Source organism: Setaria viridis, chromosome 9 (assembly GCF_005286985.2).
Source record: "Setaria viridis chromosome 9, Setaria_viridis_v4.0, whole genome shotgun sequence".
In the NCBI taxonomy this organism is placed as follows: Eukaryota; Viridiplantae; Streptophyta; class Magnoliopsida; order Poales; family Poaceae; genus Setaria; species Setaria viridis.
In genome coordinates, this window is record NC_048271.2 from 41,199,319 (window position 1) to 41,255,449 (window position 56,131).

Here is a 56,131-nt window from a genome sequence, read left to right on the forward strand (position 1 = left end):
AGGGGGGCTTTTAGTACCCCGTTGCTACTTCGGTACTAAAGGGAGGCCTTAAGTACCGGTTGTTTATACCAACCGGTACTAAATTGACCTTATGTATACTAGTTCTAATACACTACTATATATAAAGTGTATTTGATCTATAATATTACATGTAAGATAATATTATATATATATAGACATCTTCTGCATACACATTTATGAATAATATTACATTGCATCAACACCTGAAGTTCAACATTTGGATCAACTATTCTGAATCCGAGTCCTGACGGTGATGCAGATTTGATCCATCATTATGGAACTCCCCCGCTAGATTTATTACCTCGTCTAGAAGAAATCCACTGAGTTGTTCTTGAATTATCCTGATTTTTTCCGTCTCGAATAGTGCTTCCTTCATGTCTCTCATCTGTGTCATTGGCAAAGATTATTATATAGTAGATCAATGAGTCAGCACAATTAGAACTAATTTATTGTTAAGAAATTTGTATACGTACTCTGAATTCATGGTCGATTATACGCTTGGGACCTACAAAGCCATGGATGAACTCACATAGTAGTATCCGCATAAATTATTCCCCGAATTCTGTCTCAAACACTATATATATGGCAAAAGAAGTTATGAAATATTTGTTGTGTTCAAGGAAGTGTCATAAGATGTGGAAATTCAACATATACCGGGAATTCAGACTTGAAATCAAGTTCCTCCTTGAATTTACCTGCGTGATGTCGACGAAAGCGAGCCCAAGATTTGTTAAGAATGTCTATGAGGTATTTTGTATTGATCTCTTGATTTTCTCAAAGAGTCCATGATATAGACCGCACTTCGATCAACCATGATAACAAGGAGTATCCAGTGGAAGCTGTACATATATGCATAGCCAAAGCTAGTTAGTCTAATGTTTAATGGCTAGTTTGAAAAAAGAAAAGAGATGGGAAACACGCTCACTCGAAGTTGTACGGTAGAAGCATGTACTTCTTGTAATGTTGGTTGTCTAGGAACTTATATATGCTCTTTAAGATCCGATTTGGTCTATCTCTTACAGTTGACATGTTTATAATATCCGGGTCCATGAAGCTGATGTCATAGTATCCTTTTCTCTGACAAGTTTGAATCTCCATCCTGCATGATACAAAATCGAATAGGAGTTAAGACATTGCACAATGAATAGAGCAGGGATTTTGAAGTTAGAGCAAATTAAAAACTTACAGAACCCAGGAACTGATGAGTGACTTGTCAAGTGCGTCTTGATTGTAAAGGAAATAGAGTTCCTCCAGCGCACAATGGCACATTTATAATGTCTTCCCTACGGAAATAATATTGATCTCCAATTCGAACTTCGAGCATGAGTAAACCATTGTGAAGCCTCCATGTACTGTTGGTGCAATTTGTACATCTTCGTTGGAAGACGGTCCACCAACTGCGGCCACACAAGCGGTTTTCCTAACTCAAATTTCCATTTAGTAGCCCTAGGGTGCTATGGGATGTGATCCGCCCCTCGAAGTTGAGCTAGGATGAGATTTGTATCTTTAGCAAATAGAAGCAGGCTCTTATCAAACTCCGAAAGCACCTGGAGCGGGGCAATCGATTGGTTGGATTGGGTTCCAAGCTGTGGAATACTTGACCCACTTTTATTCTTCTTCTAAAAACCATTTGTTATTGAGCGGTCATAGTCAGATAGCAGTGGTTTCTTTGGCTTTTTCTCCATGCTTCTAATGAAAGATCGAAATTTAACCTTATCAAGTGGTGGATCTTTCTTCATGGGAGGCTTTGGTGCAAAGTGAGCTTTAACCTCAACATCTACTACTGCGTCGATTTCCACATCAGTCATCTCGTAAGCTTTCTTGGAATCTGGTTGCTTCTCCTTCAGCTTCTTCTTTGTAGCCGCAGTAGGTGGAACTGAAGGTGCCTTTCGCCATGTAGCCTTGCTCATAACAGGGGAAGGTGGACTCATGCTAGGATCCTTGTCAACTAGTGGAGAGTGTGGACTCATGCTAGGATCTCTATTAGCTAGTGGACTCATGCAAGGATCCCTATTTGGTAGTGGAGAAGGTGCCCTGGCAGATGGCGTATGTGATCTTGCCCTTGAGCCTTGAGGAGATGATCCCGAGGTCGGAGGATTCGGCTATGTAATCCTTATGTAGTGCTTGGGCCATAGAATCCAACCATGGATGGTTTCAACTAGATTCTTTTCCTCGTCACCTCCAGGGATCTCCAGTTCTAGGTCATATCCCAACCGTCGACCACTTGATCCACCCCAACTTTAGCGTAACCGCGAGCTGGAATCTCCACGTCATGAATTGTTTAGCCTTGTGTCGGTTGTTCAGCCACACCATAAGCCACCACGATGAGTTAGTTTTTTACGGGAGTAACAAGCTCACAAGGGGCTCTCCCAGTGATGTCATCCACGAAGTGGCGTTGGTTGTCCTCAAACATGTCAGAAGATCCTCCAGCTGGGGCTTCCGTGGAAGCGACGCTGCTTCGACGCTGAGAGAGGCTTACGTCGACATTAGCCCCTGATGATGCAGCTGCTTGTTCACTAGCTTGTTTGCTAAGAGCTAGAGCCACATGCCAGTTGATTGCTTCCTCCATTCTTGCCTCTGTTAAAACTACGTGTTCTTGCAACTCTCGCAGCTGTCGTGCGTGTTCGGCCTTACTTCTTTAGCGACTTCTGCAGGAATCAATGTGCTCATGAAAGGAAAACTTCCAGGGAATTGTTCCTTTGCCTCGATAACGTCCAGGGTGTTCTGGATTACCTAGTGCCATAGTCAGCTCGTCCTCTCTAGATCAGGCACAAAAGATCCTTCGGTCATAACCTTTATTAACTCAACAAGCCTCATAGCTGCTTCTCTTAATTCTTGGCCGAACATAAATGATCCATCTTCGGGGTTGAGCGTGCCACCATGAGCATAATACCAATGCTTTGCTCGCTCCGGCCGTTCGAGAGTCGCCGGTACTATTCCCTTAGCAATTATGTCATCTTCCATCCTCTACCATTTGATGATCCCCTTCTTATAACCTCCTGGCCAAAGATGATGGAAGTATTTTTTCTGATGAGAATTGTTGGTGTTGGTTTTAGTTGCCTTAGCGCTCTTTTGTGACTGCTTGAACTGCACAAATGAATCCCAGTGATCTCTTAACTTCGGGTGCTTCATGAAATCTGGAGTAAGGACCTTCTTTATGTAGTCTTTGTTCAGGTTCTTGTACGTCTAAAAAGCAATTGCGCCCTTCCGAAAGATCCAATCTTTCACTTTTTCTACATCTACACCTTCGAACCTAAAGTTTTCTTTTATCTGCTCCCATAACATTTTCTTCTCTCCATCAGGGACCACGCTTATGGGGACCTCGGGTACAGGGACCACACTCTCATTGATTTTAAGGCTTTTCCAATTCTGAAATCTTATTAGGATGTTATCCCTAACAAGAAATATAATTTGATTCACCAATTTGATCTTAGCATTGTCTGGAGCAGTTGGTTCACCCTTTTCATTAATTTTCATGATGATGATACGTCCCTATAGCTTCTTCTTCAGGCCTCTTTTCTGTTTAGGCCTGCTTGATTCAGATGGCTGAAAATGAAAGAACTATTAATTCCCAATAATCTTGATAAGTATAGAATCCAAATCATGTTTACGTATACTAATTCCTATACCTCGCCTTGTTGCCCATCATTGCCTCCCTCGGCAATTGGTTCCTCCTCATTGTCATCACCAGACATGTTGAGGTAGATGTCAATCTAGCTATGATCGACCTCTTCATTTGGTTGATCATTCGTGTGACCTTAAGCAATCAAGTCCACTTGGTATTCATTGTCAAATCGGGCCTGCTCGACCTCTGATCGTGCCATTGTAACTAATATAATATAAAAAGTATTATTCCTAGAAATAGTAGGCATCAACAATAAAAAGAATGACTAAAAAAAGAATCAAACACTTGGTACAATTTGTTACAGTAAGTGACTAAAAATTTATTTACAGTGAATTGCGCGTTATTTACAACCATCATCAAATATTTTCTAAAATTTTATGCACAATTATTACAAAAAATGACTACAAAAATGAATGACTAATAGTTATACATTTTGTAATCATAAATGACTAAAAAGAATGAAACACTTATACAATTTGTTACATTTCTAATATTTTATGCACATTTCTATAATTTATTGAACTATTTTATGAATTTCTAATATAAATGACAACAAAAATATTGACAACGAAACGTAGTCGTTCACCATCATCAAATTTCTTGGAAATTTCTAGAAGTATCAAAGTAATTTTTCACTTTTTTGTAGACATTTCTAACAATTAACACGATACAACAAACATGGCATAATCAATGTTGTACAATTTACAATTAATAGGCTTTTCCAAGAATTTTTCTATATTTTCTAGCTAATTCAAAAAATTTCTATAATTTCTAGCTAATTCAAGAATTTTCCTACAATTTCTAGCTATTTTCATATTTTGCAGAAATAAAAAAGGAAAAAACAAAAAAAATGACATCAGTCGGCCGCGGGCTTACGTCAGCAGTGAAGACGCAAAGCCCGCGGCCGGCCGTGCGGAACGGGCACTGCGGAGGGGGTGGCTGCATCGTCAGGGGAGTGGAGGCTGGCGGGGAGGTGGAGGTGGTGCGCGAGGAGGGCTGGCGGCGGAGTGGCTCTAGGTGGTGGTCGACGTCATCATCGGGGGAGAGGACGACGATGAGGGCTGCGGCACGGTGGGTGGGACCGGGGGCCGGTGGCGGTGCGGCGTGTCGTTGGGGGAGGAGGCCGGTGAGGAATGCCGATGGCGGAGTGGCTGTGGAGGTGGCCGGATGTCATCGTCGAGGAGAGGCAGAGGGCCGGCGCGGCGGCGGAAGCGCGTGGGGCGCGCGGCGCAACAGCGGTGGAGCGTGTAGGGGTGGCGCCAGTCGGCGGCAGGCACGTGCGGAGTGGGTCGGGGAGGATGCTGGCGGAGAAGAGGAGGAGGACCGCTGGTGGAGAGTAGTCGGGCTGGTGGGCGGTCGAGCGGCGGAGATGGAGCGCGTTGGGGCGTCGGTCGAGGCCGGCGCGGCGGCGTCGCGGAGGGACGCGTTGGCGGCAGCGCGAGATGATGGTGTGGGAGCGACGGCGTGGAAGATCCGGAGAGGACCGGTGGTGGCGTCGATCGCAAAATTTAGCTAAGTGTTGGGGGAGGAAGATGGTGGGATTTTTATCCCCTCACCCTTTAGTATCGGGTGCTGGCTAGCACCAGTACTAAAGGCCACCCCTTTAGTACCGGACCTAGCGACCACCCGTTACTAAAGTGGAGCAGACCACGCCAAAAGTGAAACTGCTCCTTTTAGTGCCGGGTGTTATTATCACCCGCTACTTAAAGGGATTTGTAGCCCACTGTTTTGGCTTCCCACCGAAACATCTTTTTATTTTTCTTTCTTTTGGGATTGCTATCGTATTAATTTATTACATAGTAAATCAAATAACATTCATAAAAATTGCAAAAACAATTCACTAAACAATACTAGATGCATTTAAATATCAAACATATAACTTAGTAATAGGTTATAATGGTCATAATATTTATTTTAACTTTAAAATTCGAAAAAATAGATATTTTGACCATGCGAAAAATATTTTGACATGTCCTTCATATAGAAAACTTGAGTCACATCATTGACTAGGACGAATAGTTCGTCTCTGTATCCAATCTTATTGAGGTCCACTATTGTCATCCCATAATTATCTGTCGTTACGCCTCCTGCAATAAGTTTCACCCATTGGTACCGAAACATAATCCAGTTCCCATATCCCCTCAATCACATCATAATATCTATCTTTTTTTTCCATTGTTGTCTATTGCATCTATACGGACACCACAATTTTGGTTTGTGCTCTTTAGTCTTAGGCTCTCATGCAAAATGTGTACCTATTTATCTCGTATCCTTGGAATGTTGATACTGAGATAGATGGACCCCTAGCCAACCATGCTAGTTGTTCTTCAATCGTGTCATCATCCATCAGTCGTCCCCGCAACCAAGAGGCGAAAGTGTTAATGTGATGACGTGTAATCCAGGCGTTAGTCTTCCCTTGGTTTGAGAACCGTACAATAGCCTTGTGCTCCTCAATATATGGAGCCACCAAGGATGATTGTTGCAGGACCGTGAAGTGTGCTTTACGCCATGTACTCTCATCGATGTCCATCTGAGCTTTCCTCCCTAGTGTGTCCTTTTCCTTAAGTCTCCCCTCATGGCGTGATACAGTGACTCCAATCGAACTCAGATCATCAATAAGGTCAACACAAAACTCAATGGACTTCTCTGTTCCATATCCCTTTGTGATGCTTTCTTCTGGACGAGTACGATTACGAACATATTTCTTTAGAACTGCCATAAACCTCTCGAAGGGAACATATTGTGTAGAAATACAGGACCGAGAACAAAAATCTCTTCAACAAGGTGGACAGGGTAGGTCATGATATTAAACAAGAAAGGTGGAAAGACCATCTCAAAGCTTACAAGGCATTGCATCACGTCATTCTGCAGCTTTAGTAGATTGTTTGGATGGATTGCCTTTTGAGAAATCAGGTTAAGGAATGCACATAGCTTCACGATTGCCATTCTCATATTCTTTGGTAGAATACCCCTCAATGCAATAAGCAGCAATTGTATCAGGACGTGGTAGTCATATGCCTTTAGATTTATGAATTTCTCCTCTTTAATATTTATTATTCCAGAAGCAGCCCGATGGGATCTTGGATACTATTCAAGCACTCAAACATGCTTTCCTTCTCTTCCTTGCTGAGAGTGTAACTGGCATGATGCAAGTAATGTCCATCATCTCTTTTTTCCAGATGTAGACCATCTCGTTATTTCATACGTTTCAGGTCCCGACATGCTTCAATTATATCCTTTGCCTTTCCATATGTACCTAGGAAGCCAAGCACGTTCGTGCAAAGATTTTTCATCAAGTGCATCACATCGATTGCATTATGGATTTCAAGGACTTCCCAATAAGGTAGCTCCCAAAATATATACTTTTTCTTCCACATGGGTATATGTCCGTCCTCGTCGTTCAGAACAGGTTGGCTACCAGAGCTCTTACCAAAGACTACCCTCACATCCTTTATCATAGAAAATACACGTTTACCATTACGGCGAACAAACTTAGTACATTTTTCTTCCTCCCCTTCAAAATGCTTCCCTTTCTTTCTTAATGTGTGCTTAGCAGGAAGAAATTTACGATGGCTTCAGACAGTGTTTCAAATACATGCTGCAAGTATTATCTAAACAGTGCGTGCAGGCTCGATATCCCTTGCTTCTCTGTCCTGACAGATTACCAAGCGTGGGCCAATCATTGATAGTTACGAACAGCAATGCTCGTAGATTAAAATTCTTCTTTTTATCCTAATCCCACACATGTACACCTTCTTACTTCCATAACATTAAAAGTTCATCAACTAACGGTCTTAGCTAAACATCAATGTTGTTGTCAGCTTGTTTTGGACCTTAGATAATTACCGGCATCATAATGAACTTCTGCTTCATGCACATCCAGGGCGGAAGGTTGAACATACATAAGGTCACAAGCCAAGTGCTATGATCATTATTGAACTCACCAAATGGATTGAATCCATTTGTACTTAAACCAAACCGTATGTTCCTTGCATCCTTTTTAAACTCGGGAAATTCTCTATCAACTGCTCTCCACTATGACCCATCAGTGGGGTGTCTGATCATTTTATCTTGCTTACGTTCTTTTTTGTGCTCACGCATCAACTTTGCATGTCCCTTGTTTCTAAACAAACGATTCAAGCGTGGTACTACAGGGAAATACCACATTACCTTTGCAGGAACTTTCTTCTTGCTGGCCTGCCCCTCAACATCACCAGGGTCATCTCGTCTAATCTTATAACGCAGCGCTTCGCACACAGGACAAGCCTCCAATTTCTCGTATTCCTCACCGCGATAGAGGATACAGTCATTAGGACATGCATATATCTTTTGTACCTCCAAACCTAGAGGGCAAACAATCTTTTTCGCTTCGTACGTTGAGGACGGCAATTCATTCCCCTCGAGAAGCATGTTCTTTATGATTTTCATTAACTCATCAAAACTCTTATTAGAAACTCCATTTTTTGCCTTCCATTGTAGCATTTCTAGTGTGGTACCCAACTTTTTGTGCCCCTGTTTGCAATCTGGGTACAACAATTTCTTATGATCATCTAGCATACGCTCAAACTTCTTTGACTCCTTTGCATTCTTGCAGTCTTTCTTTGCATCTCGCAACACCTGACTAGATCATCGGTAGGACCTTCTTCTGCAACCATCTCTTCTTCAGCCTCGCCCGTTGCAGCATCTGCAAAGGCACCTCCTTGAGTCCAGTCAGGAATGTAGTTATCATCTTCATCATCATCATCCATCTTCCATCATAATTCCTCTTTCTCTATACTTGGTCCAAATAAAATAATTAGGCATGAATCTCGAACTGTATATGTTGGCGTGAATAGTCTTTCTGGATAAGTAATCCTTCTCATTTTTACAAATTCGGCATGGACAACAAATGAAATCAAACGGTGGCTTGTTGGACTCTGCCAGATCGAGAAAACCACGCAAGCTATTAATGCACTCCATGGAGTATTTGTGCGTGATGTACTTCCACTGTCGATCCATCTACAAAGTATTATCAAACCAAAGATATTCTGATCATCCATAGAATTATACATGAAATATAACAAATATGATACAAAATTCATTAAACTCAAATGTTGCTGAAAGTTTAGATAGAAATACACAAATTTAAATTTCAGATCCAAACAACATGATACACTACGACAAACTCAATTGTTGCTGAAAGTTTAGATAGAAATATACAAATTTAAATTTTAGACCCAAACAACATGATACACTACAACAAACCATCCACTGAGTACTATCTAGGAGGACTTTAAGCATCCTTGGGCAGCGAAGACTAAGGTTTCGCTGACCCAACCTCACCCTGTACTTTATTTGTGACTCCTACGACGGTAGTACTCAGTGGACCTGAAATCCTCGGGACTGACGGTGGAGCCTAACGACCACCAAAAGAAGTTTCCTAACCCACCGCAACAGCATCTTCATGACATCTTTCCAAATAACAAAGCATTGCTCTCTTCCACATGCTCATTTTTTTTTCGGCTTATCATGAGGATCAACTATGGTTTTTCTCTTACCACGAGAGGAACGACGATCGTCCCCACCATCGCCACTACCTACAGCAGCAGTAGTCATCTCTATGTACCACAATTTATTTAGCTCATATTTGCAAATGACTAAACTATGAACAAATTATATTTTTCCCCCACAATTTATTTAGCTCAAACATAACATATAAATAAAAAAATTTTAATTATAGTTTATTCTAAAAATAACTAATTACATACCTCTATTTCATCTTATTATCTCTATGTACCACAAGTTATCTCGCTCATATTTGCAAATGACTAAAATATGAACAAATTATATTTTTTCCATAATTTATTTAGCTCATATTTGTAAAGGACTAAACTATAAATTATTCCTCAACCTCATCTCCATTTCTTTGACTAATATGAAATATAGCATCCAAAAAATTGTAGCTTATTCTAAAAATCACAAATATGAGCTCTAAATAATGCATGCATATAAATAAAAAATTTCTCCATTGTACCTTATTCTAAAAATCACAAATTACTCTAGCTCTAAAGTATAAAACTTAGTATACTAACCATGTATCAAGGGAGGATATCAAGGGAGGATGAAGTTTCTAACCTTTTGAACACTTGGATGAGTGAAATCCCTACGAAATGGTCAAAAATTCAGCAGCACCTTTCCTATTTTGTCATGAATGGATGAAGACCAAGCTGGAGGAAATGGCTCGGGCTGGAGGAAGAAAACGCTTGATTTATAGAAGGAAAGTTAGTACCGGTTGGGGGCCCCAACCGGTACTAAAGGTCATCTATTAGTACCAGATGGAAGCTCCATCACATACTAAAGGCTCTCAGGTACATTAGTACCGGTTGGAGCTCCCAACCAGTATGGTCAGATCCAATACTAATGCTTACATTAGTACTGGGTCAAAAACTAATTGGTACTAAAGGTTAGAACCAATGCTGAGTTTTCGAGTAGTGCAATCAAGTACAGCTTCGAATTTTCGATGAGGCGCGCTAACATGAGTTTGTTGGAAAGACGCCGCGAGCTGTCATTGGTGGTGACTCACGAGGCATGTCATCATCCAGTCATCCACAGAACCTCCAAAGCGAAATCGGAGAAGAGGACGAAACCATCATCAGCGGGCGGCTGATGAGCGGATCACAAACCGGCCAGCCCAGGCATGCCCGACGCGGCGCGCGGGTGAAGTGGAAACGGAAACGGAAACGCACCCGTACAGGCAGCTTGCCAGGCAAGGCAAGCCAGCTATCGCTAACCGTCACCGCCAGCCGCCGGCTCCTCCGCTTTCTCGACCGTATCCGTATACGCCAACCCGGCTGCGTGCTTGTATATATGCAAACTGATCGATCTGCAAAAGTGTGTCAGGGTGCGTTAGGGGTGTGCAAGTTCAGAAGAGTCGTGAGTCCAACAGAGGAGTTACTTATTGCCCACCCCGGCCATCAGCTCTAAGCCCTTCATCCTTCCTTGTTCTTCTTCCTGTTGCTGCTGCTCGTCGGCTAGCTCGGCTTTTGCTCATCAGCTCATGTCGGAGAAGAAGATCATGAGCTTCTTTGCCCGCAGCAGCAAGTAAGCAGATGAGGATTCTTCCTCTGTCTTTCTGAATCGATTCTGATATTTTTGGGTTGGCTGATTATTGCCTCTGACGGTGAATCGCGCGTACTTGCAGGAACCAGAGAACCTTCAGGCCAAAGAAGAGCGGCCCGTCCGGGAGCAAGGTACGTATACATGTGCCACAATTGCATGTCACGTGAGAATTACTTATGAAGTTTTCTTATCCTGTATGGCCAATGCGAGCTTTATTTCCCTGAATTCGTTCACTCCCGCACTTGCCTAAGTTTCACGGAGTTTAGTTCATCCAGAGAAAGAACTGCACTTAGATACAGCAGTGCTAGCTGCAGCCAATTCTGAACACATGCAGGCTATAGCAGGACGTATGAGTCGCTGAATTTTGAGTTAGGAGCAAGTGATGCTATATTCTTTTGTAGTTTTGTACCATGAAGAGTTATGATCTCTTGCATGGTGATAGTTGTTACTCTTAGCTTCGATTATCAGATCGTCAGCTCCACTATCAAAACACTGTCGCCATCATGAGAAGTTAGTTGGAGATGCCTTCCACTGCGGTTTCACTTTCACCTCCTGTTTTCTTCGTCACTTTGCCTCCAAATGACCTTTATTTTCACCAGGAACTGAAACCGTGCAGCTTTCTATTCCTTTTAACCTTTTGTCTTGTCAGGCAGGGCTTGTTTACTTGAAACGCATTTAGCTAGCTTTCACGCAACGCCAAAACTCTCCCAGCAAAGCTGTTTACAGAGGCTAAATGTGAGCCAGCTAACAAAAAGTAGGATTAATTGCATGGGCACCAAATTATATTGTAGGCTGTCAGTTCTTAAAGAAGCCCCTGGAACTTAGCTGCATCACGTTGCTCTCCTTGATACTTACTACGTAGCTCATGCTATGCATGCATCTGCATGCTACGTTTCTGAAGCTGAAAACTCTCTGACTGTCTGGCCATTACCTATGTGCAGGGGATGCAGTTGAGGAGGCACATTGACAACACTCTCGGCCAGGGTGACCTGCGCGAGGCGGTGCGTCTGCCCATCGGGGAGGACCTCAACGAGTGGCTGGCTGTCAACAGTAAATTCTTTTGCCCTTAACTTCACTTGTTAATCTGCTGGGTTTAGAGTTTCAGATGTGCTGTTTTCACAGTAATATAGACATAGTAGGAACAAGTCTTTGATGGTCATGCTCTGTGGCAGCACTATACTGAATCGTTCGTCTTCGGCGCTTCAGTCGATGGATGGGATGCCTTGAAGGCACTCCAGTTTCTATAAGTGTATTAACTTGATAGTGCTTCTGTTGTGATGGCAGCTGTCGACTTCTTCAACAATGTGAACATGCTGTACGGCACACTGATGGAGTTCTGCACACCAGCGACCTGCCCGATCATGTCAGCTGGACCAAAGTACATACACTAGTATCTTTCTTCTCATTGATACAAACAAATACAGTCAACAGATAATGATATAAGAATCTGTCAAACTAGGAAGTGCTAAACTGCAGAGACTGACTGACGAAAATGAAATCTCTACAGGTATGAGTACAGGTGGGCCGATGGAGTCAAGGTCAAGAAGCCCATAGAGGTGTCTGCGCCCAAGTACGTGGAGTACCTGATGGACTGGATCGAAGCCCAGCTGGATGATGAAACCATATTCCCTCAACATTTTGGTAACTTGCAAAGCACACAACACATCGAATGATTTGGGTCTTTTATAGTCGTCTGATCATCATGTGTTAATTCTGGTTGAAAAATTGTGACGCCAACATACAGGGGCTCCTTTTCCTGCCAACTTCCGTGATGTCGTCAAGACGATCCTGAAGCGCCTCTTCAGGGTGTACGCGCACATCTACCACTCGCATTTCCAGATGATTGTGAAGCTCAAGGAAGAAGCACATCTCAACACCTGCTTCAAGCACTTGACGCTCTTCACGCTGGTATTTAGCTCTCGATCCACCCCCTTTGTCACATTTCAAGGAAATTTTAGAAAATAAAGTATCGAATACTGCTGTTGTCTGATGCAAATTTAAATTTTCTGACCGCCGCTTTTATTTGTGCTTTTAGGAATTCGGGCTGATCGAGAGTGCAGAGCTGGCTCCTCTTAGGGAGCTGATCGAGACCATAAGAGGCGGGCAGTAATCCAAATGGCAGAGGCTGCGAAGCATATCAACCGCGCTCTGGCTCAAGGAAACAAATTGAGGCGGCAAAGTGTGCCGAGAGTTGTTTTTCATGTTTTGTTTTTCGGTTTGATGAATTTGGATGAACCATGTGGATATACAATTTTGGAACTTCGAAGTCACTGGGATGTTTGTTTGCTGTTACTGTTAGATGAATCTACCTGCCTTATGCTGGTGCTTTTTTTTTTGAGAGGTCCTTTTGCTGGTGCTAGTGTGCTACCTGCGGTGGTTGAACCATCTGTGGAAATCGATGGGTTGGGCCAGATTTCGGGCCAAATTTGAAAGACAGACAAAGTTAGCGCTTAATTAAATGATTATTAAGCATCAGTTTTGGCGCGTTATAGGTTTGGGCTTTGCCTCCTCACTTCAGGGCTGTTTGATCCTGGAGCTAAAGTTTAGTCCGTGTCACATCGGATATTCGGATGCTAATTAGGAGGACTAAACATGAGGTAATTACAAAACTAATTGCAGAACCCCTAGGCTAAATCGCGAGACGAATTTATTAAGCCTAATTAATCCATCATTAGCGGATGTTTACTGTAGCACCATATTGTCAAATCATGGACTAATTAGGTTTAATAGATTCGTCTCGCGATTTAGCCTAGGGGTTGTGAAATTGGTTTTGTAATTAGCCTATGTTTAATACTCCTAATTAGTGTCCAAACATTCGATGTGACAGGGGCTAAAATTTAGCCCGGGGATCCAAACACCCCCTCGGTACGTTGGGAGTGTCATGGAAGGTTATCCGTGAAACTGCTGACTTGGCAAACTATTTAAGAGGAGAGAAGAGAGGAAAGTTTCATCTGCATGAAACCCACTTGACACAATTACCAATCCCATAAAATTCAATAAATTTGGACTGAACATGTTATGGTTTCATAGCATGACACATTTAGTCATAGAACAACGTAAAAATTAAATGATTTAGACTATATATGAAACTGTGCAATGAAATTATACATCAAGAGTGACAGTTTCGTTCCATTGAAAAGCTGACATGGCACATACGGTATACTCTCTTTCTAAATGAAACAGGTACTTCGCGTTACGAAGAAAGCAAAACAAAAAACAAATGCATGTGGGTGTCAATAGAAAAAGAAAAGGAAAGAAAATTTGTGGGAGACAAGGACGTACTGTTTGGTACGTGCCATGACGTCAGCACAGCAACGCGCCGGGCCAGCTGTGCTGGAGCCTGGAGAGATTTGTGTGTACGTCAGGTGCTACGCTCGTTGCTGCACCAAAGGACAAAGAGTCGCCGCCGTCCTTATCCACGACGTTGAGGAGCGAGCCAGTCACGAGTGCGCCAAATGAGTTGGGGTCAACGTGCGGATTGGATATTTGGACTGGGACCGAAAACAAGGTGCCATAGGCCAGCTTCCCCTGTTTTGGTTTTTTCCCCCTTTCCAATTGAGAGAGACACCCAAGGCGGCGCCGCGCCAAGAGAGAGAGAGCACCCAATTTCGCCTCTCGCTTTTATTTTTCTTTTCTTGGAATGTTTGTTTGTTGGTTTTTTTCCTCATGAGCTACGTAGCATTGTATCAAGAAAGAATAAAATCTGAGAAAATTGTTAACATCAACACCGAGCAGGACACTCATGGCACAAGTATTAGGCTGTGTTTGGATTCACCTTTAGGGACTAAAGTTTATTCCCCCCACCCCCATTTGGATGTAGGGACTAAAAAACATTTCATAACTTGGACAATGACCATATTACCTCTAATCATTGCTACCCCTCCCTTTTTCCCCTCCTCTCGGGCTGCTTCCCTCCCGCCATTTCTTCCTAGCGCGAAGAAGTTCCTAGCGCCTCATGCCATGTTGCTGGCGCGCGCCCACTGCCTGCCACAATGTTGGCTGGTGTTGCCATTTTTTTTCATTCAAACCAAATAATGTTCAAGAAAATACAAATATCATTGTTACAAGACAAAGAAGCTACGACCTATTGAACAATCCATCAGCTATCCAATCTCGAAAATGATTCATATTTTGATCTTCGTCCCCGTGTTAGGTAGTACCTGCATTTCCTTGAGATGATGATGCTTCCAACTGCGGAACATAGTTCTCATCATCATCCGCCATCTTAAAGTCCACATCCCCAATAGCACTCCCTCTAATAAAATTATGAATTGTCATGCAAGTGATAATTATTTGGCTTTGCTTTGCTATTGGATTTCCCCTTCAAAACTTCAAAAGACCGCTCGATGACATTTCTTAGTGACGAATGTGCATAATTGAAGAGCTCCTTTTTACCTCTTGGAACTGGTCCTTATCGAAACTTCGGAAGATGATATTTTGTACCCTTGTATGTTGAAAGATAACCTGGTCGGTTTGGGTATCCAGAGTCCACAAGATAAAACTTTCCTGTACATCCATATTACTTGTGTTACTAACATGCAAATGATTGCAACTATGTGAAGGAGTGGAGCATAGATCAGGAAAGTACCTTGAGGTGGATGTGGAAACTTATCGCCATACTTGTCCAACGCATCTTTCAAGACTCTCATGTCATGGACCGACCCAGGCCATCCTGCAACAACAAAAGTAAATCTCATATCGAAGTCACATATAGCTAACACATTCTGATTGGTGTACCCATATCATCCTGTATGTTGAACAACCTTATCAGTTGGCACTACAACAGGCACATGTGTCCCATCTATTGCTCCAATGCAATTATCAAAGTACGGAGAAAACCAAGGAGACTATAACCTCTGATGCATAGTACTAAATGTAGGGTCTACTGGCCTAATGATATCAGTTGCAAGCTTGCTAATACTGTGCAGAAGTTTATCAAACTTCCTACTTCATGTCCCGGTTGACCTAACAAATCGATCTTCAGCTTGTTTCATACTTTGAGGGGCACCACAAATTTATTAAAATATTGCTATAAAGTCTACTGATGATATTTTTCTCGTTGACTTCAATCCATAAGACTCGACAAGGACATTATGAAGCCTGTCAAACACATCCTTATTGATCCTAAACATGTTATAACAAGATATCCTATTCCTTAGTGTTTTAATCACCCATTCATAATCAGATTTTGAAGCAACCCAGCAATCTGCTTTGTTAAGGTATGTGTCATAATAGTACATACCGAGCATGGTACCAACAGCAGCAATTTGTCTCCTCTTTTGACTTCTCATCAGGAACTCATCATCAGAATCAGAATCCTATGGAAATATAAGAATTTTGATCAGACATCATGTTCAAAGCTATGACAAAGTTAACATAAAGATACAAATAGTTACGTTTCATGGAAGCTATGACAAACTTAACATAATTCAGACAACATTGAATCACATAGTTCATATAGGCTATCACATAGTTCAGACAACATTGAATCAGTTCACACATACAATCATGGGGGAAAACCAAACAGAACAATTTCAGCCCAAACAAATAGCCAGGTTTCATATATTCTTGTCAGCCTTGCAAGCCCTTGCTAACCAGCCAAACCTTGCTTCATTTGTCTTCATAGCCTTAAAAATAATTCGATTATATTTTTCTCAGACAAATCGATGGCCATGTAGAACTCTTCTATGTGTTATGTTGCTCCACATTGCTCAGCCAATCTAATGCATTGTTGTATCTCCTCATCCTCCTTTTCCTGATTCATCCTCCTTTGCTTCATCCTTAATTCCATCTTTATTTCTTCTTTCTTCATTAAGGTGCTAGTACCTTGGGAGCTACCGGCTTGTAACGTATCTATGAGCCCCTCGAATATCTTGAAGAATGGACTCTTACTCCTCTTGGGTGGGCTTGAAGCTGTATCAACTGTGCCGCTTCCCCTCTTTCGGCTGCTATTACTCATTGGGCTGTTTTGGATGCAACTTCCATCTTCAAGATCCTCCTCATCTTCAGCAACGTCCTCATCCTCATTCACACATCCAGGGATGGTTGAGGATGTTCCATCGACGATGACACTATGAAACATCTCCTGTAAGAAATCAATATAGTATGGTATGCCCTTACTGAATTTCTTGCACTCTCCTTTTTTCTGCAATGCATACAAAACAAGACCTTGATAAGCCACTCTGCTCTTTTCAGAAATGCATACAAAAAATGAGAAAGTAATTCACTTGCAAAACAATACCTCTGTGTGTCTTCTACACCAATCTTCATTTGCAATTATAGCTCCATTTGAGGCTCTACCTAATCCTGATTGAGCCATGGTCTATTTGTGAAAACTATAAAGTGTCTTGCATTGTGTCCATCTGTTTCTGAATTACTTGATGGTTGAGGTTAGTCCTTTCTTTGAATTTTTTTTGCTATTTCCTTGAAACCTCTACTAGTCATTATCCCACCGGGGTAATTTCCTAGCCGTATTTGTTCAATAGCAAGTTCACAAAAATGGTACATGTTCTCTTCACTCCAATTTAGCTTATCAAACTTGTTCTAATACACAAAATGTTCAAAACATCTCAGTTCTTACATCTTACAAATCAATTCTAACATATCAAAGTTAAGATTGTAAGTACACTAGCATCTAAAATATCAAACTACACTAACATCTAACAGCAGTAAGTTGAACATTAGCATGCAAAGGTAGAAAGCAAAAGATGCTTACAGAAGCAAATGAGTCCTCAGCTTCATCATCCAGGTCTTCATATCCCCTGTGTTCATGACCGATGGAAAGGCGGCTGCACCGGTAGAGGATGCTCCACTTCCCATGCCACTGCCGGAACCCCACCTCCCACGACCTCCACCTCCCATGCCTCTTACAGAACCCAGAGGCGAGTCGCCAACACGGAGGGGAGGACTTCCACCATGGGGGCCTAAACCCAGGGGTGGCGGATGGGATGTAGTGTTGACGGTTCCACAGCCACGGCGACCACACGCAGGGACACTTCTTCCACGGCCAAATCCGGCACCACCACCGCTCGGTCGAGGTGGTTGGAATGAGCCAAATCTACCGCCATCACCACGCCCTCTTCCACACTGCAGGATACCCGAGTACTCTTAGAGGAAGGGGAAACACTCATCTCAGGAGTTGAGATCAAGGTGTTCCATGTGCACCCTCCCAGTCGAGAGGCTTGGGGCCGCCGGTGTGTACGTCGGCCCTTGTGACAGGAGGTCCAAGTCGTCGGGGTCGGGGATGGCGGCGGAATGAGGGAAGGCGGGAGCCGTCGAAGAAGATGCCCCCTGCAAAAAGTAGTCATGGTAACCGTTGCCATGGCCATCCATGGCGTGGGGAGGAGCGGTGGCGGTGGCGGATTAGGGAAACAGAGGGGCGATGGCGGTGGATCTGGGTGGGTGGCGGCTTAAAGGAGCGGGCTGCGGTGGAGAAGGTGTGGCTCGGATTGGGGGCGGTGCCGGCGGAGGGACGAGGTGGGAGCGAATCTGGGGGGAGGAGCAGGGGTGCGGTGGCGGAGGCGTAGGGAGGAGCGGGAACGCCGGCGGGAGGGCAGAGGGTGCAGCGGCAGTGAGGAATGGAACGGGAGGCAGAAACGGATCAGGACGGGTGGATGTGGAGGGGTGTAGGGGGGGAGAGGGTCGCGGATAGGCAATAAATGAGGGCAAGGGTTGTCCAGGGTGCACTTTAGTCCCCATAAGCAACTCTTGGTGACTTATGGACTAAAGTTTAGTCCCCGTAAGCAAGTGTGTTTGGAGCTTTAGGGACTAAAAGGGACTAAACTGTAGTCCCTAAGAATAAGCAAGGTGGATCCAAACACAGCCTTAGGCTCTACGAAGTGCACTTTTTTTTACGAACACTGTTTGTTTGTTACTCTCCCGTTCCAAATTGTGAGATCGTTTTGGCTTTTCTGATATAGTGTCATTCATAATAGTATCTATAAACCTAGAAAATTTAAAGCGACCTACAATTTGAACGGAGGGAGTATATCTTTAAATAAGATGCAAAAAATAATAGCATAATTATGAGCTGGCTCCTCATCCTCTTAGGGAGATGATCGAGACCATAATAAGAGGCGGGCAGTAATCCAAATGGCAAAGGCTGCCGAGAGTTTGTCTCACATGTTTTGTTTTTCAATTTGATGAATGAATTTGGATTCACAATTTTGTCGGTCACTGGAATGGTTTTGATGTGTGATGCGTGTGCACCTGCCTGCCTTTTTGCCGATGCACCATCATTCCGTTGACTGTTGAGAATCGATGGGTTGCGCCTGATTTCGGTCCAAATATGATTTGGAAGCGTAGATCAGAGGTGAAGGCGGCGTAGCTGATACAGAAGAAATTAGCGCTTAATTAAATGATCATTAAGCAACGGGTTTGGCGCATAGTAGGAGTATGTTTATGCTTTGCCTTGGCCTCCTCGGTACGCTGTATACGCTGCCTTGCTACCAGCATACTCTAAAAAAGAAACAAGTACGAGGATATGGGAAATGAAGGAAAAGAGAAACAAATGCACGTAAAGTTTGTGGGAGACAAGGACGAACTGTTCGGTACGTGCCATGACGTCAGCACGCCGATGCGCCGGAGATATTTTTGTGTGCAAAGTATGTACGGAAAAAGATTGAGCACCGCTTTTGACGAAGCTTTTGGTAAAAACGGTGGGCGGTGAGTGAGACGTTGTGTGTTGTGATTGATAAGCGATCACTGGTCTCCGTGGAATTCTTTTCACTCAGTGGGATGAATAATGCAGCTACTAACAGCAGTAGCAGGGCGCCGTGCGACTCGTCGGGCGCTACGCACGCCGGCACGCTCGCTGCGGCGTCGCCGTTGGATGGATGTGCTGCAAAGCAATGGACATGGGAGGTGCCATAGGCCTGTCTCGTTACAGTACTTTTCGATGGAGGGAGACACACGGCGCCAACAGAGAGAGCACCCGGTTTCGCCTCTCGCTTGCTTTCCTGCACTGTCTGTCTGTTGTGTCCTTCGATTCATCAATCGAGCACGGCCGGACCCAACGGGCAGCGACTGCCCATCCATCCATCCAATGATCCGATCCACTTCTCGATTCTTCCGGGAAAAAAAAAACACATCACTTATCGCTTGCGATTGGGATGTGGTGATGGCGTCCCAGATAACCGCGAGCCTTTATCTACCCCCTGTCCCCATCTTCTCTCTTTCCCAGCCTCTGCTCCTATCCATTCGCCTCCCTCCTTCCTCTGCTCTGCCCCCGGCACCCCGCGCCGCTGTCTCCCACCCTGCTTGCTCCCTGTGATTTCGCCCCCGTCAAGCCTCCACCGTCCTCGTCTTCCTCCCCGATCTGCTGCCGCCGCCTTTGCGGAACCACGACCTTCACCGGCGCCCGTGGGGAAAGAGGAGCCGGCCACCACCACCAAGGTAACAACCCCCACACCGCCTTCAAACCCAACCGTGATTACTGTGATTTCTTCCTCCCCTTCGTACTTTCCCTCATGGGTGTGTGCCTTTTCATCCTGCTTGGTGCTTGCTCCTGCTCGAGGTGGATTCAGGGCGTGGCCCTTTTAGCATCTGCTCCCTGAATCCCAGATTATTCCCGCAGCAGAGGGTTTTACAAAAAGAAAAAAAAGGTTTTTTTAGAAAAAAATCTTGGGATGATAAGCAGATAATTTAGGTGCACCAGCACTTGGGATGATAAGCACGAGAGGAACTTTTCGATTAAAGGTGAGGACGGTAATTCGGTTGTCAGGTTTTAAGGGGTGGGGGTTTTGACTTCTGCACTCGTACTGCAGGCAACCCCATGTGTAGTTGTGGTTTTTTATATACAAGACATTACTTTTTTCTTCAGCTTGTCAAGATGTTTGTATGCTTGTTACAAATCTTTAGTCCGTCAAACTTTGTTGTGCCTGTTCATGTTTCATGGCTGCCCAGTATTCAGACAACTGTAGTGCAGACGTTTACCCTGTTACGGCCAAATGTCACTGAATAAATATTTCTCTTCCTGTTTTCTCATGTTTGTAGACAGAGCTAGCTGGTCACACTCATTGGGAAACAGATATATATGGCTCTCAAGACTCTGCAACTTCCGTATAATTCAGCAAGGCCAAGCAGCTACAGCTTCAGTCCATCCTCGCCTTGTTACCAGCCAAAGCTTCCACCAAGACTTGACACAAGGGCTGCCGTGACCGTGAAGAAGCACCAGAAGAGAACCACGTCAGTCCTGAAATGCAAAGCCGATCTGCACGGCTGCATGGACGAGGTTGTTCAGAACCCCAAAGACCAGATCACTGAAATCCCAATTGTTATGTACCCATCTGTTGTCTTCCCGGGTGCGACCCTTCAGCTGCAGGAGTTCGAGTTCAGGTACCGCATCATGATGCACACCCTTCTTCAGCAAGGCCTCAAGTTTGGGGTCATCTACTGCGGCAAGAACGGCAGGATGGCAGATGTTGGTTGCATCGTCCGTGTCATCGAGTGCGAGAGGCTCATCGATGACCGGTTCTTCCTCACCTGCGTAGGAAAAGACCGCTTCAGGGTCATGGAGATCGTCAGGACAAAGCCCTATGTTGTTGCAAGGATCCAGGTGCTGAACGACCAGCCCAGCTTAGAGCCCCAGGATGACCTGGGGAGCCTCATGCAGCAGGTGGAGCAGCACCTTGAGAATGTGGCCATGCTTTCAGACAAACTGAACCTGAAACTGAGGGGAGACCTTAAGGCCGAGCAACTCTGCAGGATGCACTCTGCTGCCTCTTTCTCATTCCTCATCGCGCGATTATTTATTGATGATCACTTGGAGCAGCAGACGCTGCTGCAGATGAATGACACCACCCAGCGGTTGGCACGGGAGGGGATGTACCTGGAGCGCAGGAGCAAGTACCTGGCGGCCATTGCAGCGATTAAGGATGCCTTTGATCACCTGTCCTGCAATGAGAAGTAGAACCTACCTTCGCACTTTTGAAGTGTGATAATGCTACTAACTAGATATGCGGAGCAATAAGCGATCAGACTATGTCATGGTCATAGGTTTCCTTTTAATCTTGAAGCTTCTGCTACTTCTGTGTACAGTGTACATTAGGAAAGGGGACCGCGCGCCCTTGTTGGCCCTACGTGTGGTCGTGCTGTGCTCTTATTTGCTTGTTGGGCATTGTGGTGTTTGCTCCATGTTTAGTTTTTGTATGAGAACCGGAAGTTCTGTGGCTCTACATGTTTACCTTTTAATCTGGGTATGAGAACCGGAAGTGCAAAACTTGAAGTAGCAGGATCAGTTCTGTGCTGAGGCAGGCTTTGTTCCGGCTGAGTTGATGTTACGAAGATTGGTTGCTGTTCATTTGAGCTCGGTAGCATATATGGATAAATGGCCTGAAATGAGCTTGTTGTGACCTGTGTGTATGTAAGAAGAGCTGTAAGCGGGAGCGCTACGTTGGGGAACTCCAGCAATGCCGTTGACTTGGTAGGTCATCATTATATTTGCACTGCGACTGACTAAGGTCCTGTTTGGATCCATAGGCTAAACTTTAGTTGTTGATCCAAACAGTGGGGCTAAAGGTGGGCTAAAAATTAGCTAACCCCCAACTAAACTTTAATGGGGCTAATTTTAGACATGAATGATAAAAGATCAAAAATACCCTCCACTAAAACGTTACCATTTTTTCTCCTACACTCCCTAAGGATATAATGGACTTTAGCTCTGGCTCCAAATAAGATGGGGCTAATTTTAGCCAACTAGAATTTAGACATCTAAACTTTAGTCAAAGCTAAATTTCAGTTTTAGTCCATCCAAACAGTCCCTAACACACGGAGGGCAGCAAAATTTGGATTATGAAGTAACCCATCAGCAAAAGCAAACCTATGCATTTGCAGGAAATGGTAAGTGGTTTTCAATTATTAGTATGGCAATGATTTGATATGGAAATGCAATTACACGAATATTACATTGTTGAAAGAAAACCATTCAAAACTAACATGCATTATCACAAGAATATGTACTCTTAGCAATAAGATGATTTTCTATTTTTCCCTCCTAATGGCTAACATTACACACAATAATAATTAAAGCCTGATGTTCACCCTTAGCTACAGGGCTATAAATTCAGTTTGACTATTTAAATCTTAAGTTGTGTACATACCTACTTTAAAATTTGCATAACATTTGTGTATATAACTACGTGAAAAAAAAATTCAGACAAAAACATGGAAGTAGTTATGAAAAAAATAAGAAAGGTTCACATACATCAAAGAGCAAGATTCCTAACTAGACATCATTATCTTCTTATGGCTCCATCACACACAATTAAGTAGATATCGATGGAAACAGAGACAACTTACAAAGGGTAGTTCTGATTAGTGAGCTTACTGCCTTAACTGCAAGCATATGGCAATTTGGATTCCATAAAATGGACCTGGGTATGACCGCTGGCTGTGCACATTGGGTTAGTCATTGACCATAGCTGAGTGTGAACACATCCTTATTTGTTTTTTGCGAGTACAGTGTCAACACATCCTAAAATAAGAGGGGGAGAAATAAAATCCAAAGAAAGCAGAAACCAATGTATCACATGGAATAAAGAAGGAAAAGAGCATATGCCTTTCAATCTAAGTTTGTATTGTTTTTTACTTACCTGCTCATCTGCTTGACTGTTTCTGTATTAGAAATCAGATTCAATTCTCTGATTGGAAAAAACTTTTTTCAATAAGAGGAACAGGTAACTTGTATGGTACAATAAGAGGAACATTGTTAGGAGAGGCAGAAAATAAAGAATAAAACACACAATTCATCTACGATCTTTTGTTGCATGGAAATGATCCCTCTGGTCATTAGCACGTACTACAAATCCTGCCTCACTTGGCTGCTTGTCCCTGTGGTGGCCCAACAATACTTTTTTTATTGAAGCCAATAATTAAATCAGTTGGCATTCTAAATATGGAAATAATAGTAATTCAACTCCTGTAATTACCAGTATATACAGATCAGAGAAGTCCAAGATGCACTTGACAGAGGACACCTTAAAATGGTCTTTCCTGTATGAAGCTAAAAATTTTATTGCCCCGTTACACCAATCCATACAAATGATGGGAACCTATTGTTATGAGCACCTATATACCAAAGAAAACACCTACCTGACAATATTAAACTTGTACCAGCACTAAGCAGTAACACCAATTGTCCAACTGCATTCTGTTGATGTGCATTCCTGAGCAACACAGTGCAAGGCACAAGCAAATGTAGCACCGTGCTATCGTTGAGATCAGCAGTGTGACCTCATTTGCTTCCATAGTTCCATGAAAGATGTTGCAATAGGCGGCGCACTCAACGGAGGCTGATTCTGCCACCAGAGAGACCGGTAGTGGTAATTCTCGTTGGCAAAGTCCACACAATAGCTGGCTACGAATACGGAGGGGCAGAGGAGCAGAGGACGGAGTCGGCTACTGTTCTTGCTGCTGCTAGCCTGCTACTGTATGTGCTGCTATTTCTATATGTGCTCACTCATGCATGCATACGCGCACTGTGTGCAACATGGAGGCTCTGAGTTTTTCTTTGTCAACCAACAGTTCAACCAAATTTAAATTCCATTTGCAAGCCAAGTATTGCCGTTATTTTAGCAAAGACATGACATCATACCAGTAGCAGTGGCATACAGACATGGACTTTTTTTTTTGAGTAAGCATACTGACATGGACTGGATCGGCTAATATCAGTCATTGAAGCTGGGCTCCCTTGTGAAATCCGGTGGCCCATGGGCCTGTCAACTTTATTGTTAGGGCTGCAACGGCCTGTCAGTACAAGATGGTTTTTTTTTTCCTGAACCAAATCATCTCTAAGCATTACAGTTCATGGTCCATCTTCGTACCCTAATTTCGGAACGCGCAAAAGCATTGAGGCATGAGAATTTCAGTTTACAGAAAAAACTGATACGATCAGAATGAAGCTTCAGTAACGATATGATATGACACTCTTGGTGACACATTGCCAGTAACACATCACCTCTCCTGAGAACCTCTTTTAGCCCATGGCAGTAGTGTGATTGTGTGACGACGGATGAACTTGTACCATTTGCCCAACGTGTTGGACGGGAAAGGGCCAGATCTGTAAATCGCAAACAGCTAGAGGGGCAAGGCGCAACTTGTTTCGAGTTTCCATTAGGCTGGCCAGGCAGCGTGATTGCTTATGCTGTTATGGAGTAATGCAAGTTTGATACAGTTAGCATTAAAAGAAAGGAAGTTTGGCACAATTAAGCTAATCAGAGCCCTTCAGTTTTGTTTATGGCAATGAGTTGACAATGACATTGGGGAGGATGCCTTACCAAACAGCGACATCTCTCGATGTTTATTATAGGAGTGCCTCCGTGCTGACTACTAGAAGGCAATACCACATGGATGGTTCAAGAAACATGATTGATTCAGACAATGCCAGCCCATGTCATTGTTTACCAAGGAGCACTGCAGGAGGAAGCGCCGGGAGCTGCTTGTTTACTTGACGGCACCATGGTCATCTGCAAATCATGAATGCTCCTCGTTCGTTCGAACAAATTGACTTTTATTTCAGCCATCCCGGATCAGTATGACCTTCAGTGGCCTGGCATCAGAGCTCATCGCTTAAAGTTTCTGTCAGTTTCATGGGCCGCCCACCCCAGCTAACCCTGTGATGTCAACCGATGTTTCTGATCAGTAAACAACCAACAACGCTGGTCTGATTTGCAGGTTGGTGTCTACGCACTGAAAGAGGGGATAAAACATATCATGTTCCAAGAGGCGATATAATCCAAATTTGTGTTTCAGTCAAAAATAAATAATGAATATCTTGCTTTGCAAGGACAGCTACTTGCAAGGTCCGTACTTGTGTTTGCTACTCAAGTTGAATTGTTCCAGGAAATATAATGTCAATTGAGAAGATTGAACTTTATAAGTTAGCTTCCTACCTTACAAAGTTTTGTTCATATTTTTCAAAAAAAAAAAAGTTTTGCTAATTGATTAAACCTGTTAGGCTGTTACTTTTGTTCTGTTTTCATCAGTACAAGCTTCTTGTGATTCAGTTTCTGTACTTGATGCGAATCTGTACTAGTACTACCCTTCCCTTATCAACCAACTACTACTTGCCACCACAACTGACAAGTTGCTTCAATTTGCATGTTGAGGGAAGGAAAGTACCATCTCTTTCCTCTTTCAGATACTTGCAGAGTACACCTGATAAACAATGGGCACATCCACATCGCCAACGTCAAGGTATAATATTGCTGCTCTGAAACCAAATTCCATTTTTATTATGAAGGCACAAGGGATTTGATGGGGGTATATTCCTGCCCCGCTACGTCACCGCAAGAAGAATCTTAAAAAATTTAGCTTGTTGCCTACGCTGAACCAATGATGTCTTGTGTGCCAACCTCGCCTTCGCCCAGCGCAACATGGAGGCTATTATACGAGAATTGTTTTGTATGGTTTTCATAGATGTGGTCCTGGATTTCAAGTGGAGGAGCACCCTTGCTGCCAAGGCTCCAATGACATGGATGATTGCGAGGAGTGGAAGAAAAATGCAAGGCGGTTACTGTCTGTGGTCTAATTTAATTGTGTGATGTTGTCTCAATGCTTAAGATATGGACAAGGACATGGTTTATTTAATCGTAGTGCCATTATTGCGTCTAAGTTCGTCGAACCATTGGCAAATTGTGTTCTTACTGCTGCTCCAATTTTTTCCCTTGAATTTGGATAGCATGAAGACTGAGTTCAGCCTAAAGTATGAACATGGGGAGCTGAGGCAGATAACAGGTTTGACAGAAACAGGAGATGATAAATTCAGATAAACTTAAAGTAGTGCAGTTTAAGTTAATACGAAGCCTCCACACCGAAAGATTCTATAAGTAACCTGCATGAAGGTGTATAGTTTAGCATGATACTGAAATGACCAAGACTGAAGAGTCAAAGATATTACTGGCTCTTTTTAACTGCATATAAGTGTTCACTCCTGGGTAAATTAGATCTATGCAATCCCATGAAAATCATAAAGGAAAGTATAGTCATTTGGAACCACTTGCACCAATGCATTAGTTAAAACACGAGCAAATAGCATATTCTGCACTGATATCTAGAATCAAGGAGGCAACTTGAAATAAAACATGCCAATTATAGCATATTGCAGTGGCTTATGGATCACATTACAAGGAAAAGAGTACTGATAGGTCAACAACCCCCAAGTTGAAGTTACTCCCTCTGTTCCAAATTTTAGGTCGTTGTCATTTCTAAGTTCATAATTTTTGCTATGCATATAGATATACACTATGTCTAGATACATAGTAAAAACTATGTATCTAGAAAAGTCAAAATGACCTATAATTTGGAACGGAAGTAGTAGAAAAGAAGAGGTGAGGCCACTCAAAGCTGCGAAAAGATTTAACAGTTTGTTTCCTGCATTGAGCTCTAAATGATTATTATCACCATTCAGAATTTGCAGAACTATATGCAATTTCCTTACCGGTCACCAATCACTAGACATGACGTTGTCTCGCAAATCTTTTGGACCAGATAACCTCAATGATGAAATTTGAGAAGATGATAAGAAAGGAACTGGAGTTAGGCATACGGATAAAATTGCTGGCTTAGAGTAATAACTACCATTGCATCCATCATAATACAACAAAGAAATTCCTGTCCTCGAGTACAGTATCCAGTGTGTCAAAAACACAGGACTGATGGATTTGGAGTAAGATATGTCTGGGACGGATCAATATAAAAGACATGCTGCCGTCTGAATAGTACTGCACTACTGCTTGCGTGCATCGTCGATGACAATTTCACCATCACCATCCGCACAGTTGCACACTAGAATAAGTATTAGTGGAGCTGTATGGATTGAAGGAAACAAAAATTTGTCCAGCTCGCTGATATTTGTGCTTCTGACATGGACCAATCAACCTGCAGTTACCTTTTGCAAACACTGAAAGAGCCCAGCTGTGGCCTTTCCTGAAGCATAGGAGGTATTTGAAAGCTTCAAACGCGCGCATTTGCATTTGCCGCGCGCACTCGCACTTGCATAACAACTAGAGGAGAAATGCTATTCTTACTTCAGAAATCAAATGAGCGCTCTTGTGTTGCAAAAATTATTCAGAAGAAAGCAGAAATTTCCAACTTACAAGTCACACCTCTGAAAAGTGCATTGTTCTTTAATTCTGGGGTCTGGACGCATCAATAATCAACAGGAATACAGCGAGAATCAACTAAAAATACGCATCGCCGTTATTCGGATGAACATCTGTCGACCCCTGATAGATTGAAGTGAGCTCATCCCCCCTGTCATCAAGAACTAAACAAAGGGGCGATCGCTAAAGGCAGCAGCAGTATAAGCATTTGCAGTGCAGGGATTGGTGGTGTCCCCACAGCAGGCCACATGGACCTGTGATGGTGTCATTTGGATCCCAATCATTTGAGATTTAGTATGGATCCAAGCAACAAGTAACATAGGCATACCAACTAACAACTAGCAGTCGTTCCTGTCGCCCTCCAACCAAACTCTTCATCCCTGTAGCCGAATGCTCTGACAGCCGCTCCTGTTGAGCTCCCATCCAATGGGGGCGGCAATGGCGTCATTAAACTGCTTGGCAAGCATTGCGGTCTCAATGTTTCCCAGCAACTGTGATGTCTCAACAGATGTAAGCACACAATTGTCACAGAACAACCAATCAAAGGGTTGCAACATCTGTATTGAGCTATCTCAGTCAAAACTACAAACCTTTTAAGAGCCAAGGGAGCTAAACCTTCTTGAGCTATCTCAGTCAAAACTACAAACCTTTGAAGACCCAAGGGAGCTAAAACTTAGGACAAATGGAAATGAATCAGAACAAGAATTACAAAGGAAATTTCATCCATGACCTTATTTTACATTGTTGCTACTATTCTTCTAGTCAGAATCTTTTCAACACTTTGATTTATACTCTTCATATATTGGGGGCAAGCATAAGAACAATAATTCAGAAGCACAAGAAGTTGTAGTTCAACGTTCAAATTCAAGCCAATCAGATTTTACCATATGTTAACACAAGAATCCCAAGGTCCTTTTGTTAATTGCAACAAGCGCAGAATCTCGAGAGATATGCTATTAGTGTACTGCACAGAGGCGTATGCTACCAAAACGCAGGGAATATGTCAGTTCCACGAGGGCAGAACCCTAAAATAACCTCACAAATGCTAAACAAAGCCCACTGATCTGTGCTCCTCACCTCCTTAACCTCCAATCAATTCTTCAAACCCTAGATTAAGCTCCACAAATCAGGGGCGAACCCTGATTAAGAAGCAAAGCTCCAAGCTCTCCGCCGTTGCATGTCCATGCACAGATCTTCTTGCAAGCTCTGCGTGCATGAAGCCCATGAGCTGCCACGATCAGGAGCACCCGGCCGAGCTCGCCGCCGCCACGAGCAGCACCGGCTTCGACTGGCTCGAGGACTCCCTCTCCTTCCTCGCCGCAGATGTTGACATCGCCGGCGGCTACGGGTGGTGGTGTAACCCCGCGGCGGCGCAGCAAGATGACATTGGCAGCGTCGTGGCGCATGCGCTCTCGCCCCCGGCGCCGCTGCCGACGAGCAGTTCGCCCCTGGCGCACGCCTCCCCAAGCATTGCGTCTCCGGCGGTGTCGTCGCCGTCGGAACCTTCGTCCAAGAAGCGCAAGTCGCCGGCGCACAGGGCATCCGGCCATAGCAGCAGCAACCAGCGTCGCCGCGCTGAGCGGGACAGGCCAGGCGGTGGCGGAAACGGCAAGAAGGGCGGTTCCAAGGGCGGCGGAGCGGGTTCGGATCGGGACACGAGGTGGGCGGAGCAGCTGCTGAACCCGTGCGCGGCCGCCGTTGAGGCCGGTAACCTGTCGCGGGCGCAGCACCTCTTCTACGTGCTCGGCGAACTCGCCTCCTTCTCGGGCGACGCCAACCACCGCCTGGCCGCGCACGGGCTGCACGCGCTGTCTCGCAGGCTCCCCGCCGCGGTGGGCCCCGCGGCAGCGGCGTCCGTGCGGGTCCCACCCTGCGAGCGCCCCACGCCGGCGTTCGCGGGCGCCGAGCCCCGGCTGTTCCGCGCGTCGCTCATCAGGTTCCACGAGGTGAGCCCGTGGTTCGCACTACCCAACGCGCTGGCCAACGCCGCCATCGCGCGCGCCGCGGCGGCGGGCCCCCCCCGGCCGCTCCACGTCGTCGACCTCGGCGTCTCCCACGGCGTGCAGTGGCCGACGCTCCTGGAGTCCCTGACCCGCATGCCCGGCGGCCGCGCACCGCCCTCCGTCCGCCTCACCGTCGTCGCAGCAGGCACCCCGCCGGCGCCCTTCTCAGCGTCGCCGCCGGGGTACGACTTCTCGCCGCACCTCCTCCGGTACGCCAAGTCCATCAACCTGCCGCTCGCCATCAGCCGCGCGGCTTGCCTGGACTCGGTGCACAGCCTCGCGGCCCCCGGCGAGGCGCTCGTGGTCTGCCTCCAGTTCCGGCTAGGCCACGCCACCGCCGACGAGCGGGCGGGCATCCTGAACAAGGTCCGGGGCCTCAACCCGGAGCTGGTGGTGCTGTCGGAGGTCGACGGCGGGGGCGGCGACGGCACCGCGGCGGGCGGGTTCGCGGCGAGGCTGGAGCTGCTGTGGCGGTTCCTGGAGTCGACGTCGGCGGCATTCAAGGGGAGGGACGGGGAGGAGAGGCGGCTGCTGGAGGCCGAGGCGGGCACGTCCGTCGCCGCGGCCGAGGCGGCGGGGGAGGGGAGGGACGCGTGGCGGGAGCGCATGGCGGCCGCCGGGTTCGAGGAGGCGGCGTTCGGGGACGAGGCGGTGGAGTCGGCCAGGTCGCTGCTGAGGAAGTACGACGGCGGGTGGGAGATGTCGGCGCCGGCGGGTGCCGCCGGCGCGGTGGCGCTGCGGTGGAAGGTGCAGCCGGTGTCGTTCTGCTCGCTGTGGCGGCCGGCGTGCAGTGCCTGATCGACCCAGCCTGTGGAACCGGGTCTTCGCGTCCATGGGATCGTGACGACGGATGATCTCGGCCGTGCACTGCGGCTGGGTGTGACAGATGTCGCGTGCATGGCCGGGCCAGACTCAGGCTGTCAGGCAGCATCGGCCACCGGCGGTGTACGGGAAGCGACGGCGAAACCAGTCTAGAATTTCTTTTCCCCCTCTTGTTTCTGAAGAAGAAAGCTATTATTGCACACATCAAGTGAGATCAATGATGGCCTGCTTGGAACATACAAAATCTCCCAAGTGCTGCCACGGTGCCACCTAAGCATAATATGCTGTCGTTTCTAAGTTCTAACCACTTGTTAACACATACTGCATGTTATATACCGGCATAACAGGTCCTTTGCATTTTTGTAAAAAAAAATCATCCTAGATGTAGGCAATTAACCCTGGCATCTGGTGTGGCATCTACTTAAATTGTTACATCCTACATCTAGAAAAACTAGTTAGTCCTAGGTGTAGGCAATTAACCGGTCACAAGCTACATGTCGTTTTAAATAAAAGAGGTGAAGTCCTTGTCAACCATCACTTACAACATTTGGAAACATGCATGGCCTCAAGATTACAGTAGGTCATAAGGTCATTGGAGTCACACATAGGAAACCACAATGCTGTGTGTGCCCACACATGCCTGCTACTTGCAAAGTATAGAAGCACCGGCAAGTTGTTCTACAAATAGTTAGTGAAAGAAAAAATCAAATTTCTTGGCCGGCGAAACCAGTCTTGCTGGGTTCTTACACATGTTTTCAAGGAAAACTACTGCAGCTGTCAGTAGCAATTTTTGTACAGATAGATTCGTTGATTTCTGCACTTGAGGCGTGCGTAATGTTGGAACCACTAGAGCTGTGTTATACTGTATCAAGCATGTACAAATCGAGAGCATGTGCTTGCACTGCCTTGGAGTTCGCCTGCCTGGTTTTCTTGGCACGAGCCATTGCATCTTCCATGGTGGCATTACGAAGAACCAAATGGCAGCTCAATAGTTAAGACCTTCTAATGGCTGCAGTACTACTGCAGTCAGGAGTCAGGAATCGAATCTCACGTGTTATACGTGGAGATCGAAACAGTTGTCGTCACTTAGCCATTCTTCATCAATCAGATCAACGATGACGTGTTTGGAACATACTCACTTAGCACGAGTACAATTGTTTCAAAAATGCGATGCCACCCAGACATAATAATATACTACGCACTCACATAGCATGAGCAGGGGATGGATGAAATGGCACATGCATGTGGGCTCAATGGGGATCGAGGAAAGAACACTGTTTGACAACGGAAGAAAACAGGGCAAGCTTAGTGAGCACTTGCGTTCCGTCAGACATCTTGTGTTCATGTACCAACAACGCTGCCATTAATCATTCAATTGCTTCACAACTGCACATCGATTACATATGTACAGCTCAGGTTCCTCTTGCAATATATCTGCTGATAGGAAACTTGTAAGGTTGTAAGAGACCCTAAACATCTACTCCCTCCATTTCAAATTGTAGGTCGTTTTGACTTTTTTAAGTTCATAGATGTTTGTATGCATATAGACATACACTATATTTAGGTGCATACAAACATCTATGCATCTAGAGAGGCCAAAACGACCTACAATTTGGGATGGAGGGAGTACTGCACTCCAAAATTACTGTGCCAAGAAATTAGAAATTCGTTAATCATATTCCACTAAGAAAACAAGGTACATAATTACCATGTGGTCTGAGGATGTTCAGGCAATGTTGGAATGGACTCCTCGGCTCACACCCTCCGATTGAGGGCTTGCTCGGTTAATCACGGATTGGAGAGAATCAAGGAGGATTAATTTCCTGGATGATTAAGAGAATTAATCCCCCTCTATCGCTCTGATTTTTTAAGGAATAAGACCTGAAGGATAGGGGAGGGAGAAAGCTAGATCAAGATGAACCAGCTAGTCAGGAGATGCGAGACCTGTTGTACAACGTCATAAGCAGATCGACATCCTCTCCAAAGTTTCGAACTCTAATTTTGATCAATAAGGTTTTTTTTTTAATTTCCTTCGGCAACTCAAAGCATAAAGAGGTCTATTTCTGGGGAAAAAGTTGTGTCATTTTTCTTCACAGGAGTATTGGTTTTAGAAAAATGCGATACATGTCGTTTGAAATAAAAGAGCTAAAGTCCCTATCAACCATAGCCCACAGCATTTGGAAACATGCATTGCCTCAAGACCACAGTCTACAGTACTTCCTCCATTCCAAATTATAAATCATTTTGGCTTTTCAAGATGCATAGATATTATTATGCATCTAGAGTTCTAGACATAGGTATATCTAAGTGTATAACAAAATCTATGAATCTAATAAAGATATAATTTGGAATGGAGGGAGTAGGTCACAAGGTTATTTGAGTCATCCATAAAAAAAACTACAATGCTCTGTGCCCACATGCCTGCTATTTGCAAGGTAGCAGCACCATGGCGTGCAATACTGTTCGTGGATAAGAATAGCAATTTTTCACTCTTAGAAGGAACGGGATGCAAAGAGCACGCAGACCGAGATAACAATTGCATCAGAAAATTAACCTATTGTAAACCAAGTACAACATACCATAATATAGCATATTTGCTTTCCCAGGGCAACATGCTTCCAGGCAGAAACTTATGCTGCTGCTGTACTGCACATCTCGTGGTTAGTCAATAAGAACAACCACTAAAACACTAATTTCTTGTTCAAAACACAATTAATAAGACTAGTAGGATGAGAAAAGAGATATGAAATTCCAACCGGCACTAAACGGTTAGGTCATGTTCAACTGGTCCATGGTCATCCGAGGACGCTTTGCAGCCGCAGCTGCCACGGCATTGAGTTGGAAGGAAACCCTTTGACCATGCTGAGGAGTGTGCTGTTGCTCACTGCCCCTCTGATCCTGGGAGTAGTTCGGATTAGGATTCGCAGGGTTTGGGGTCATGCTAGGGTTGGCTTCTTCATTGTCATCCTCTGTCTCCTCAACTTGAGGCAGTGGCTTCAAAGGTGGCAGGAGTTGGTAGTTTTGAGCCAACAGTGTGTCCTGTTCTGGTGGCAGCGGAATTGAGCCAGGAGGGGCGATCGACTTAGGCAGCGGGATTCTGTTCCGGTTGCGTGCCAGCTCAAGAAGAACCTAGCAAGAAGAGGAAATGACTTGTTAGCCCAAAGCGCTGTTATGCACATGTACTCTACATATAACACTAGGTCAACTTAATTTTTCAGGAATCCAATGAAACAACAAGAGATTCTTACTAACACCTATAGTCAAATATTAAATAGAACATAACCACAGAAGACACATCAAAACATGACTTCCAGTGTTTCACCACAGCACTAGTAGGCTTTTAATTCTTTTTCCAGAATGGGCAATCCTGAATTTATAGATGGCTTTCTCTGTACTAGGAACAGTAAAAACAAATATGAGATCCGTGTAGTATAATGTATTAGCATCACATCTTATTTCAAGGAAAATGAACATATCTAATACCCCCAAGATACTTGTACAAGTAACATAATGTAGTGTTTGAGGTTATCGTTTCAAGAAAAAGAAACATGGCAGTATCTTATGATGCTTGGGAAGTCTGAAGATCGACCGGAGTGCTCAGGATTTTCTAGTAAGACAACTTGAATGTGTCTAACAATGAATTGATTTTCTGGACTAAGAAGTTTGACTTAAGACAGATAAAACTTTCTTACTTGTGTTTGTTAAATTTGATGGCAAAAAGATTGTTTGGTTCCCGGGATTCAGCTGTCAATTGATGTTTATACTTTTCTTGCTCTGTATCTAATGAGGACTCTTTCCCAAATTTAGAGATTGTTCCCAAAAGGTCAAGTTGTCTTTGTAGAGGGATCGACTTGTAAAAAAAAAAGTGATCAAACACTATTTTCTGTTGCCACTATACCAATTAAACTTCAGTAAATTATAACAGCATTAGAGTATTTTTATAAACAAATCTCCACATATCATCTTCACAAGCCCAATCCAAATATACATAATGAAATTGATAGCCAAAGTTTGGCTACACAGATCCCAAACATTCCTTTGCGGCTGGGAGTATTCATTCTGAGCTAAGCAAGAAAGAAATTAAGTTACTCCTATCAAATGTTAGTTTGATATTTCCCAAGCTTCCTTTTTCTCGACCCAGAACAAATAACACAAATCCTTGTAAAATCCATATAGCATTCTTTTAAGTGGAAGAGCAGCGCCAGCAGAGGACCATACTTAGATAAGTGATATAGCATTTTCCAGGTGAGCAAGTACATACTATAAAATTTTGTACAGATGCCAGAGGATGAAATTAGGCAATGTTAATTGTATACAGTGATACCAAATTCAAAGAGCCTTCCTATCAGCACAAGGATATGTCTCTCACAACGCAATAAAATATCCTTACTTCAGTGGATCTATGACGCATAACAAATAAATAAAATCAAATGTGTGGTGACATCATAAATGTTCCAGAAATGCATCTTAAAAGATAGGATATTTTTTTATGCGTAGTCAGGGAAGCGCCTCAAACACATTTTTTGTATCCATAACACCACTTTATCAATGAATAGCCAGATGGAGCATTGGATTCTGTCAGTTCATAGGAACTACTCGACACACAATATTATAGTAAAATGCTCTTTGATAGCTACTTAGATAGTCAAGTACCAAATATAAAAGGAATTGGTCAATCAATGTGTTTTTCATCAAAGAATCTGGACAAAAGGAAAAAATAGCCTTGTCAATTGTCATAGATTCATGCAATGAAGATAATTCATATCTGTGATTTGGGAACACAAGAAATAACTAAGAGGCAGAATTACAAATGCAACCAAATGAGAAAGCATACTACTCCAATGCAGTTCTAGTATTCTGCCCATTATTTGTCTTTGATGGTGTTTAAGGATGCAGAGGCAATCATTAAAAGATTGATGATTTCAGTTAAGTTGTAATCTTCCCGTATCAAGATGCAATTCAACAACCAAAGTGAATATGCAACAGAAAAAAAAACTATCTTTGATTAAGGACAGAGGAAAATATGAAATACAAACAAAATTGAATACGCTAATGCAACTGAGCATTCAAACATGTGTGTATTAATCATGAAGCTTCAATCCTCCCAATATTGATCTAGGCATTATCTACATCTATCAAAACTTAAGAATGCAATTGGATGGATATGCATCAGATGGGAATATGTCAACTTATAATTAGTCTTGGACTATGTTATCACAGCACCTATACCTCTTATCACATTCATAGAAGAATTTAATACAGCACATGAGTTTTGTAATAGTTGATCGTGTGGTTTTGTCTAGAATTCTGAATTTTCTCTTACAGGGTTTGTTTTGGGTTATGATTCTAGAAGACATGAAGCTATCCTCTCTGATCAATGTTGCTTTAAGTATTTATTATCCTTTTTCAGATCATATATCTGAACCTATGCTGTATGATGAAATTTCCATCTATCCATGGAAATGAGGAGGGCCCAGTAAAAAAAACACAACACATCATTCCATCCAAATCACTCCCAGGTTCTTGCCCATTAATCCAGAAATGGGGGTGGGGCGCAGTACATAGATACAGCTTCAGCACTAGAGAGATGTGAGGGGAAAAAATCTCTTCAGTATTATTAACAAAAGCAGAATGCATCATTTAAATCCCAGTTTCTTGCCCACTAATCCGGCAATATACAACTAGTTCAAAACTAATCTGAAATTACACGGGCAACACAACAACTAGGGTTCGTGGAGTCGACCGTGGTAACACCAGTCTGGCGAGAGCAACAATTTGGTGCGGATAGAAGAAGAATAAACACAGGATCCAACTAATTTCCCCGAAATTGGAGTACAGAGAGGGTAGGATTTTGGTTGGGTTTGGTACCTCGCGCGGCGGCGGCTGCGAGAAGGAGAAATTGACCTTGGCCTGGATGGCGAGGCGGACGTCGTCGGCGTCGATCTGGGCCTTACCGGCGTGGTCGGCGTAGACCTGGGCGTCCCCGAGCACGTCGCCGACGTAGCGGTAGGCCAGGTCCAGGAACTGGTGCACGACGCGGGGCTCGTACTCGCCCTCGCCGAGCCCCATCGAGCGCAGGAGCTCCCGCACCACCCGCGCGTCCCGGGGCTCGTCCGCGACGGAGGCGCCCCCGGCCGCTGCCGCCGCAGCGGCGACCGCCGGTACCGATGGACGCGCGCCGCCGGCGTCCATGGTTGGTGCGGCTGTGCTTGGAGGGGTTTCGCCGTTTCGTTACGGGGGGGCGTGTCAGGGCAGGTTCGATCCAGAAGATGATTCGTTGTTTATTATATGTATAATTCTTTTATGATGGCTCTCCTATCACCAAGCGACGCTTTGGCCGAGTGGTTAAGGCGTGTGCCTGCTAAGTACATGGGGTTTCCCCGCGAGAGTTCGAATCTCTCAGGCGTCGCGTTACTTTTTTGCTTCGCTATTCATTTTCCAGTGATCTTGCTCCTGGAGTATGCTTTTAGTAACCTTTTGGCTTTGCTGTTTATTTTTTAAAACGTGCTTGCTGGCATACTTTTAATAACTCTATGTTTTTGGTACCGCAAATACAAACCTAACACTTCCTTTTTCTCTGGTTTCGAGAATGCTCCAATTCTTCGGCTTATTTAAAATACTAATCTCACAATTGTTCATATTCTAATCTAACACTTTTTTGTTTTTGAGAATGCTTCGATTGCATCATGACCATCCTAAGGGCAGTAAAATGGGAGTTTGTGAGATCTGTATATCGCCATTATGGCTAGGTCGTCCGACGTTTACTTGAGTAAATGTGGTGAGAGAACGAAATCGGCGTCTCATGAGACGCAGGGCACAGCTCGTGCTCTAGGCCTAATGTTGCCTCTCTCGTTGTATCATCATGCTCCCGTCAAGATATAACACAAATCTGCAGCGCCCTTAAGGTAACGAGAGCAATGGCTAGCTATAGCAAAATGTTATGTTACATGAGAAAACATAGTACAAGACGAACTCATTCCGGCATAAAAAGCGATTGTATTCCAATTCATGAAAAAGCAAATAACTCCAGCCTCATATGGAGGGGGATCTATAAAATTTGTCTAGATAAGATAAAAAACAAATAATTGATAAGATGAAAAATGAAACTTTCTGAAATCATCTGAATCTTGCTCGATCGATAGTCTTTGTGAGCCTTGCCTCATGCGCCACGCCCACGGCGATGATACACAATACCGAATCTGAGGCGGAATAAAGGATAAAGCCGGCGAAGCTCCTCCACATCTACCCAAGAAGCATCCTCATCAGGAAAGCCTTCCCATTGAATCAGGACTTGCAATTTTCCATTGCTCGTTCTTGAGCACACGGCCTGATGTGGAGAACGTAGCACAAACTCACGCCGTGGAGCGTGGAGTCGCACTTGGGGTGAGATCCTTGGTGGTGCAGGCATATTGTCCTCGCGTAGGAACAAGAGAGGGGGGAGAAAGAGAGGAGGGGAATTCTAACTTTTCTGTTGATAGCAAATAATCAGCCCGTCCACTTTTATAGAGTTGGCGAACTATTTCGAAAGTTGGTGAAATCCCGCGATCTCAAGAAATCTGGTGTTGCTCTCATTCACACTGGATGTGAGCTGGAATTGATACGATATTGCAAACTGTTTGGGTAGCTATACCAGCTAGTCATGTCGGTGTTGTCATTCACACTAACCATTATGAAACAATTTAGGAAGTTAGTGAAATCCCACAATCCCAAGGATTTTGCATGCTAGCCTTGGTCAAACTAGCCGTTGCAGCATTAGACCGTTGCTATGAGACAAAAACCGTCACGTGTGAGAAAAATATCCATTTTCACCCTTAATCCGCAAGTCACGAGTGGAGATTCCCAAAGTTATTCTCCATTTTTTAGGATCCTATATTTCTTCGTCAAATTGTTTCTCCAGAATGATGTGCACAAAGTTATTCTCCATTTGCTAGGATCCTGAATTTCTTTGTCAAATTGTTTCTCCAGAATGATGTGCACAGAAACTTCCGGTTACCTCTTCAATCAATTTCAAGATCTAAATGGTGTCCTAAAGTAAGGCGGTGACATAGGATATGCATGATGAATGGGTATATATCTAGGGTTTTGGTGATTTTCTTCCAAGTGTGCTTACTATTGTCACATTAGTATTACCCTTGCTTCTCCACACTTCAAGTAGGTGCGCGTTGGACAAGATTGGTGACTAGAGTGGTTGAATATGAGCCTAAAAAAAGCTCAATGAGAATCATAACCTATATCCCAAAATAAAACCCAAATGACCCTCTCTTCTAGCAGTATCAAGTCTGCGTAACTATAAGAAAGCTACTAGACCTAGCAATTGTGCTAGGAAGCAATCTCACATGGAAGCGAAAGCAAACACCAAAAGGTATAAGAGAAAATCAACCAAAAAAGGTCTAGACTGGTTGAGCTGGGACGAGCTCTCGAGTCCTTAGGATGTTAGACTAGGGCCAGCTCATCTGAAATGTGCTCTTGGGTTCCTGGGATGTCTGGGCTGGCTGAGCCTCTCAGGACTGGTTGGATTGGAATTGTATAGAAATCAATCCGAAAAAGAAAGTTAACTCTCCAAATCTAATCAAACAACCACTAAATCTCACAAAAAAGTAATCAAACAACATGATGAATCACTCCACAAGAGATCTTTTCAGAAAGATCAAAGATTCACCACCAGATTCATGATTTTTGGTAAGCAATAGGCTCAAGAAAAAGGCATGAAGAACTCAGAAACAACCCCCAAAAACCTAACCTTGGTATTCGAGCAAACGAGATCCAAACGTCACGAATTTTAGCCACACAACATAACATCAACATGGTAGGTCTTTGCAAAGATCTCTTTAAAAAGATCAAAACTTTACCCGAATTTCATGAATTTGGACAAGAACCCTTAAAGAGGGGAATTTTAGGAAAATCCAAAATTTGAAGAGCACGTGCCAAATCTTGCAAGGGGATGACCCTAGATGATGTGGCACATATCCTAGCTTTGATTTGCCCGATAAAAGCACACCAAAATTCTTGAATCGCAAGAACAAAATTCGGAAAGAAATAACTCAGGAAATAGCAAAAGTACCAAAACACAATAGACTACAAGGAGATGATGTTTGGAGCACGAGATGTAAACAAACTTCAATAGATTCACCAAAAATTCACCTGTACAAACATCGTCTACCATGCTCTCTTCGGCCCCTTCTTAGATATGGAAGAACAAGAAGATTGAAATGGTTGCCCTTTCCTTTCCTTCTCCTCTCTCTCAAGCACTTTTAGATGCAAAATGAAACTCGTGTTTTGAAGGGGCAAGAGATCCACCATCCTAACTAGCCACAGCCAATATATATAGGTTTAAGGCAAAAGTCTAAATTACCCCTACACCTAAGACTAGGGTAACTACCGACGCATGGCAAAATGGTCCAACTCTTCACATATGCATCTGACGCAACTTCCGTTTTGTGGCCCCAAAGAGTAAGGATAACTTGACACAAAATGACTTGTATAAAAAAATAAAATAGCACCAAAGACCTTTCTAATCATCTTCTTCCTTGGCCATCGTTACGTTGAAGCTTGAAAGGAGGAACTAGTCTGGTTGTACTTAGAGCTAAACCATTAGTGAAAGTGTCATTAGATGACTGGATTAGTAATTTCAGTTAACGTTTTCCGTAGCATCTTCTTTCAGCTTGCAGCTCTTATAAACTCTTTTGTATAGCCTTTTCTTTTTGTTATAAATTTAAGAAGGCCCCAGTTGCTGACTTCTGTTAGGGGAAAAGAAACTTTGGTTTGTCCGATTTTGCCCTTGGACTCTTATTGTGGCTTTCACATAGGGCCCATGGACTATCGATATCGGAGCACTTATCATATATGGTTTTAAGCCTTTTATTAGGGCCTATTATTTGGAAGGCACAATCTAGTGGGCTGAGAATTTAGTTAAAATGTATCGGCCCACAGAAGTGAGTGGGCTAGAATTTAGTTTAAATTGTAGAAAGCTAAGATGATAGTATGTCCCCCGCAGGCAGATAGAATGTTGGTTTAATGATCGGAACGTTAAACTCAATCTGTTTTGTTTCCATTGTGCTTCAGAAGACGTTCCATGACAAAAGCAGGGCATCATGTTTTTGACTCTCTTCTTGTCTTGTTTTATCAGTTTTGATGGCCATGCTTGAAGATCTGTTCTATTTTAGCCCATTCGCCGCTTCGCCCTCGCAGGTGTCGGCGCGGGAACACTTAGCTGTTTTCAGTTTTTCTGGGTCTGAACTCCGAAGCACTAGGAAAATGGCAGGTGCAGCAAAAGGTAAGCTACGCGGCTGACGGAGTTTTGCCGAGAATTACCGGTTTTGGCCGGTTGTCTTCTTCCTCGAAATTTATGTCGCTTCCTTATTTACTGATGATAATATTAAGAGGAAAACGTAGCAAAATGAACAAATGACTGAAATGTAAAAAAGAAGCGTAAAAAAAATACTAAACAGAAAAGGTTAACCCTGCCCAGTGACGGCACGGGTGCGTCACGCTGATGTGAACTTGAACGTACCCTAGAACCGTGTGGTCCGCCTCTTCCCGGCGTGGACGACGGCCGTGGCTGTTTCATACAGTTGAAGGCCTGGTTTGGTTCACTTGCTTAAATTTAAGCACCCGTCACATCGAATGTTTAGATACTAATTAGGAGTATTAAACGTAGACTATTTACAAAACCGATTACATAAGTGGAGGCTAAACGGCGAGACGAATCTATTAAGCCTAATTAGTCCATGATTTGACAATGTGTTGCTACAGTAAACATTTGCTAATGATGGATTAATTAGGCTTAATAGATTCGTCTCGTTGTTTAGCCTCCACTTATGTAATGAGTTTTGTAAATAATCTATGTTTAATACTCCTAATTAGTATATAAACACTGATGTGACACTTGCTTAAAAATAAGCAAAGGGAACCAAACGGGCCCGAAGAGTTGAGCGTTGCTTTGCTTGCGGCTTTCTTTTTTATGTGTGCAGTCGGCTCCTGAACTCTGAAATTCGCGGGGTCGCCGACGACGCATCATCTGTCGGGCTGACGCGCACCAGAGAAGGCAGAGATCGAGATCCATGATCCGTCGTCGTCGTCAACCCCCTGCCTTTCAGGGTACAGCACACGGGTCCCGGCGATCCTCAGGAGATGTGGCTCGCGTCATCCACGCGCTGCGCCCCGATCTTCCAAAGATCACGTTCCTGCTGCGGGTTCTGTGACTGCGAGCCTCTCTCACGTTGTCAACTTGGCCTTTTCGGCCAGCTTTGCCTTTTCGAGGTGCGGCAGTTCTCTGCTTTTGTTGTTGTTGTTTCCCTCGGCTCCTTGCTGCTCGTCACGTTTCAGTCGATTGGAAATTCTAGAGCCCACGTCACCTTGTGTTCATTGACAGCTTTGATTTGTTGGACATAGAAAATCCAGCAATCAGCTTCCCACTTCATTGACAGTGCATTTTGTATACACGACGATTGCTACACATCGAAATTCCTCGTAGTTTCCGGCTCGTGATAAACGAAAGAAATGAGGTTCGTGCTCTTCTCATGCATGCGTGGCTTTCTGGATAGCAAAGAGATGTAGTGAAGTAAGTTACCTAGAAAGATATTTCACCGTTGCCATGCAGCGAGAGCCACAGGACCTTCGATCGATGCCTGACCGACCATGTTGAATTTCTGAGAGGTTTTGCTTCGGATGTTGGCTAGCTCCAATGCTCTCTCTCTCTCTCAAAGCCAGTGGCTTTTGATTTCCTGGAAGAGTCGGCTAGCCCACGACTTTGCTTTATCCCTGGAAATGAAATGGCGCGCCTTTCTGCTACTTTAATGTTCACACTTTTGCCTCGCCCTCTTTCAGATAAAGAGAGGAAAGCTGCGACCTCTTCTACGATGCTCATGTGCTCCTGTTCTAAGGTAGCATGTGTCCATACCGCGTGCAAAATATGACCGTATATCCACGTCAGCAAAGCATGTACATCAAATTTCAAAAGTGAGCATCCACATCACTATATGGATGTTCATCTATGCAGCTATGAAATGCTGCGGCGTATTTCCGTGCGAGTTGGAAGCTGCCTAAAAATTTCCGTTTCTTGTTTTTTTCCCTATCGTCTCTCCGTCCCTGCTGACTTAAATCATGTCTGGAAGTTTCAGGGTCTGTGTAGTGCCAATGTAACTCAAAACGCATGGGATGATTTCCTTTCCTATCATCAGAGAATGCGTGTACACACCACTCCGTTCTTGGGGGAAAGTAAACTCTAGCGACGTCAGTACAAAGCGGATTCAGAACTGTCTTTCCATTTCAGAAATTTCTACTTTCCTACCAATCATAAAAACAAGTATCCATAGCCGACGGTGAGGGGACACAAATATAGCTGTCCACTAGTGGCAACGACACTGGTGCTTGAAGATTTCTGCAGTCTATTTACAGGGAGCACGCACGGAAGAAGAAGCTCTGCTGAAGCAAGTTGTTTGTGGCCCAAAATTAGTCCAGAGCAGGAGATGATATCTCGATGGGAATACTGAAAATAATAGAGAAGAACTCTAGTCAATTCAGCAACTTGATTTGGAAACTTCTTCGGTAGATATTTCCACGAACATCTAATGGCGACTGACCGATTAAAAACTTACGTTTTCCATAACGCTACACAGCAATCAAAGTAGCTCTCTCTAACAAATCTGTGTGAAATAATGGGAATGAGGATAGTTTGCCACACTTTTTCTTCTTCCTTCTCCTCTCTCTCCTAAACATCTCAACCACAGTGAGAGTAGTCTTCTCTTGGACCTTGACCTATGCCACATCACCATCTGCCATAAAACTGAATCGTCAGCATGACAACGATCACACACGTACGCACACGTTAATGACAGTATTGTATGGAGAAAAAAAAGGCGATGGTACAGTCAGAGACGGCGGTTTTGTGACGGCGCCACGGCGGCCAAGATAAAACGATGATTGAAGCATGAAAGGCAAGTCGTAAGTTTTGTGTACCACAAGTCCAAATGGCAGACAAGTTGATGATTTGCCAGCCATGTTGATATTTTGTTTTGTACCTGAACAAGATAGAGCCTAGCTAGCTAATCCTCCAATATTGGCATACAGTACCAGGGAAACCAAAACAGAGACCTTGAACGGCAAGTCATTAGTTTTGAGATTAGTCTAAGTGAAGGAACGGTGACGCATGACTAGGCGATGATGTTTCCTCATGGGTTCATATACGCTATTGTTAACTACTAGTGGCTGTACTGGGGCAAAAAAATCAGCATGGAAGCAGAAGGATGGTTGACTAAATGGCAGCAAAAGATTTTTTCAAGTGCTTGCTTCTGGCCGGCAAATTGGGACAAAAATACAGTAGTTTAGTGCTGATCAGCAGACATGTATAGCATCACTGACGACATTGATGTGTTCCAATATTTATGTCCCATTATTATTTTTTCCGTCTCGAAGAAAACCCTCTTCTATATTATGCTGATAGCTAGCTTGCTTCCGTAAGGGAACATTAGTAGACCAATTAAACATAAGGATTTTGGGCATGAAAAAGGTATGATGAGCGCGTAGATGTGTACGTACATGTTCCTCCTCTGTTTTTTGGGGTTTAAACTTTAAAGAACTGTTTGTCTAGAATTTGTGTTTGTGGTTAGCACCACTACGTCAGTGAGATCACACAAGGGTCTTTGAGCTGTGGTTGCACCTGCCAAAGTGCTTGCTGTTTCGCTATTCCATCCAACGCAGACGAACAAATTAAATTTAAGTGCAAGAATTAAGGAGGGTGACATAATTAATGTATAAAACATCTGTTTATGTCTTGGTCTTTGGTAAGACATTTGCGGACCGGGGCTTGGATCGTTCATGGAAACAGACGGCAGAGTGACCCAGCCTTTTTCTGTATTGAAAATGGAATTCTCACCAGCTATTGACTGAACTGTTATCAAATGTGCTTGGTGCTTTGGTTGAGAATAGAGATGATTGATTCTTTTTCTGCAGTTCTAGAATCTATTGCTATTGCATGGTTCAGGTGCCCTCACCGTTCAAACTCGTGTTTTCTGATTGGGATTGGCGAATGCGGCGAGTGTGAAGCAAAGGGCTTGGTCGTGCTTTCTATCTCTTAATGAAATACGTGCTGATGCACGTTCTCGGGAAAAAGAAAAGTCATGCGAATTTGTTATCCCGCTTATTTCATCCCTAAAGTTTAGCTAGATGCTCAATTTAGTCCCGGAAGTTTCAAATAGTGCCTCAAAGTCCTCCAAGTTTCTTTCTTCCTGGGATGAAGCCGTCCCTGCCCGCGCGCCTGCACCCGGGGACTTGTACATGTGAAGAAAAAGTTTACATAACCCCCTCAAAGTATCGAGGGTGCATTACATCACCCCCTCAACTATGAAACCGAGTATTTAACCCCTAACCTTTGCAAAACCGTTTAAACAACACCCCAAGCTAGTTTCACAAGGTGGTTTTGCCATGTAGGCACACCATGCTGGCTTATTCAGCCCAATGTGGAACATGGACCCACTTGTAAGTATCCCCGTCATCGTCTTTGCTGGTGCTTGCTTTTTCTCATGCTCCAATCTGCTGCCGCCCTTGCAGCCTCGCCTCGCTCGCCCTGCTCCCCGTCGTATGTTGTTGCTCGCACTCTCTTCCTCTCTCTTTTCTGTTTTCCACCCGGACTAGCATGCCATCGATGGACCAGTCGGTGGCGCCGACTGAGGGTTCCCACCCCTAAAGTTTAGTCCCGTCACATCGAATGTTTAAATACTAATTAGGAGTATTAAACATAGACTATTTACAAAACCCATTGTACAGATGGAGGCTGAACAGCGAGACGAATCTATTAAGTCTAATTAGTCCATGATTTGACAATATGTTGCTACAGTAACTATTTGCTAATGATGGATTAATTAGGCTTAATAAATTCGTCTCGCCGTATAGCCTCCACCTGTGCAATTAGTTTTATAATTAACTCATATTTAATTCTCCTAATTAGCTTCCGATTTCAATGTGACACGGACACACCCCCTGACTCGGCGCTGGGGACCAAGGGCGAGCTGAGGGTAGTGTCCACGGCCGGCCATGAGGAGCTGTCCTGTCGCAGCCTACAGGCTACAGCAAGGCTAGTATGGAATAGAGTGCAGATATGGGTCTGTTCGCTTCAGCTTATTCAGGATTGGTGTTTGATGTTTTTAATTTTTATAAGAATTTATCTCTTTTTTCTAGCTTGTCTCATGGGAACTAATAGGGAGCCTCCAATGGAAAAAAAATGAGACTACATTGCTACAAAACTATTATCATAAGCTACCTCTCGTTTATTAAATATTCGAATACAATACTTATATAAATATATACTTGATATCTTCATTCAATTGTGATAGATTTTATTTAGTAATTACTCTATAGTATTTTCATCCACATTTATAATCTTTAACTTTTCACTTTGCATCGCAGGTATGCGCTTGAATTTGTTTAATGAACCCTAAGTTTGAGATACAATTTTAACATAGAAATCTATATTCACATCACTTTAGATCTTTATAAATGGTGACACACATCATGCGTATAGACCTTAATTATTATATCGTATACCAACAGTGCAAGATATATATGATTTAAAATCATATATTGATGTATATTTTTAATTAAGGTTATTTGATTCAAACGTAGGGTTACCTTATGTTATTTCTAATAATAGCATGAGTAGGTAATATAGATGCAAATTTAAGGGGTTCCTTTAAGTTTTTTAAGTAATAGTGGTGGGCAATTCAGTTGCAAATTAGGGGGTTATTTTAAATATTATTTATAATGGCATAAGTGGGTAATTTTGATAAAGATTAGGGGTTGCTTTAGTTTATTTTATATAATATCATAGGTGGGTAATTTATATATAGATTTAGATGGTTACTTTAGGCTATTTTCATAATGGCATAGGTTGGTAATTTTTTAGAAAATATAATAGATCCAATGGCTACGATGATTTGAATCTATCAATTGATGGTCGGATGTTTTGCTTTTTTGTGAGAATTTCTAGAATTTCTCTCTTTTTCTAGAGTGTTCACCTAGGAATCCTAGGTGGCTTTACCTGGAGGCTTCAAAAGGAGCCTCCAATTAGTAATCGTAAGATTAAACATAGACTATTTACAAAACCATTGTACAGATGAAGGCTAAACGACGAGATGAATCTATTAAGTCTAATTAGTCCATAATTTGACAATGTGTTGCTACAGTAACTATTTGCTAATGATGGATTAATTAGGCTTAATAAATTCGTCTCGCCGTTTAACCTCCACCTATGCAATTAGTTTTATAATTAACTCATATTTAATTCTCCTAATTAGCTTCCGATTTCGATGTGACACGGACACACCCCCTGACTCGGCGCTGGGGACCGAGGGCGAGCTGAGGGTAGTGTCCACGGCCGGCCATGAGGAGCTGTCCTGTCGCAGCCTACAGGCTACAGCAAGGCTAGTATGGAATAGAGTGCAGATATGATCCCGCTACTGATTGGCAGCGTGCGCTGATGGCGGCGTCAGGCAGAGCAGCTGAGACAGATAAGTTCAGAGATGATCCCGCCAGCTAGTTATCTAATTGCGTGTTGTTAATGGAGTATTGGAGTTTCTGCTACTAGCTTAGTTGGGAAGAGTTTCAGTAGTAATCTGTGGACCTTTAGTCGATCCATGAGAAGAGAGAAGCAGTTGTTTCAACGTGTCCGTTGTCCACATCGCGGAAATGTGTTCAATAAGTTGGGTAATCAGTAGGTTTCTCTCAGGTGTTCTTGGCGACCTTGACCTGCTGCCCGCGCCGGAGCCGAGCAGGCACTGATGCGAACAAGGAGGTTGAGCCGCCGCTGACCCGGCGATTACTTGCATCGGCATGGCTGGCCACGGCAGCTGCGGCGGCGGCGCCATCAAGGAGGGCGATCGAGCGAGGGCGGCGGCAAACAAGAGGATGAGTCCTACTGTCCTAGGAAAAAGTGGCAGCAAAGAGGATGACAGGACGCTTTTTTGGAGGGTGCCAAGGGAATCTTTTGGACTGGCACCCTGGCTAAACAGTGGAGCGCAGGGGTATACGGGATTCAGTACGAACGGAGATGCAGATCCTCATGCCGACGAATCCATTCATGCTGCAGCGCCAAGACGGGTAGAGGGGCCAGGGGGAGCGCATCGCGGCCTCCGCGACGGCCGTCGATCCCGTTTCGTCCCGATCTACTCGAACAGACCATCCCAATCACCTGCGCCTCCTTCTGCTGGCCCCAGTCACTTGCGCCTCCTTCTAATGGCAAGGAGAAGCCTTTGCCTGCTATCACGCAGTGGGGGGGGATGGCGAGGGAGAGGAAGAACCTGCATCGCCATCTCCGCGGGAAGGAGGCGGGCGGGCCTACCTGAGTACTGCGCCAGGTTTCTTTCTTTCACATTGGAGCGAAATAGAGGTTGCTAGTAAAAAAGTGGTTGTGTCAGCTGTTAGCACTACATGAGGTGCTGCTATACAGCGTGGATGCGTCCGTGTTCCACATGGAGTCGTGCTACTGCGCCGTACAGCCGGTTCCTCCTCCTCCTCCTCTCGAGTCGACGGAGCTCGTGCGCGCGGGCAGGCGCGTGTCACGGTGTTCATACGCCACGACCCGGCTCGGTTAAAATTGTTTTTTTTCCCCCCACCACGTGAAGGTTTTTCAATAGCGCGTGGCGGTAGCTTCACGGACGCGCTGGCAGCGGCTGTGAGTACAATTTAATTAACTTTGTCGCCTTGCGGTTGACCCGGCCGCAGGACGCTCGCAATTCATATCCATGACAAGCGCGCGCGCGCGCGCGCGGCGGACCCGCGGATTGTGTAGTTCGCTAGCGCCCCGTTCAAGTTATCCTCAAGTTCTCAGGAGTATGATCTGGAGCTAGCGCTGCTTGTCAAACTAGTATTTAAATATTTGTGCTGCGAACCCTCCCGTAAAAGTCGTAACGTTTATACTGACATGATTTCGGTATAAGATGCCACGCGTGTCCATCGTTTCCACGATTTTAGGATTTCGCGACCTCGTTTCTTTATACTAGAAAGAGCACAGCCAGTGAGACCGTGCACGTAGGAATGATTCAAGTTTCTCCACTGATCCCCAAGAATTGGTTGTTGGTGGCTAGGACGACCTCTGTTTTATCCCAGAGGAAGAGGGTTGGAGATTCCGTCGCTCATGTGTCAGGGTTCCAACACAACCTATATGTACGTTTGCATGAGCAAAACGCGATCCAGATTACCTAATACAAGTAGCTATTAGTATTTCACAATGGATCCCCTCGTCAAAAGAGCCCACTGGCTTTCGAGCATCTATAAACCGTGCTATGCAGCAAACACCAGGTTCCATTGCATGGTGTTCTTAAGACAAATTGCTTTACTATAGGCCCCACATGTCGGTGGGGCGAGATTGCTGTCAAGGAGCAGAAGATGACTACTCTTTTCTAACTTTCAGTCACAAAGTTGGTGTGTTTCTCGATTCATAGATTTTACTATGCACGTAAATAGTATGAATCTGAAAAGCCAAAACAACTAATAATTTAGGACGGAGGATGGTGGGAGTCCTACACATGAAAGCCTTATCCAAAGTGAGTAAAACTTGCTGCGAATCATGATAGTGGAAAACACAACTCATTTTTATTCTAGAAATGGCAAAGAACTACAACGTCGTACCCCCCTCACCTGCCCCAGCAGTCTCCGTGATCGTTTTGTTTTGCTACAACTCATTCAAAGCCAAACCCTAGCTTAATATAGCTTGGTTCCTACCCTACTCCTCTCACTAAATGGAACCAAGGAATAAAATGGGCAAAACCCCTAAAGCTTCACGCATGCTTACACTAGAGGCCCACAGAAAGCTAGAAACCCGTAAAGATCAACCGCTCTCTAGCTTGTTCCCACTTCCCAGACGATTTCTGCAAACCTAATCCATCCCCTTTTTGAGGTTGGGCGCAAGAAACGGCAACCTGTCATTGTCCATTTTTCTTCTCCTCTGCAAATTGGCTACTCGTCGCTTCGTGTCTCGCCAGTACAGTGACAGGAGAAACACGGAGCAGCAGGGGATGATGGAGCAATGGAGGCGCTCTCTGTTTCTGTAACGACCTCGATGGGCGCATCTGAATTTCTAAATTCCGCTCTGGACTCCGATTGAGAGCGATGGCCGATGACATGGACCTCCACTCCTGCTGTCGAGTCTGTGATGCCTAGTGTGCGAGATGCGGATGATTTGCTTTGATCTCATCTGATCCTCGATCATGATGCTTCTGTACCTTGTGGTCTGGATTTCTGCCGAGTAGAAATGTGTGAAAGCTAAAGCCGAGACAGGCTGTTTCTAATAAAGGGGCAACACATTGCACTGCTAGAGATGCTAGGGGGATCGTTGCCGTTTATTTGAGCGTAATATGGCATCGTTGCCGTTTGATTTTTAGAAATTAGCTTTTCAGAGAAGACAAATTGTCATTATTTGCCAAGTGTTAAACCTAGAAATGGCTGGTAGCTTTGATGAGGCTGCAATTTCCCCTGCTGTTGGCTTGACACTTGGAATCACTTTTTTTGTTGGTTTGACAGTTTTAAGATAAATTTGCCATGCCACACATTTATGTTGATGGCCATGAATTTATCACGTATTTTTGCTAGTATGACCAACTTGTGTTTACTATGATTTAGAGCAACTCCAAGAGGCTGCTAATCTTACCCCCAATACTTTTTTTAGGGAAAAAAGGAGAAAAAACGAACTCCAACAGTCCATTCAAACCTTCCCCAATGTTTTAGCAACGCTAAAAAATAACCTACCACCGCGTATAATTTAGCGTTGGCATTCCTCCCCCAATCATGATTCCCGCACGCTCGCGCGTCCCTTCTGATGGGCCTAATACATAATTTTAGGAAGAATTTTTTGGAGTACTCTTGGAGTTGCTCTTAGTAGTCCGCGTAGTTTGTTTTGGTGGGACAGGAACGATGAATGGCTGTTGGATGTGCAATTTTTATGTGCACTTGCTAACGAAAGACTATGATTTTGTAACAGCAGCAGCAGCAGCATATTTTCCATCAACGTGAAAATTATCACCAACAAGCCAATAGCAGCCATGCAAAAACAAAGAAATAGGTAGTGGTACTAGATGGACTTGACGATGTACTCGCTCGGACATGCTTTTTTTCCCTCAAATTTTCCGTTAAAACGTCAAGACTAGTAATATAAAACCGGTAGAATTGAGGGACACTTTATCTAACCAGTAGCCAAAAAGAAAAAAAGAAAAGTAAGAGAAAAAGAAACTGTGAAGTGAGAAGAAGAATCAATCAATGCATGCAGGGCAGGCGTTGGGCTGTCAGGTCAACGGTCAGCGGGGGCGACATGTCATCCGATCCGGCGGGGAAACGGAGGCCGAACGCCTCAACGCGGCCGTCCATCCATCATCTGATCAATCCCGTGTTACCGGTAGCAAAGCATAGCAGCACGGGCGAGTCGGGGAAGAAGTGGTCTCGTCTCCCTCGCCCGCGTCCATTTATTCGGCATGGTTGGTAGCTCGCCCCTCTACTAATACTCCCTCCTCCGTCCCTTCTCTTCTCAACTCCCCCGGCCCAGCAGCAGCTCGACCCCATTCCATTCCATCCTCCAGCTCCTGCAACGGATCGATCGCTGATCATCATCAGGAGGAGGCGTCAACGGATCGATTGGAGAGCGAGGAGCTCGGATTTGCATGGTGTGGTAGACAAGAAGAATAAGATAGGCAGGCAGATCATGGCGAAGTCGTCGTCGTCTAAGAAGAAGCAGCAGCAGCAGCTGTCGGCGTGGCGGTTCCTGTTCGGCGGGTGCCTTGGCGGTGCCGGCGGCGCGGGCGGGAGCGGCGGGAACAAGGTCCGTCCCGGCCCGCGGACAACAACCACGGCGACGGCGAGACACGCGCTTTCCCCGGCGCCGTCGTCGTCCCCGGCGGCGGCGGGGCTGCAGCAGCGGCTGTCGGTGACGGACGTGATGAGCACGTGCTCGGACCAGGACCTGTCGGTGTCGCTGGTGGGTTCGAACCTGCACGTGTTCACGGTGGGGGATCTGAAGGCGGCGACGCAGGGTTTCGTGGACAGCAACTTCCTGGGAGAGGGCGGGTTCGGCCCCGTGTACAAGGGCGCCGTGGCGGAGGGCGCCAAGCCGGGGCTCCGCGCGCAGCAGATCGCCGTCAAGCTCTGGGACCCCGAGGGCACGCAGGGCCACAAGGAGTGGCTCTCCGAGGTCATCTTCCTCGGCCAGCTGCGGCACCCCAACCTGGTGAAGCTCGTCGGGTACTGCAGCGAGGAGGAGCACCGGCTGCTCGTCTACGAGTACATGCCCAAGGGCAGCCTCGAGAACCACCTCTTCAAGAGTGAGTATATTCACCCTGCTGATCCTTCGTTAAAGCTAGTCTATTATTACAGTACCATTTATGCATACTTCGTTAGCACAGTATCGTATTTGCTATATATTTTACCTGCTATATACTTCTGTTTTTAATATACGATGATGTTTAGGATAAACATACCGGTTCATTTTTAAACTAATCTGCTTATCCCAAATGACATATAGGATACGTAGCATCAGCCACTAATACCTAGCTAGTGGCTCATCACTATCTCTGTTAGCTGGGCCATGCGTGCCACGTCAGCTGAATGGATGTTACCGCCACCGTTCGAACTAGCTAGGCGATAGGAGCCACGCACGCGCATCACCTAGCTAATTGATTAGACCAGCTAGCTATACTTACTTAGTTGTACTGCACTACACACGAGCCAGCAAGCAGCTGATTGTTTCTGACCACGTTGTCAACGGAGACGATCCGTCGTGCTAGCTAGCAAGCTAAGCTCTTGCTTTCATCAGTAGCTCCTCCAGCTAGCTCGCACTACGGAGTTCCATCCATGAACCGATGGACGACTAGCTGGTGAACAACCAAACACTGTTTGAAAGAGAGGCCACAGGCCATGGGGGAGCGATCAGGGAGAAATAAAGAGGGACCAAACTAATTAACCAAAAGGTGGTTGACCAGTCCTGCACGGGCCTGTTGACTCTGATAGCTTACCATTTCCTGGGCTGGGCCCGCTTGGTTAATGCTTCGGGTTGGTTGTAGAATGACGAGCACGTACGGTAAACCTTGAGCTGGTTAAGGATTCCGTGTAGCTAGGTTTCACATTTGCTCGCTCCATCTTGCCTCCAACTACTCTCGCTCCTACAAGTCGACAACTACCTTTGTTGAAATGACACGCGAGCCATGCATGGATGAATTAGAATTTTTGGTATGCGTACCCAGCCACGACATGTGTACCAGTGCACGCTTGGCTAGCTCCTAGCTGCTAACTACAGTAGCATGCATATGCATGTACAAGAGATGATAGCTGCAGTGCACGGGCACATCACAGTTGACAATATTAAACCCAATATATCGATCGATAATGCGTAGCTGGATAGCAATATATAGTCACCAACGGGAAAAAAAATATAAGAAGAAGGTGTTGCATGCGCAGCACACGTTGACATTTTGGTTCGTTGTTAATTTTGAGGTGCGCGCGATCAGCCAGTGACGGCGATATCTGGGTTTATTTTTGCAGAGTTCCCGCCCGTTTTGTCGTGGTCAACGCGGCTCAACATCGCGGTCGGCGCCGCCAAGGGCCTCGCCTTCCTTCACGACGCCGAGAAGCCCGTCATCTACCGAGACTTCAAGACGTCCAACATCCTGCTCAACCCGGTACGTACGCTAGCTGTTCGTTCCTTTTTCCTATTATTACACAGTTTAATTTCTTTCTTCTGAAAAAAAAAAGGAAACACTTGCACCATCCAGTGGCATCCATGGTAGTACTAGCACTTACTGGAGTACTTACTACGTTGACTTCAATGTTCAAAGTATAGCGAGCCTTCGAGTAGCGTCAGTAGGTTGACTTGGTACATCGATCGGTTCCTACTAGTAAACCCTTCTAGTTCTAGCTGCGGCGCTGCATGCTGCTCGGCTACTTTTCAACTGCGGCGGCGGCGAGGCCACTTGTGGTCGTGGGAGGGCTGACAAGATCAGAGAGCCTCTTTCACTTGCACCACAAATTTGAAGATGCTACTTTTCATATCCTTTCACACTGCTTTTTGTTTCTGCGGGGGAAAAAAAAGTAAGCGAGAAAAAAGAAGGGAGATAGTCAGATGGGTGGTTCGAGTCGTCCCTTTTCAGTTTCGGCCGGTTGCGGCTTTGTTCAAAATGTGATCTGCGATTCTTTACCTTTGTTTCCATGTGCCAACCACCTCCACCCCTCGAAAAGTCTTCAGGTGCCCGCTGCACATTTCCATTTTCTTTCTTTCTTTCATTGAGATATAATAAAGGTGCCACACTTCTTCGAAAATTGGAAATAAAAAACATTCAGCCGAGCGAAATTTCAGAGTTAGCTCTGAAGAAATAAGAAAGTTTCGGGGATAAGAATAGCTGAATGGGCCGTGGTGCGCTTTAAATCAGCCCAATATCTAGTGAAACAAACTAGTATGAATTGAAGAAACCTAGCAACAAACGCCTGAATTCAGATGCATCATCCTAGTCTCATGAATGGATTCTCGATTTTGCAGGACTACGAGGCAAAGCTGTCAGACTTTGGTCTCGCCAAGGACGGCCCGGAGGGAGACGACACCCACGTCTCCACCCGCGTCATGGGCACCCACGGCTACGCCGCGCCCGAGTACATCCTCACGGGCCACCTCACCGCGAAGAGCGACGTGTACAGCTTCGGCGTGGTGCTCCTCGAGATCCTCTCGGGGCGGCGGGCGGTGGACAAGACCCGGCCCAGCCGGGAGCAGCACCTGGTGGAGTACATGCGGTCGTGGCTCAAGGACCCGCAGAAGCTGGGCCGGGTGATGGACCCGGACCTGGAGGGCAAGTACTCCACCGTCGCGGCCCACAAGGCGGCTCTCGTGGCGTACCAGTGCCTGAGCGGCAGCCCCAAAAACAGACCCGACATGTCCAAGGTCGTCGAGGACCTAGAGCCGCTTCTCACTGTCACCGACGACGCACCTGGCGAGCTGCCGGCGGCAGCACCGGAGGACGTGAAGAAGGAGAGGGCGAAGAGGAGAGACGGCGACCGGAGAGAGAAGGGACGGCAGGATAAAGCCGCCAGGTCCCCGAAGAGGGCTGTCCCCAGGAGGCGGGCGCCGGGGCGGAGCCAGGAGTTCTGGGAATGGAAAGCGTAGTAGCACGGTAACGCATAGGTTTTTTAACGGTGGGTGCACGTGTGCATGCGTTGCTTCGTGTAGAAAACGAGGTGTAAATGTAGGGTGGTGATAGATGAGTGTCGATGGATGGAGTGCGTACGTAGTGCCTGTAATTGTTCGTCAGGGGTTGAGGATTGCACCCCCTGTGCTCCGAGGCTGTAATTCCTTTGTTTCTTCCTTTTGATTCGATTTACATTTGGGCTTGGCCTCTTTCTCTAGTTCGTCGTTATGTTCTTTTTTTTACTGCATCCATCCTTTGTGTTTTTTTATTTACGGTGGCGAGCTGAGATTCTTGCCTGCAAGAGCAAAGCACTAGCATTGGACGAATGCATGGGAAGGCAAAGTACGGAGAGACGCACAGTGGGCACTTGTTTTGTTTTCGTTGTTGCAGTGCTGTGGGGATGCTAGATAGGGGCAGGCAGCGGACAGTGCAGGCAGGGGCAGGGGAGCCTTTTTAGACAGCCTGGGACAAACGGGGGAGCAGTAGGTGCAGGCGCCCCGCTTGATGGCTGTAATTGAACGGGTGGTGATGGACATGCCAGTCCAATTATTTGCCTGGGCCCAAATCTGAAAACGTATGACTGCAAAGGATCGAGTGTTAGGACTTGGGAACTTGGACTGGCTGGACTCTGCCTCATCTTGCTAGCAGAGGGAGAGTGCCTGGTGTGGTACACATTTGTCGTTGAGGGGGCTGCTGGAATTAGTCTTAAGTGACCCGTAGGATCAAGTCTGGGCTAATCGCATCGCAGGAACACCGGACTAGGAATCATAAAGCCTTGTTTAGTTGCCTGATTTTGGTTATCCAAAATCACTGTGCTAGCACTGTAGCAACCTGTTGCGTTTCGTTTGTATTTGTGAATTATTGTCCAGATATTGACTAATTAGGCTCAAAAGATTCGTCTCGCAAAGTACAACCAAACTGTGCAATTAGTTTTTGATTTCGTCTACATTTAATACTCCATGCATGTACCGCAAGTTTGATGTGCTGGGGAATCTTCTTTTTGCATAGTGTCAAAGTTGGAATTTTTGAGGAACTAAACACGCTCTAAGCACTTAATAGGAGTAGGCGTCTCTGCTGAAGCCGCTGATTATGCCGTGCCTGGTCGATGTAGTAGCAGGCATGCGCCGGTGCAAATGGTGGCCGACGGCGACGGGGAGAGGACGCCGTCCATTGCATTGTGATGGCGGAGAGCAGTGGTCTTCGACTCGTTCCCGTCCTCACTGTGTGACCGGATCGGAGTTGAGTAAAAGGCCAAATGGGTAGGTCTAATTCTGAGGCGCATTTGTTACGGGGTACTGTTGGAGTAGGAGCAGAGAC

The 56,131-nt window shown here is 44.9% G+C and overlaps 5 protein-coding genes and 1 non-coding gene across 7 annotated transcripts; 5 read left to right on the top strand and 1 right to left on the bottom strand.

Annotated features, from left to right (window-relative positions):
* Positions 1–10,700: 10,700 nt before the first annotated feature.
* Positions 10,701–12,980, top strand: LOC117835666 (MOB kinase activator-like 1A). 2 transcript variants are annotated; one of them, XM_034715013.2, is made up of 7 exons: positions 10,701–10,726; positions 10,827–10,875; positions 11,686–11,794; positions 12,029–12,122; positions 12,252–12,385; positions 12,489–12,652; positions 12,780–12,980. In XM_034715013.2, exons 1-7 carry the CDS (start codon positions 10,701–10,703, stop codon positions 12,852–12,854), a joined length of 651 nt encoding a protein of 216 aa, XP_034570904.1. In that variant the 3' UTR covers positions 12,855–12,980. The 2 variants fall into 2 exon arrangements, with proteins under 2 accessions (XP_034570904.1, XP_072147057.1); XM_072290956.1 differs by having other exon boundaries at positions 10,836–10,875.
* Positions 12,981–19,907: 6,927 nt separating this feature from the next.
* On the top strand, positions 19,908–21,934 carry LOC117840562 (uncharacterized). Its single transcript, XM_034721080.2, has 2 exons — positions 19,908–20,137; positions 20,738–21,934. The coding sequence occupies exon 2, from the start codon at positions 20,778–20,780 to the stop codon at positions 21,651–21,653; it is 876 nt and encodes a 291-aa protein (XP_034576971.1). The 5' UTR covers positions 19,908–20,137; positions 20,738–20,777; the 3' UTR covers positions 21,654–21,934.
* Positions 21,935–29,057: 7,123 nt separating this feature from the next.
* Positions 29,058–30,644, top strand: LOC117835667 (protein NODULATION SIGNALING PATHWAY 1). The gene has a single exon (XM_034715014.1). The coding sequence runs from the start codon at positions 29,058–29,060 to the stop codon at positions 30,642–30,644; it is 1,587 nt and encodes a 528-aa protein (XP_034570905.1).
* Positions 30,645–33,198: 2,554 nt separating this feature from the next.
* LOC117840136 (transcription initiation factor TFIID subunit 9) lies at positions 33,199–36,911 on the bottom strand. The gene is made up of 2 exons (XM_034720595.2): positions 36,537–36,911; positions 33,199–33,797 (listed from the first exon to the last, which is right to left on the bottom strand). Exons 1-2 carry the CDS (start codon positions 36,858–36,860, stop codon positions 33,438–33,440), a joined length of 684 nt encoding a protein of 227 aa, XP_034576486.1. The 5' UTR covers positions 36,861–36,911; the 3' UTR covers positions 33,199–33,437.
* An 84-nt stretch (positions 36,912–36,995) lies between these two features.
* On the top strand, positions 36,996–37,077 carry TRNAS-GCU (transfer RNA serine (anticodon GCU)). The gene has a single exon. It is a non-coding gene; the product is annotated as a tRNA-Ser (tRNA).
* A 13,956-nt stretch (positions 37,078–51,033) lies between these two features.
* LOC117840284 (serine/threonine-protein kinase RIPK) lies at positions 51,034–55,031 on the top strand. Its single transcript, XM_034720768.2, has 3 exons — positions 51,034–51,967; positions 53,184–53,320; positions 54,175–55,031. Exons 1-3 carry the CDS (start codon positions 51,352–51,354, stop codon positions 54,790–54,792), a joined length of 1,371 nt encoding a protein of 456 aa, XP_034576659.1. The 5' UTR covers positions 51,034–51,351; the 3' UTR covers positions 54,793–55,031.
* The last annotated feature ends 1,100 nt before the right edge of the window (positions 55,032–56,131 follow it).

Bases quoted from the DNA above. Each gene is read 5' to 3' on its own strand.
- LOC117835666 (XM_034715013.2), top strand. From the start codon at position 10,701: ATGAGCTTCTTTGCCCGCAGCAGCAA. The intron at 11,795-12,028 runs GTAAATTCTTTT...TTGTGATGGCAG, and splicing joins CGAGTGGCTGGCTGTCAACA to CTGTCGACTTCTTCAACAAT. The intron at 12,653-12,779 runs GTATTTAGCTCT...TTGTGCTTTTAG, and splicing joins ACTTGACGCTCTTCACGCTG to GAATTCGGGCTGATCGAGAG.
- LOC117840562 (XM_034721080.2), top strand. From the start codon at position 20,778: ATGGCTCTCAAGACTCTGCAACTTCCGTATAATTCAGCAAGGCCAAGC.
- LOC117835667 (XM_034715014.1), top strand. From the start codon at position 29,058: ATGAAGCCCATGAGCTGCCACGATCAGGAGCACCCGGCCGAGCTCGCC.
- LOC117840136 (XM_034720595.2), bottom strand. From the start codon at position 36,860: ATGGACGCCGGCGGCGCGCGTCCATCGGTACCGGCGGTCGCCGCTGCG. The intron at 33,798-36,536 runs GTACCAAACCCA...TCTTCTTGCTAG, and splicing joins CGCAGCCGCCGCCGCGCGAG to GTTCTTCTTGAGCTGGCACG.
- LOC117840284 (XM_034720768.2), top strand. From the start codon at position 51,352: ATGGCGAAGTCGTCGTCGTCTAAGAAGAAGCAGCAGCAGCAGCTGTCG. The intron at 51,968-53,183 runs GTGAGTATATTC...TTATTTTTGCAG, and splicing joins CGAGAACCACCTCTTCAAGA to AGTTCCCGCCCGTTTTGTCG. The intron at 53,321-54,174 runs GTACGTACGCTA...TCGATTTTGCAG, and splicing joins CCAACATCCTGCTCAACCCG to GACTACGAGGCAAAGCTGTC.